This window comes from Jaculus jaculus, chromosome 8, assembly GCF_020740685.1.
Source record: "Jaculus jaculus isolate mJacJac1 chromosome 8, mJacJac1.mat.Y.cur, whole genome shotgun sequence".
Lineage (NCBI taxonomy): Eukaryota > Metazoa > Chordata > Mammalia > Rodentia > Dipodidae > Jaculus > Jaculus jaculus.
The window spans coordinates 42340977-42396814 of record NC_059109.1 but is presented as its reverse complement, the minus strand read 5'-3'; the positions used below and the strand labels follow the sequence as shown (position 1 = coordinate 42396814).

At 45.6% G+C, this 55838-nt stretch overlaps 2 pseudogenes; one reads left to right on the top strand and one right to left on the bottom strand.

Annotated features, from left to right (window-relative positions):
* Positions 1–3916: 3916 nt before the first annotated feature.
* LOC123462843 lies at positions 3917–6360 on the bottom strand (annotated as a pseudogene).
* A 15230-nt stretch (positions 6361–21590) lies between these two features.
* LOC123462842 lies at positions 21591–41331 on the top strand (annotated as a pseudogene).
* Positions 41332–55838: the final 14507 nt, after the last annotated feature.

Genomic DNA, 55838 nt, shown 5'->3' with positions numbered 1-55838 from the left:
ATATATGAAAGAGGGCTGGAAGGATGGCTTAGCAGTTAAGGCATTTGCCTGCAGAGCCAAAGGACCCAGGTTTAATTCCCCAGGACCCACGTTAGCCAGATGCACAAGGGGCACACACATCTGGAGTTCGTTTGCAGTGGCTGGAGGCCCTGGTGTGCCCATTCTCTCTCTCTCCCCCTCCCTCTTTCACTGTCAAATAAATAAATTAAAATAAAATACTTAAAAAATAAAAACAAAAAAGGTTAAAATATATGAAAGAAACAACTTAAAAGAGGAAAAGTGTTGCAGTCAGGTTCACCTTGCTTGCAGAAATCACCCAACCAAGAGCAGCTTGTGGGAAGAAAAGGTTTATTTTCGCTTACAGACTCAAGGGGGAAGCTCCAGGATGGCAGGAGGAAACGATGACATGAGCAGAGGGTGGGCATCACCCCCTGGCCAACATAAGATGGACAACATCCCTTGGCTCTGGCAGAAAACTGTTGGGAGAACGAATAAGGTTTTGTTCACAACTCATTTCACATGATTTTTTTCATTTCTAGAAACTTTTGTCAATCTTACTGTCAAAATTCTCCTCACATGGGTTCATGATTTGAAAACCAACTTCTCAGTTCAGTTAGATCTTGATGCCACTGTATTTGAACTTATTGAAGAGCACAAGGACTGGTACAGCCGGACCTCAGCTGTGAGAGAAGTAAGGGTATAAAAGGGTTATGGCTTGTGTTCACCTCATGGCAGACATCAGGGTAGGGGTTCTCTGAGGAAACAAGATATTCCAGAGTGGTGGAGTACAGTGGTACTCACCTGTAATTCTAGCAGTTGAGAAGCCGAGGCAGGAGGATCACAAGGTTTAAGACCAGCCTGAGCTACACAGAAACTAACAAAATTAAAATACCCCAAATTGATAGTTCCATTGTAGTTTGCTGTTGGCTACTGTTCCTTTGGACTTGCGGTTAAGGTATTTGGAAATATACCCCAAATATTTAGATAAGTTAAGAAAAACATTCCTTTTTCTTTTTGAGGCAGGATATCAGTCTGTTGCATAGGCTGGTCTCAAACTTATGAGTCTCTTCAGCCTCCCAAGTGCTTGAATTATAGGTGTGTCACACCACTTGTTGGCCCAAAACACAGTACAATTTCTGTGAAGTGCTCGTGAGCATTTGTATTTTCCTGTAATCAGTACAATGAATTAGAAATATTAGACCCATTTCTCTGTGCTCTCTATAAGTATGTATATAATAAAATCTTCTGATTGTGAAAAAAAAAATAAGATGGACAACAGGAATAGGAGAGTGTGCCAAACACTGGCAAGGGGACACTGGCTAAAATACTCATAAGCCCACCCCCAACAATACACTGCCTCTAGGAGGCATTAATTCCCGAATCTCCGTCAGCTGGGAATGTAGCATTCAGAACACCTAAGTTTATGGGGGACACCTGAATCAAACTACCACAAAAAGTTTATTATGGTGTCAGAGATATTAGCCCATCATGGCAAGGAGGGTACCCAGCTCATATCACAGCGGACAGCAAGCAGAGAGGGCAGCAACAGGTAGAGGCCAGAGTAAGGTACTTCCATCAAGGACACACCCCCAGTGACCTACTTTCTCCAACCAGGCCTCACCTCCAGAGGTCCACCATCTCCCAACTGTTTATTCAAATCTTTTATACAACAGTATGCCTTATCTCCTAAGTGTTTCTCAATCCATTAAAGCTGACAATCTAGATTAATCATCAAAACCTTGGAAGCCATGAAGCAGCTACAAGAAGGAATAGGTGAATCACTGCCTTGCTGAATGAGTGAGTGGAGTGAAGTTGCCTTCAAAAGTCAACCCACCTGTTTTGGATTTATTTCAGTAAGAAACTGATCTCTGCTGTTTTAAGCCACTGAGATAGTAAGGTGGTTTTGTGTAGCAGAATCCAGCCTATTGTAGGTGCCATTCCTTCTTGACATCTCTTATAATGATAGGAATCAGGTCACCAAAGTTGTACTTCTGACTGCTTGTCATTAAAACTAGGTCCTGATGGGACATGTTCATTTGTAATATTGGAATAAAATCTACCTTGTTATTCTCAGAGCTAAGATAATTTCAAATGAGACTGCATATGAAGATACTTTGTAAACTAGGAAGCTCTATACAGAGGAAGGAATTGTACACTTTGACTAGGAGAGTTACCTGAAACCCGCAAGCCCAGGTTTTCTAAGATGCAGCTTGGGAATACCTTGTTCAATTGCCCTCATCCATGAATTCCATATGTACAGAAATGTAGTCATGGACATAGTGCTGCACGTGCACCTAGGAGGAACCGGCATCAAAATTTTCCTGTTTCCAAGTATATGGAGAGGGCCTTATGTCACTTAACCTTTGAATTGTGAGAGCAATTACATATTGATCTATTTCATCATTGTTGCCTGCATTCTATGAAGCCAAAGGAGTACAGGAAGGGGCATTACGGGCTGGAGAGATGGCTTAGCAGTTAAGCGCTTGCCTGTGAAGCCTAAGGACCCCGGTTCGAGGCTCGGTTCCCCAGGTTCCATGTTAGCCAGATGCACAAGGGGGCGCACGCGTCTGGAGTTCGTTTGCAGAGACTGGAAGCCCTGGCGCGCCCATTCTCTCTCTCTTTCCCTCTATCTGTCTTTCTCTCTGTCTCTGTCGCTCTCAAATAAATTTTTAAAAAAATTAAAAAATTAGGAAGGGGCATTACTCAAAAGGGGTGGGGGAATTAACATCAGAATTCATTTCAACTATGGTAAACTGCAAGGCAGCCCACACCAGTCCTCCATCTCCTCCACGCCCTTCCCGCCTTCCACCAAAATGAAACTAAGTACCATGAGCAGAGAAGGCAGAAGGTGGTGAAAAGGGAATGGAGGGGGGGTGCAAGGAGGGAAGGCAAGAAGTTTGGGGTTTATACAGGAAGGCTGCTGGGACGGCTGACTACAGATAGTGCCTTTAGCTCAGGCCAGCTGTCCAGACTAAGGCAGACTCTGGTTCACTAGGAGACAGAAATTTATTTATTTATTTATTTTTGAGGTAGGGTCACACTCTAGCCCAGGCTGACCTGGTATTTACTATATAGTCTCAGGGTGGTCTCAAACACTCAGCAATCCTCCTATCTCTGCCTCCTGAGTGCTAGGATTAAAGGCGTGCACCACCATGCCCAGGTCAGAACTTTAGTTTGGGGATCACGTTATTGATTTTTTCATCACTGCAACAAAATACTTGAGGCTAGGTAACTAAAGAAAGAAATTGCTGTAGTGTACAGTATACAGGTCTATAGGTTCAAGGACTCACATCCAGTGATGGTGAATATTTTTGGCATGGTCCCAGTGCAGTACATGGTAGGTACCAGGTGTCTGTCTGGGCACTCTAGTTTATCCTGTTCTTATGGGGCTCCAGCCAAAGAAAGATTAGCTTATCTAATCTTTTTTTACATACAAAATATCTTTTATTAAGAATCATACAGAGAAAAAAAAAGAATCATATAGAATAAAAGCTCTAAATAAACAGTTTGTAAGATCCAAATTTCTATCTAATAGCTTCATGTTTAAATTTTGTCAGCATATCACTTATTTGTTGTTACTGCCAAGTTATAAGATCAAATAATTACAACCATGTAATATTTGACAAAATCATGGTATCTGTTAATACTTGGATATTCGAGAGGAGCCAATTAAAATATCAACATAACTTGAGTTTCCAAAACAAATTGGAGGTTTTGCATTACTGAAAAAAAGTTCAGATTAAAATATGGAAACAAATAGCTCCCACTTTCTGAGAGGTGAAGTTGAAGTTGGCTTACACATTAAATCAAACACTGTCTGGTCTGGTTTGGCATTCTCGCATGTGAGGCACTACCAGGTCTGGAACCTTCATGGGTGAAGTGTCTACTGGGCCTGGCACTCTTATATGTGAGGTGTCTACCAGGCCAGACCCTTCACTGTCTTTCCCTTGCTTTTCTCCCTTCCTTTTGCTTGCTTGGCCTTCAGCTTTTACCTCTGCCCCTGGTTCATCCACACTGGGTACTGTCCATTCTGGTCTACAAGAGTCTTTTGGTTTCTCTTAATCTCAGGGTCCATTTTCATGTCAACATTTTCCTCTTCCATCACACAGTGGCTTTTCTCCTGGCACTGTTTGGGAGCTACCACAGTAGCTATCTCTTGAACATCTTTCATGAAAGCATCACTGGCGACTTTAGAATATCTGTCAGTCTGTTGAGCTCCTTTGGAGCATTCTTTTTTCTCTTTTCCGCACTCATCTTCCTTTTCCATTTACTCCATAAGCTTTTAGCCACGCCTTACCTGAGAAGCAAACACAAGCCCACAGCATGCCAATGGGAAACTCACCCCCAAGCTTATCTAATCTTAATTATTAATCTAAAGACTCATCCTTTAAACATCATAGTTGGATTAAATTTCTACGCTCCTGGTACCTGACAATGATTATTAAAACCAGCCTAGGAGCTGGAAGGATGGCTTAGCAGTTAAGGCACTTGCCTGCAAAGCCAAAGAACCCAGTTTCAGTACCCTAGGGCCCACGCAAGCCAGATGCGCAAAGGTGGCATATGCGTCTGCAATTTGTTTGCAGTGGCTAAAGGCCCTGACATGCCCATTCATTACCCCCCCTCTCTCTCCCTCCCTCTGTGTCAAATAAATAATTTAAAAAAAAAAAAACAGCAGAATTTGGGTCTGGAGAGATGGCTTAGCGGTTAAGTGCTTGCCTGTGAAGCCTAAGAACCCCGGTTCGAGGCTCAGTTCCCCAGGTCCCACATTAGCCAGATACACAAGGGGGCGCACGCGTCTGGAGTTCGTTTGCAGAGGCTTGAAGCCCTGGTGCGCCCATTCTCTCTCTCTCCCTCTGTCTTTCTCTCTGTGTCTGTCGCTCTCAAATAAATTTAAAAAAAAAATTTAAAAAAAAAACAGCAGAATTTAAGGAAACAAAAGGTACAAAAACCATAGCATCTTGGGAATGTGAGAAGTTCCTCAGATTGTCTGAGGCAATGAGCTGTCCTCTGTAAACCTTTCTACCGGTGCTGCTTTAACTCTTCCTGAGGAGATGAGAACAAACATCTACTTACCCTAGACGGGACACCAGTGACAGACCAAGGTAACAGTCCCAACCAAAGCCCAGTTTGGAAAACCATTTAGTTTAATGAGCTTACTTAAGGAGCAGAGTCAGGGATTATTTAAAGAAGCACGGTGACCCAAACAACCATGTCATCACAAAGTCCCGGCCTAGAAGTTACCAGTGGAGTTCACCTTGTGATAGCCTTTGACTTCTATACTTTAGCACCTCCCAAGAACACTTGCGGCTGGGGTGGGAGATGGAAGGAAGTGATGATCAAAGTCTACAAGGGAGTGTCACTTACTCCAGCATCATGACCTAGCTATCACAGTATTGTTCTGTTTAACTAGTTGCTGTGGTTACCTGGCCAGGGTAGTTTCCACTCCAAAATGGCAATGGGATGGATGTTCATATGATACCTAAGGAAAAATGCCACACCACATCTATTAAGAAGAATTCACGTCCTTGGTGGTAGTTTGAATGTATAATGCTCCCCATAACCTCAAGTGTTTGTGATTCAGCTCCCTACTTAGTTTCCAGATAGTGAAGCCTTTAGAGGTGGAGCCTCATTGGGGGAGTTGGATCACTGCAGAGATAGCTTAGTGGTTAAGGCACTTGCCTGCAAAGCCTAAGGACCCAGGTTTGATTCCCCAGTACCCACATAAGCCAGCTGCACACAGTGGCACATGCATCTGGAGTTTGTTTGCAGTGGCCGGAGGCCCAGGCATGGCCATTAATCCTTTCTGTTTCTCTCTTTCTCATAAATGAATACAATTAAAATAAATAATTACTATCATTTCTTTGAAAAAAGTTGCATCCATCAAACATGTTAGACTATTACTTCTCATTTTTTTATTTACTTATTGGAGAGTGACAGACAGAAAGAGGCAGAGAGAGAGAGAGAGAGAGAGAATGGGTGCATCAGGGCCTCTAGCTTTCAGGCACAGACAGGGCCCTGGGTTAAAGCAGGCATAAACTATCAGGCTATAAAAAGTTTGCAGCAGCCTGAGCCCTGGAACCTTGGTCCCAAGACCAGCAGGAGTTAGGCTCCTCCCCCTTCACAGGGTTGCAGTGAGCCTGAAATCTCGCCCCCCCCCCCCACAAAGCTGGCTGGAGTAAGGCCTCTCCCTCCCCCTACATCTGACAAGACTTAAAACTTCACTAATAGCCCTGTGACCTTTGGCCAGTTGCCAAGGAAACTCCTTGTATGGTACCAGTCAGCAACCTTTGCACAGCCCATCCCCCTTGTGACCCATACACTATACCTTTTCCCTGTCATTGCTTACCTGCTGGAATGCATGTCCCCATATGCTGATGAGGCATCAGCAGGCAACCTTGTACATCCAATCCCCTTAAGACCCAGGGCTTTTCCTGCTCTCCCACAACTGCTTATAAATCCATTTCCCGGACAAATAAACAAGCTGTTCACTGAGACTGCCTCCTGAAAATGGTTCTTTCTTTGGACTCATGGCCACTCAAGACTCCCCGCTCTGTAAGTTGCCTGCAAGTCTCCAGAGAACTGCCGCCCAGGGACCCCAGGAACCATAGCTGGCACCCAACATAGGTGAGACCATGCAGAAGGTAAGTTAATGCTCCCCCAGAGGAACCATCAGCATCTGGGAGGACAGCGGCCCCCTGTGGCCTTGCCTCGACATTTTGGAGGGCTGGCAGATTTCTCTTTTTCTTCCTTCATGTTCAGTTTGTGCCATTGTGAGGGACTGGTCACAACAAACTGGCAACTGATGTCTCTTGGCCGAGGCCACTCTTTGGCATTGACTAAAGGCCAGCTGTCCTCTGCCTGGATCCCAACAGCCCATTGGGCACTAGCAAAGACCTTTTATCTATTTCTCTCCCACACAAAAATCCGGTAACGCATTGACCTCTTAAAAGCCTGTAGGGCAGGTCACCGGTCTCTTAAACTTGCAGACAGGCTTGTGTCTGGACCACTGGGGAATATCCCCTACTGTGCTACTCAGCCATCAAGAACATTGCCCTCTAGTCTTGGCATTTCTACTCTTTTCTTTCATGAGTAATATTGCCTCCCACCAAAAGGAATCGCAGATTTGTGGATTAAGGGCTCTTCTGAAAGTTAGGAGAATTAAGCTCTCCCAGAGAGAGAGAGAGACCATATCCTTCTGGGAAGAAGTCCTTCAGATTGCCCCCTGGATGATTTCTGGGGATCCTTATGACCCAGACACTGGACCTGCACAGCTTATTTAGCCAGGAGATGTGAGGTTCAGGAAGGAAACCACACCCCTCTGCTTTCTTCCAATCATAGCAGCTGTTAGGCAATGTATTAGCCCCCCTAAGGCCATCTCCACGCAAAAATTAGATAATGACTCCAATGAAGAGAGCCCCGAGGACCGGCCAGTGGCAGATCTCAGTTCCCTTGAGAAAGCAATAGAAGTTTGGACAAAAAATAACCCAAACTCCCCTACACCCACCCCACTTTATCTACCTTTTCCACCATACCCACCTCCCAACCCAGGATTCCCCCCTCAGGACTCATGCTACACTGGCCAAAAGAACCCCAACATGATAACCTCCCCTAGCCAGGAACCCCCTCCATAGGCTCCCCCACTTACAATCATGCAACAACTATGTGAGGCCCAAGATAAAAACACATTCCATCAGGAAGTAAGAGCCTTTCCTGTTAATGTTCATCCAACTCAGGCTCAGCCCCTAGATTGGTACCCCTATCAAGCCAGTGATCTTAGAGAGCTCAGAAAGGCCACTATGGAGGATGGGATCCATGCACCATGGACTAAGTCCCTCCTCCTGAGCCTTCAGGGTTCCATTAATAACCCCCAGGACTGGTGTGACATTTGCTGGTCCTCGCTGCCTAGTCCCATGTTCCTTCAATGGGAAACCCTCTATAGAGATGAAGGCCACCAACAAATAAGAAGAAACCAAGATCATCAAAATATTCCCTGGGGGTTTGATCGATTATTTGGACAGGGAAATTTCTCCACAGACCTTCAACAGACCCAACAGACCCCAGGATTCTATGACCAAGTTTGTCTCTGTGCCCTCCAGGCATGGGATGGAATAACCTCCTCCCTCTAGCACAGGATAGTACCTCTCCCTTACTGTCTCTTCGTCAGAAGCCAGAGGAGACCCTCTCTGATTTCATATGAAGGACAAAAACCAAGTTAGAGAGAAAAGTCCCCGACCCAACAGCCAGACACTTCCTTCTCAAAAGCATTATTTGGGAAGGTATGACTTCAGAACGTAGGCTAGCTTGCCAAGGCCTCAAGGATGAGCATTATGATAAATGGATAGTCGCCACTCAGGATATCGAGACTGCCTCATATAAGGCTGCCTCTCTAGCACAGGCCTTTGCAGTGGCATTAAAACCCACAGGCAAATGCTTCAATTGCAGAGAAGGACATTGGAGAGGGAAATGTCCCAACATCAGGCTGCTAAAGGCGACCCCCCCCCCCACCTTCCAAAAACAGTTTTGCCCTAGATGTTGCAAGAGGTATCATTGGAAAAAAAAATACTGCCATGCTACTTATGACAAAGATGGCAAGCCCCTAGAGCCTTTAAAAGGGGCAACCCTCAGCCCCACCACTAAGAGGGAAAACCCATAAAATATAATGGGTAACAAGCATCCTAGAGGGGGCCACCCAAAGCTGGCCTTAGAGGTTAGAGGAAAAATTTTCAAATGTCTGATTGATACTGGGACAGATAAGACAAACCTGAAGTGATCTGAAGCTCCCCAATACTGGGAACTAATCCCCGGGCCCCAATTAATGGCTGTAGGCAGTCCTTTGCAAGCATGTTGCCAAAGAAGCCTTTAAGTGGAGGGACCCAGATGGAATTACAGGCCTCATCTGACCCCTAGTGGCGAGTGTAACAACTAACCTGCTAGGGAGAAACATCCTTGAGGCCCTAGATGTAATTATTGCTAGTAATTTAGAGATAGAAGGCTATGTATGAGAGGTACCTTCACCAGTGTGACCCCCAATCCTAAAGGCCACTGTTAAGTATGAAACTCCCTGCCTAGAATGGCTCTCTGATGAGCCAACTTGGGTTGAACAGAGGCCTCTGCCAAGGGAGAAACTTGAAATCTTGAATCAGAACAATTCCAACTTAATCACACCCGCCCCTCGCGGAGCCCATGGAACACTCCTGTGTTTATAATTTAAAAGGGTTCAGGAGGGTGCAGGCTACTGCAAGATCTTAGGACCATCAATAAAGCCATGCTCATTTGGAGAGCACCTCAGAGGGGACTGCCCCTTGTGTTGACCATTGCAGGCAACACCCCTCTCCTTGCTATTGATATTAAGGATGGTTTCTTTTCTATACCCGTGCACCCCTGAGTTTGACAATACTTTGCGCTCTCGGTCCCCTCTATCAATAGTGCAGGACCTGCCAAACGCTTTGCGTGGATGGTTCTGCCCCAAGGCATAGCCATATACTCCTATCTATACCTACTATATGCCAAGAAGCAGTTGCTATGGCATTAAGGTCACATTCAGATCAAGGCCTTAATATCTGTCATTACATGGATGACATCCTAGTATGGAAAGACTCCTCCACCTCACCCGCCAAGCTAAGGGATCAATTAATACCTCCCCTCACTGAGGCAGGCTTCAAAATTGCCCCAAATAAAGTCCAACTTATCCCACCTATAACTTTCCTGGGGACAGAACTCTCCCTCACCGCTGCCAAGCCTCTTAAGCCCATACACTCCTTTCCCCAGAAGCTCACATTGACCTCACTTCAGAGCTTTCTGGGGAACCTCAATTGGCTGCAGCCATGGCTCCCTGTCCCCATTAGTGATTTACAACCCTTATTTGATGTATTGAAAGGTGACAAAGATCGATCCCCCCCTCCTACCTCCTAAGCCAAGAGGCAAAGCAGACATTAACCAAGATTAATAACATGTTTTCTGATATGGCAGTTGCCTGGTACTCGCCAGACAAGCCAATTCAGCTTATGATGTTTAACTCCTCCCCAACCATCATGGGAGCACTATACCAATCCCAAGGAGTCCTGGAGTGGCTCCACACTTCCATTGGCGGTGCCCTGCACATATTAACAGAGATTGATGCCCTTGCAGCCATGATCAAAACTGGGTGAGACTGGGCTTTCCAAACCTTGGGCAAAGAATCCGACACTATCATAACTCCCTTCTCCCTTGCCAATATACAATGGCTATTCAGGGACTACTCCTGATTTGCCATCAGCCTAATAGGCTTCCCCGGTCAAATTGACAATCACTACCCTAATGAAAATGGTTTCCTGCTATACCCCTTTTAAAATGGCTCCCACCCTGCCTCTTTAAAAAAAAAAAAAATAGAAAAAACAATTCCCCAGAGGCCTCCCCCCACCCATTTTTACAGATGGGGGGGAAAGGGGAGTAGCCATAGTTCTTTACAACTCAGGGAATCAACCTCCCATCATTATTTTTAAGGAACTTCCTGACAGATCTCCACAATATAAGGAACTATATGCCGTCTATCTGGCGCTCCTTGAGGAAGAAGACCCCTTTAGCCTCTTTTCATATAGCAACTATGATCTTAACTTACTCCCCTGGCTTGCTCCTTCACATGTCCATATCCGACTAGCTGAAAACCCTTTTTCACCACTATTGATAAAAGTCACCAACTTCATTTGCAAAATAAGGGCCCCCCTGTTTGTGCAACACATAAGGTCTCACAGCTCCTTACCTGGCCCCCTCACTGAGGGAAATGCATTAGCAGACCAGGCAGCCTCCTATTGAGACCCAACGGACATCTTCCTGGCCAGCTTTGAGGAAGCAAAAAAAAAAATTCATGCTAACACCCATGTAAACCTTAAGGGATTACAATCATGCTTCCCTCTGATTCCCAAAACTCAATTCCAATGTATATTAAAAACATGTTGGGGCTGGAGAGATGGCTTAGCGGTTAAGCGCTTGCCTGTGAAGCCTAAGGACCACAGTTCGAGGCTCGGTTCCCCAGGTCCCACGTTAGCCAGATGCACAAGGGGGCGCACGCGTCTGGAGTTCGTTTGCAGAGGCTGGAAGCCCTGGCGCGCCCATTCTCTCTCTCTTCCTCTATCTGTCTTTCTCTCTGTGTCTGTTGCTCTCAAATAAATTAAAAAAAAAATTAAAAAAAAATTAAATTAAATTAAATTTAAAAAAAAAAAAAACATGTTGGCCTGGTGTGGTGGCACACACCTTTAATCCCAGCACTCAGGTGGCAGAGATAGTAGGATTGCCATGAGTTTGAGGCCACCCTGAGACTACACAGTGAATTCTGGGTCAGCCTGAGCTAGAGTGAGACCCTACCTTGAAAAATTTTTTAAAAATTTTAAATGCCAGTCCTGTTCCTCACTAATAACACCTTCCCTTCAGATGATGGGCACTAACCCCCGAGGCCTCAAGGCCAATGCCCTTTGGCAGATTGACGTCACCTATAGTCCCCAATTCGGCCATCAGAAATGTGTCTTTGTGACAGTGGATACTTACTCCCATTATATATGGGCCATAGCACAAATAGGAGAAAGCTCAAAAACAAACTCATACATCATATGCTGTCTATCTTTGACATCACGGGTGTCCCCCATCGAATGAAAACTGATAATGGCCTGGCTTTTTTTTTTTTTTTTTTTTTTTTTTTTTTTGAGAGCAACAGACACAGAGAGAAAGACAGATAAAGGGAGAGAGAGAGAATGGGCACACCAGGGCTTCCAGCCTCTGCAAACGAACTCCAGACACGTGCGCCCCCTTGTGCATCTGGCTAACGTGGGACCTGGGGAACCGAGCCTCGAACCGGGGTCCTTAGGCTTCACAGGCAAGCACTTAACTGCTAAGCCATCTCTCCAGCCCATGGCCTGGCTTTTGTCAGTTCCTCATTCAAAGCCTTTTGCAGGCAATGGAAAATCACTCATCATACGGGAATGCCACACAATCCACAGGGCTAAGGTATAATAGAAAGGACACACCAAACCTTAAAAGCCCAACTTAAAAAACAACAGCCCAATACCTATCCACCCAACCTTCAGCTAGCCATGGCCCTGACTACTTTAAACATTTTCAATATATACAAAAACTCCCAATACCCCCCCCATCCCCCTCCACTGGCATACACTAGAGCCTGCCCCTCCCATTCTGGTGTGATGGCAAGATCCATTAGATGGAACACAGAAGGGACCAGATCCCCTCCTCACCACGGGAAGGGGATTTGCTTGTGTTGAAAGACCCCCAGAGGGAGACCTTCACTCAAGTCTCGAGAAAGCACGCACCCAAAGACACACGGGAGACCCAACTTGCTGCAAAAACATGAGGCTTTATTTGGGAAACCAGAGCTCTGGGGTCGACTCGTATCTCATGCAGGAGACAGAGGAGTCAACCCTGAGCCCTATTGGGTGTTTCTTTTTATAGGGTTTTTAGCAAGCAAGGGAAAGGGGAGGGGTTTCACAAGGGTATTTGCCAACCTTGTACAGTTATGTCTACATATCTTATTTGTGCATAACCAGAGTTTAAGTCCTTGGTCAGGCTGTCTTGGGAAACTATTTTATTATTTTGGTTTTTCTCAAAACTGTATTTTTGTTTATCTTCTTCCCAGGACATAAAGTTTAGGTTGACCCAACCAACCCATATCTTGTGCCATCCGCAGCCTGTCTTATAGCCTATTTTTGATTTACTCCTGAATATACAGTTCAGGCTGTCCCCTAGCTGTAGCAACCAGCTGTTTCTTCACTAAGTTTACTTGAAAATTCTCTATCCTGCCTTTCAGTGTCTTCCCACAGGACCAGCCCAGGCCCATCTGGGTCTCAAAATGTCTGATTCCACCCCACCCACAAAAGAGATGGCCCGCCTGATGTTGAAAGATTAGAGACAGAAGAAACCGAGGAAGCACAGACCCCGCCAGCACCACTTAAGTCAGAAAAGGGAGCCCCTTTGGGGGGAGTCCATGACTTCGTGGACATAGCCAAAGCCATATGCCCACCCCAGGCCTCCCTCTCCACCATTTTATTGGCAGCTTTAACAATCTTACATTCCAATGCAAAGGTCTCTCGATGCCTCTCTTGTTATGCAAACCCCCCCCCATGGAGGATGGCGCTTTGAGACCCATCAAGGTGAAGCATTAAGTTGTTTATTTGCAACCTTTCTAATATCTTTTTCCTCTTCCTTTTCTTTTTCTTTTTCTTATTCTCCCCCCACCCCAGGTAGGGGTCTCACTCTTGCTCGGCTGACCTGGAATTCACTATATAGTCTCAGGGTGGCCTTGAACTCACAGTGATCTTCCTACTTCTGCCTCCCGAGTGCTGGGATTAAAGGCGTGCGCCACCACGCCCAGCTCTATTTCTTAATATAGGCACTTAAAGCTATAAATTTCCCTCTTAGGCCTGCCTTCATTGTGTCCCAAAGGTTTTGGTATGTTGTGTTCTCATTATCATTTGATTCTATGAAATTTTTTATTTCCTTCTTGATTTCTTCATCATTTAGTAGTGTATTGTTTAGTTTCCATGATTTTGTGTATGCTCTATAGCTTTTCTTGCTATCGACTTGTAGTTGGATCCCATTGTGATCAGATAGCGTGCAAGGAATTATTTCAACTTTCCTGTATTTGTTAAGATTTGCTTTGTGTCCTAATATATGGTCTATTTTAGAGAATGTTCCATGTGCTGCTGAAAAGAATGTACATTTCTGCAGTATTTGGATGAAATGTCCTGTATATATCTGTTAGGTCCATTTGTTCTATAACCTCATTTAATCCAGATGCATCTCTGTTTATTTTTTGCTGGGATGACCTGTCAATTGATGAGAGTGGGATATTGAAGTCACCCACTACAACTGTGTTTGGTGTTATCTGTGACCTTATTTCTAATAGCATTTGTTTGATGAAGTTGGAAGCCCCCATGTTAGGTGCATGTATGTTTAGGATTGTAATGTCCTCCTGTTGGAGTGTGCCTTTCATCAATATATAGTGACCTTCCTTATCTTTCCTAACTAAGGTTGGACTGAAGTCTACCTTGTCAGATATTAGGATAGCAACCCCTGCTTATTTTCTAGGCCCATTTGCTTGCAACACCATTTTCCAACCTTTCACCCTAAGGTAGTGTCCATCCTTTGTAGAAAGGTGAGTTTCTTGGAGGCAACAAATTGAAGGATCCTGCTTTATAACCCAGTCTGCAAACCTATGTCTTTTGGTTGGAGCATTGAGGCCATTGAAATTAAGAGTTATTATTGAAAGGTATGTATTTATTTTTACCATTTCTCTTGTTTTGTAGCTCTTCTGGTTTTGCCTCTGCTTTCTTGTATTAAATAGTATTTGAGTATGTTTTGTTTTTTCCAGGTTCCTTATATGTGTGCTTTTCTTTCTCTTCAACATGGTTGATCCTGTCACATATTGTCTGTAGAGCTGGTTTTGTCTTTAAATACTCCTTTAGCCTGCTTTTGTTGTGGAATGTCCTTATTTCTCTGTCTATTTGAGTGGATAGCTTTGCAGGAGAAAGTGACCTTGGTTAACAGTTGTTATCATTCAAAACTTGGAATATATCATTCGAAGCCCTTCTGGCTTTTAAAGTTTGTGTTGAGTAATCTGCTGTGATCCTGATGGGCTTGCTTTTGTATGTAACTTGATTTTTCTAACTGCTTTCTTTTTTTGTTTGTTTGTTTATTTTTATTTATTTATTTGAGAGCAACAGAGAGAGAAAGAGGCAGAGAGAGAGAGAATGGGCGCGCCAGGGCTTCCAGCCACTGCAAATGAACTCCAGACACGTGCGCCCACTTGTGCATCTGGCTAATGTAGGTCCTGGGGAATCGAGCCTCGAACCAGCGTCCTTAGGCTTCACAGGCAAGCACTTAACTGCTAAGCCATCTCTCCAGCCCCCTCTAACTGCTTTCAATATACTTTCTTTGGTTTGTATGTTTGGTAGTTTAATTATAATGTGGCGAGGAGAAGTTCTTTCAGGGTTTGTCTGTTTGGTGTTCTAAAGACTTCCTGCATCTGCATTGGCATCTCTTTCCCAATTTTAGGGAAGTTTTCTTCTATGATTTTGTTGAAAATGCGTACTATACCTTTGGAGTGAAATTCTTCTTCTACTATACCCTGAATTCTTATTTTTGATATTTTCAGTGTCCTGAATATCTTGAAATTTCCATTCATGCTTTCCTATTAGTTTGTCTTTCTCTTTGTTGGACTATATTAGATCTGCCACCTGGTCTCCTAGTTTAGATATTCTGTCCTCTCTTTCATCCATTCCACTGGTGAGATTTTCTACAGAATTTTTTTTATTTCACTGACTGTGTTCTTGCTAGTACTTCTGACTGTGGTTTTTTTTTATTATTTCTATTCCCTTATTTATATCTTGGATAGACCTCATTATTTCATTAAATTGGTTTCCTGTGTCTTCTTTGATTCCTTTGATTTCCTCTTTGATTTCTTTGAACATATTTATAATCATTCTTTTGAAATCTTCCTCAGACATTTCCTCTAAATCAGTCTCACTGGAGGTCATTCCTGATGCATTCATACTTTTTGGTGGATTTACAGTGTCTTGATTTTTTTATGTTTCTTGTATTACAGTGTAGTGATTTTTGCATCTTGGATTAATTTAATGCTTGGATTTTCTAATTATCTGCACTATTATTAGATGTATCAATCAATCTGATGCTATGTATCTTCAGGGTAGGATCTTAAGGTCTAGGTATGGCTCTTAAGACTCTCAGAGTAACCACAAAAGTGACCCTAGGTGTTGGGTTTGAGAGTATTCAAGTAGGCTTGATGGAACAAAATACAGATTCTAAAATTTAACTAAACAATGTACACATTCAATGAAAAACAGCAGAGTATTTATGCAGGGGTGGGTATTATGACAACCAGATCCTCTAACTAGGTCACAATCCCTAAGTATGTGTGTTGCCCCACGCCCTTAATGCTGTCAACTAGGGGGCTAAGATTTCTGGTCTGCAGAGGGTTCCAAGTCAGCTTGTGACCAAGTGAGACCCTTCCTTAAGTAATGACAGAAGAGGAAACAAAGGCACTATAAATCAGGAAGCAACAAATGACAAGCCCAAAATATAGCTTATTTAAGACTGGCAAATCTATGCTGGGCATGGTGGCTCATGCCTTTAATACCAGCACTTGGGAGGAAGGAGTAGGAGGATTGCCATGAGTTCAAGGCCACCTTACTACATAGTTAATTTCAGGTCAGCCTGGGCCAGAATGAAACCCTACCTCGAAAAACAAAACAAACAACAACAACAACAAAAAAAAGAATGGCAAATCTGACCATCCATCAGATTTAACATATAATTTACCCTGACGTGGAAGGTGCAATTAGCACTTCCAATTCAAGCCTATACACCAGGCCTATTTGGTGGGTACTGACCTGGTGTGATCCCAGTTACCTCTTGGGATGATTTTGGTCTCAGTTATGCTGCACTCCTGCTTGGGTCCCTCTTTGCTGTGCTGTGGGCTCAGATAGGCAAGCTGGGCCACTGCTCTGATCACCTGTGCTGTGTTGGTGAGCTCCCTTCCCCAGGTCTCGGGTACTTGCTGTCGCTTGTGCTGGCAGTGGGGGTGGGGAGGCTTGTGGAGCCAGTTAGTTCCAGTCAGAATAGGTGCTTATAGCTGGGCGTGGTGGTGCACGCCTTTAATCCCAGCACTCGGGAGGCAGAGGTAGGAGGATCACCGAGAGTTCGAGGCCACCCTGAGACAACATAGTGAATTCCAGGTTAGCCTGAGCCAGAGTGAGACCCTACCTCGAAAAACAAAAAACAAAACAAAACAAAAAAAAAACAGAATAGGTGCTTATAAAAAGAGCAACATTGCTTATGGGCAAGCATCATCAGAAAATTGAAATGAATCTACGGTGATTCTGTGACTGACTGTAAGTGATTCTGACATAGCATTAATTTTTGAGGACATCTGGTTTAGATTCCCCGTGGGTGCTGGCTTCTGGCAGCTTTTACTCACTACTTCTACCCTTGTGCTGTAAATGGTGCTCGGTAGTGTGGAATCACTGGCTGCTGGGTGAATATTCATTGAAATAAATTCATGAAATAAAGAGAAGATAAGACAAATGACAGACAGACTGGGGGCCTTAGACTGAAACCTGAATAAAAGAAAAAGTCTGGGCTGGAGAGATGGCTTAGCGGTTAAGCGCTTGCCTGTGAAGCCTAAGGACCCCGGTTCGAGGCTCGGTTCCCCAGGTCCCACGTTAGCCAGATGCACAAGGGGCGCACGCGTCTGGAGCTCGTTTGCAGAGGCTGGAAGCCCTGGCACGCCCATTCTCTCTCTCCCCCTCTATCTGTCTTTCTCTCTGTGTCTGTCGCTCTCAAATAAATAAATAAATAAAAATTAAAAAAAAAAAAAAGAAAAAGTCTTCATGGGGGCTATGTCATGAGGCTCCAGGTAGGACTGGACCCATAATAGAGCTTTAAGCAGACAAATAAGCAAACAGAGAAAAGGCAGTAATAGAGTCAGGGAGAGCCTGGAGGCTAGGCAGAGTGCCCAGGTGGAGGGGTGCATCTGGGGAGTGGAGGAGGAAGCGGAGAGCCCAGGGACATTTGAGATGCTGCAAGTGAAGGAGGTTGACAGACAGCACTTAGTCACAGGGTCAGGGAGATGACAGAGTCAAGGATGAGTCATAGGCATTGTGCTGGGAAGGCTCTGCTAAGGTTCACCTAGGCCTCAAAGCCATGCAGTTCTCCTCAGAGGTGTTTTTTATTGCTTTTTCTTTACTGAGCATGTGTTCTGTCAGGAGCTTAGAAGCTTGGGTTGAAATTTGGTTTGCACTTCCAAACTGATAAGTTTACATTTCAGTTCAGCAAAAGGAGTATTACCACTCATCCCTGACAATTCCTAAAACATGTAATTAAAAAATGAAACTGGTAAAAAAAAAAAAAAAATGACATTGATGACAGCACATAAAACATCACCTTTTGAAAGTTGATATACTTTGGTCCCCAAATCTATTTTGAATCTGAACATTAGAAATGTATCTTTAGTGCTGGAGAGATGGCTTAGCGGTTAAGGTGCTTGCCTGCAAAGCCAAAGGACCCAGGTTCAGTTCCCCAGGACCCATGTAAGCCAGATGCACAAGATGGCACATGCATCTCAAGTTCATTTGCAATGGCTGGAGGCCCTGGCATGCTCATTCTCTCTTTCTCTCTCTACCTGCCTATTTCTCTCCCTCTCTCTCAAATAATTTTTTTTTAAAAGAAATGTATCTTTAAACTTTCACAGGGGTTCCGATTGAGGACTTGACCAGTCTGAAGGATCTGCAATAGAAATATTCAAAAATCTGTGTAGAAATATACCACAGAGGAAAGTAAAGAGAGCAGCTGGCCTTCTTATCTGTGCCAGGTCAGGAGAGAAATCTCTGTGTAGCACAGAAACAGCTTTCTCAAGAAAGAAAACACAAGCCTGGTGTGGCGACGCACGCCTTTAATCCCAGCACTAGGGAGGCAGAGGTAGGAGGATCACCATGAGTTCAAGGCCACCCTGAGACTACAGAGTTAATTCCAGGTCAGCCTGGACCAGAGTGAGACCCTACCTCGAAAAAACAAAAAAAAAAAAAAAAAAAAAAGAAAGAAAACACAAGAAAAATAGTCCTCACTATGTAGTAGCTTCCTGCAGTTATTTTCGGTTGAGTATCAGGTAGAGACCAGAGGGCTTCCCATTGTTTTGATAGCTTTGCAGCTGGCAAACTGCCTGCCAGAGGCAGCTAAAAATGGACTGGCCAGCTTTGTGCTTTCAGGTGGTTCTTGTACCAGCTTTCTGGGATGTTATTATCAGCCACTAATTCCCTACTGAATAGTGTGAAGGGGGGCTTCAGTTCACAGCCCATTTACAGTGCCTTTCTGTTTCCTTTTTTTTTTTTTTTTAATATTTTTTTTGTTCATTTTTTTATTTATTTATCTGAGAGTGACAGACACAGGGAGAAAGACAGATAGAGGGAGAGAGAGAGAATGGGCGCGCCAGGGCTTCCAGCCTCTGCAAACGAACTCCAGACGCGTGCGCCCCCCTGTGCATCTGGCTAACGTGGGACCTGGGGAACCAAGCCTCGAACCGGGGTCCTTAGGCTTCACAGGCAAGCGCTTAACCGCTAAGCCATCTCTCCAGCCCTCTGTTTCCTTTTATCATCATTTTTTGGTTAGCCACATTAAGAAACAAGAAGAGGATCAAGAAAGGCAGCCTGTACCTCTGCAGATGTGACTGACTTAATGTGACATAGATCATCAGCATAATGGAAATTTAGCAAGGTAGCATAGGAGGACTTTCTACTAAATTAATTGGACAATGAAAAGACTTAATGAATCTGGCATTCCAAGGGACAGAGTGAGTGAGAAAGATATGGTGGTTTTCTTTTGCATGTTTATGTGTGCTGGTGTGTGTGTATGCATATATATGGAGGTGTGAGGTTGATATGGGGTTTCTTTTCTCACTTTCCACTTACTCTTTGGGACCAAGTCTCTTTGCAGATCCTAGAGATCACTGACTCAGCGAGTCTAGCCAGTGAGCTCCTGGGCTCCTCCTCATCTGTTTTCCTGGCACTGAGATTACAGGTGCATGCTGCCACCCCAGGCATTTTATGTGGGTACTGGCATCTGAACTCAGGTCCTCATGCTTCCATGGCAAACACTTTACCCACTGAACCATCTCCATGAGCTGTGCCATTTTAATGCTTTTTTAAAATTAATATGCTTTTTGATATTTTTGAATAATAAGAGGCTAAGAAAAAAAAACCTATTAGGTTTATAGTAATCTCAGCTGAACGACCATCTGAATATGACCTCTTAATCATATCAGGTACCACATAGAACAGTGAAAGAGAATAGAAAGTAATGAGGAAAATGAACCCCTTGACAGCAAGTCCTGGGAAGAGGCTTCCAGCATTAGCAGCATGAACATGTTTTTCTTTTTGGGGGGAGGGAGCACCTGCAAATGGTAATTAAGTAGTTTTCTAGTGTGCTACAATGTAGATATAATTGGTGCAGAAAGAAAATATTTAAATATGTACAGCACTTTGAATTATAAGGATTCAATGTCTTTTTTGGCAGTGTTCTTTTTTATATTTTATTTTTATTCATTTGTTATTATTTGATAGAGAAAGAGAGAGAGAATGGGCGCGCCAGGGCCTCCAGCCACTGGAAAAGAACTCCAGATGTATGCAACTCTTGTGCATCTGGCTAACATGGGTCCTGGGGAATTGAACCAGGGATCCTTTGGCTTAGCAGGCAAATGCCTCAATCGCTAAGCCATGTCTCCAGCCCTTTGGCAGTGTTCTGAAGGCATACTTTTAAAAAATAATAAATATCTCTTCTGGTGCTATACTTGTCAGTAAAGTATTAGAATCTATTTAAACTTTGGTTTACTTACAACTAAAAGAATTATTTTCTTTGGTGCTGCATATTTTTAATTTATATATTATGTATGATATATTGTATGTGCACATATAAATTAGAAAGTTGAGCTTTCACAGATGAATGGCATTTTAAATATTTAAAAAAAAATACAGAGTACCGTATTGTTTTTTTGTTTTTTTTTTTTTTAGTACAAAACGTGTTTATTGACCGTTCCGTTGCCTACAAAACACTAACATGAGAATAACTGAACACAGCCCGGGGAAGAGGCTCGCGGACAGAGAGGCCGCGGGGGTTTCCTGCCACCTCATGCTGGAGCTTCCTCGTTCACTCTGTCAAGGGTAAGAAAACTGGCTAGAAGACCCAGGTACAAGAAGGTTCCAGGCGCATTCATTAAGGCTCTGATGCTAACTGCTTGTATATTGCAGACAGTGACTGGGCTACGATATCCACAGCGCGGTCAAACAGCCCCGGCCCACGGACCTTTGCAATCTTTCTTACAAGTTCCCTTAGGGTCGTGCGTCCTGAGAGTGCAGCTTTTGCCTATGGCAGAGCACCGATGTTTAACACCCACAGGCACGTCCCAGCTCCAGCAGAAAGGCTTGTTTCAGGTTGAGACCTCCGTGGTGTGTACTGGGAGACACACCCTCGGCCAGGCTGGGCAAATGAAGGAGCAGACACAGACACCTGTGCATGTCACACCTGCTCCCTGATTAACCTGGACACTGCCCCTGAGTCAAGGCCGAAATCTGGGCAGCAGCGACTCCTGGTCTACCAAAGTTGTGCTCGTTCGAAACGGGGAATCTACTTCTTTTAACGGAGATTTCCAAAGGTGTATTTTCCAAGGTATGCAAAGGTGCATGCTCTCGGGAGGCAGGCACCTCCTGGGATGGAGCGGAAGGGCCCCCGGGCTCCGCCGGGAAGCTCACGCCTCGCTCGCTGAGCCCGAGGCGGGGAAATGCGGCTCGGCCGGGGAAGCACGACCGGAGCGGTAGTCCTGCGCCCGGCCGACCGGAGCGCACTCTGGCCCTTGGTCCCCGCGGGACTCCCCGGTCGTGGGCGCGGAGGTGTCCACGCTGGCCGGCTGGGTGTCGGCGCAGTCCCGGTGGAGGCTTCCGAACAGGCCGCGGCTCTTGAGCTGCTCCAAGACGAGGAGGATGAGCCGCGGGTCGCCGGGCGGCAGCGAGGCGGGGTTGATGGGAGCCCCGCCGCCGTCCGCCATGCCTGCGCCCCGGGGCCCGCCGCGCACTGCCCGGGCTCGGGCGCTGCTGCTCCCCGGCCGAGACGAGGCGGGGGCGCCCGGCCCCACCGACACCGCGGCCCAGGCAGGGGGCGCGGGGCTACGGGCGGCCGGTAACGGTCACCGGACTGCGGGGCGCGCTCACGGGCAATTATTAAATAGTTAAGTAAAACCTGAAAGCGATACTATCAGCCTTTAGCCAATTTACAGAATATCAACAGGTGCACACTTATTTCGATATATAGTTCTCTTTAAAGGAAGCCATTATTTCTAGCTGCTGCTTCTTTTTTGTTGTTGTTGTTTTATGTGTTATTCCTTGGAGAAATGGTAAATCGCTCCACTTGAAACTGTGGTAGTCCTTTTCATTGAACTGAATGACCATGCATTCAAAGCAGAAGGGTTTTAGCAAAATGTTCTTTCAGCCATGGAACAATAATATTTTCTTTGAAATGGTCGCCCAGACCCAAACGGATACCAACAGGAAACTTTGTTTTAACCATACTCATATCTTCCTTATATGAAAAACAAGCCACAGTATGTGCACTCAGTGTGTAACTTTTCTGCCTTTCTTCCGCCCCCTCCCCGCTTGGATTTGTTCCAGGTGAGATGGATCGCAGTGATGGCAGCCCCCGTGTTCTTCCTGCAGCCCCCCGCCCCTCAGCCTGAGAAGTCAGCATGCCTTTGCACGTGTAGTCTACATCAGCTTGACTTTTGCATTGGGTTTTGCAGTGTCATACAAGCCACTGGTCAGAGAGTCATCTAATTCTATTTAGTGAGATTAGCCTCTAATTACGGTGCCAATCTTTTTTTTTTTTTTTTGCTAATATCGAGGTCTTTTGTGGATTATTCTGGTGGCTGTGTTGTGGGAATTGAGCAACACTCTGGCAATACAGAGATAAATGAAACATAGATTATGCTATAGAAAAAATTTATTGGCTGATAGGTGGTTACATATTGCTATAATCTTCTTATTAAAGGACAGTGAGATTCCCAAAAGCACTAGATATTTTAAGGCAGAATGGCAATTTACATGCTTGGGATTTATAGAATGTAGAGTTGATTAGTGTGGCCATATTAACTACTCTATGCACTGCTGATAAAATAACATTCAGAACATTGTCTTCAATTCTAGGATCTCACTTTTAGATTAAATAAAGACTTCATGGGTTAGGAAAAAGAGCAATAAGAAAGATTGGAATGGAATATTATTAGACTTCATGTATCTTTAGCTTTTTTTAAGAAAAAATGAGGGATTCTCTGGAATTTCCTATAAAAATGAGGGAATATGTAATATTTGCATAATTTAAAAGTCTGCTCTTTCTTTTTTTTTTTTTTAATTTTTATTAACATTTTCCATGATTATAAAATATATCCCATGGTAATTCCCTCCCTCCCCACCCCCACACTTTCCCGTTTGAAATTCCATTCTCAATCATATTACCTCCCCATTACAATCATTGTAATTACATATATACAATATCAACCTATTAAGTATCTTCCTCCCTTCCTTTCTCCACCCTTTATGTCTCCTTTTCAACTTACTGGCCTCTGCTACTAAGTATTTTCATTCTCACACAGAAGCCCAGTCATCTGTAGCTAGGATCCCCATATGAGGGAGAACATGTGGCGCTTGGCTTTCTGGGCCTGGGTTACCTGACTTAGTATAATACTTTCCAGGTCCATCCATTTTTCTGCAAATTTCATAACTTCATTTTTCTTTACCGCTGAGTAGAACTCCATTGTATAAATGTACCACATCTTCATTATCCACTCATCTGTTGAGGGACATCTAGGCTGGTTCCATTTCCCAGCTATTATAAATTGAGCAGCAATAAACATGGTTGAGCATGTACTTCTAAGGAAATGAGATGAGTCCTTTGGATATATGCCCAGGAGTGCTATAGCTGGGTCATATGGTAGATCAATCTCTAGCTGCTTTAGGAACCTCCACACTGTTTTCCACAATGGCTGGACCAGATTGCATTCCCACCAGCAGTGCAGAAGGGTTCCTTTTTTTCCACATCCCCGCCAACATTTATGATCATTTGTTTTCATGATGGTGGCCAATCTGACAGGAGTGAGATGGAATCTCAATGTAGTTTTAATCTGCATTTCCCTGATGACTAGTGACGTAGAACATTTTTTTAGGTGCTTATATGCCATTCGTATTTCTTCCTTTGAGAACTCTCTATTTAGCTCCTTAGCCCATTTTTTGATTGGCCTGTTTGATTCCTTATTAGTTAACTTTTTGAGTTCTTTGTATATCCTAGATATTAATCCTCTATCAGATATATAGCTGGCGAAGATTTTTTCCCATTCTGTAGGTTGCCTCTTTGCTTTTTTCACTGTGTCCTTTGCGGTGCAAAATCTTTGTAATTTCATTAGGTCCCAGTGGTTAATCTGTGGTTTTATTGCCTGAGCAATTGGTGTTGTATTCATAAAGTCTTTGCCAAGACCAATATGTTGAAGGGTTTCCCCTACTTTTTCCTCTAGCAGTTTCAAAGTTTCCGGTCTGATGTTAAGGTCTTTAATCCATTTGGACTTAATTCTTGTGCATGGCGAGAGAGAAGAATCTATTTTCATCCTTCTGCAGATATTTATCCAGTTTTCAAAACACCATTTGCTGAAGAGGCTGTCTCTTCTCCAATGAGTATTTTTGGCATTTTTATCGAATATCAGGTGGCTATAGCTACTTGGGCTTACATCTGGGTCCTCTATTCTGTTCCACTGATCTACATGTCTGTTTTTGTGCCAGTACCATGCTGTTTTTGTTACTATGGCTTTGTAGTATAGTTTAAAATCAGGTATGGTGATACCACCAGCCTCTTTTTTGTTGCTCAGTATTATTTTAGATATTCGAGGTTTTTTATGATTCCAAATGAATTTTTGGATTGTTTTTTCTATTTCCATGAAGAAAGCCTTTGGAATTTTGATAGGGATTGCATTAAATGTGTAGATTGCTTTAGGTAAGATTGCCATTTTCACGATATTGATTCTTCCAAGCCAGGAACAAGGGATGTTTCTCCACTTTCTAGTGTCTTCTGCAATTTCTCGCTTGAGTGTCTTAAAGTTCTCATTGTATAGATTCTTTACTTCCTTAGTTAGGTTTATTCCAAGGTATTTTATTTTTTTTGATGCAATTGTGAATGGGAGTGATTCTCTGATTTCATCCTCTGTGTGTTTGTTGTTAGCATATACGAAGGCTACTGATTTCTGTGTATTTATTTTGTATCCTGCTACATTGCTGTAGGTTTTGATCAGCTCTAACAGCTTGCTAGTAGAGTCTTTAGGGTCCTTTATGTATAGAATCATGTCATCTGCAAATAATGATAACTTGATTTCTTCCTTTCCAATTTGTATCCCTTTTATGTGTGTCTCTTGCCTTATTGCTATGGCTAAGACTTCCAAAACTATATTAAATAGAAGTGGAGACAGTGGACACCCTTGTCTTGTTCCTGATTTTAGTGGAAAAGCTTCCAGTTTTTCCCCATTTAGTAATATGTTGGCTGTAGGCTTGTCATAAATAGCCTTTATTATATTGAGATATGTTCCTTCTATTCCCAGTCTCTGTAGGACTTTTATCATGAAGGGATGTTGGATTTTGTCAAATGCTTTCTCTGCATCTAATGAGATGATCATGTGATTTTTGTCCTTCAACCCATTTATGTAATGTATTACATTTATAGATTTGCGTATGTTGAACCCTCCCTGCATCTCTGGGATAAAGCCTACTTGGTCAGGGTGAATGATCTTTTTGATATACTCTTGTATTCTGTTTGCCAATATTTTGTTGAGAATTTTTGCATCTATGTTCATGAGGGAGATTGGTCTGTAATTTTCTTGTTTTGTTCTATCTTTGCCTGGTTTTGGTATCAGGGTGATGCTGGCCTCATAGAAGGAGTTTGGTAGGATTCCTTCTTTTTCTATTTCCTGGAAAAGCTTAAGAAGCAATGGTGTTAGCTCTTCCTTAAAAGTCTGGTAAAATTCAGCAGTGAATCCATCCGGGCCTGGGCTTTTTTCAGTTGGGAGATTATTGATAACTGCTCGGATCTCCATGTTTGTTATAGGTCTATTTAAGTGATTAATCTCATTTTGATTTAATTTAGGTAGGTCATATAGATCAAGGAAATCATCCATTTCTTTCAGATTTTCATACTTTGTGGAGTATATGCTTTTATAGTATGTCCCTATAATTTTTTGAATTTCTCTGGAATCTGTTGTGATGTTACCTTGTTCATCTCTGATTTTATTAATTTGTGTCTCTTCTCTCTTTCTTTTGGTCAGATTTGCTAAGGGTTTATCAATCTTGTTTATCCTTTCAAAGAACCAACTCTTTGTTTCATTAATTCTTTGGATTGTTCTTTTTGTTTCTATTTCATTAATTTCTGCCCTAATCTTTATTATTTCTTCCCGTCTACTACTTTTTGGTTTGCCTTGTTCTTCTTTTTCCAAGGCTTTAAGGCGAAGCATTAGGTCATTTACTTGCGACCTTTCTAATTTCTTAATATAGGCACTTAAGGCTATAAATTTACCTCTTAGAACTGCCTTCATTGTGTCCCAGAGATTTTGGTATGTTGTGTTCTCATTATCATTTGACTCTATAAATTTTTTGATTTCCTTTTTGATTTCTTCATTGACCCACTCATCATTTAGTAGTGTATTGTTTATTTTCCATGATTTTGTGTATGCTCTATAGCCTTTCTTGCTACTGATTTGTAGTTTAATTCCATTGTGGTCAGATAGAATGCAAGGAATTATTTCAATTTTCCTGAATTTGTTAAGATTTGCTTTGTGTCCTAATATATGGTCTATTTTAGAGAATGTTCCATGTGCTGCTGAAAAGAATGTATATTCTGCAGCCTTTGGATGAAATGTCCTGTATATATCTGTTAGGTCCATTCCTTCTATGACCTCATTTAGTCCAGATGCCTCTCTGTTTATTCTTTCCCTGGATGACCTGTCAATTGATGAGAGTGGGGTGTTAAAGTCACCCACCACCACCGTGTTTGGTGTTATCTGTGACCTTAGTTCTAATAGTGTTTGTTTGACAAATTTGGGAGCCCCCATATTAGGTGCATATATGTTTAGGATTGTAATGTCCTCCTGTTGTAGTGTGCCCTTAATCAATATAAAGTGACCTTCCTTATCTTTTTTGACTAACTTCGGACTAAAGTCCACCCTGTCTGATATTAGGATAGCAACCCCTGCTTGTTTTCTAGGCCCATTTGCTTGAAACACCGTCTTCCAACCTTTCACCCTAAGATAATGTCTATCCTTTGTAGAAAGGTGAGTTTCTTGAAGACAACAAATTGTAGGATCCTGCTTTTTAACCCAGTCTGCAAATCTATGTCTTTTCGTTGGGGCATTGAGACCGTTGATATTAAGAGATATTATTGAAAGGTGTGTATTTATGTTTGCCATTTGTGTGTGTGTGTGTGTGTGTTACTTGTTCTACCTGTGCTCTCTTCTGTTAACTGGTATTTGAGTATGGCTGGTTTTTTCTAGGTTCCTTATATGTGTGCTTTTCCTTTTGTTCAGCATGGAGGATTCTATCAAGTATTTTCTGTAGAGCTGGTTTTGTCTTCAGATATTCCTTTAACCTGCTTTTGTCATGGAATGTCTTTATTTCTCCATCTATTTGGATGGATAACTTTGCAGGATAAAGTAACCTTGGTTGACAGTTGTTATCTTTCAGAACTTGGAATATATCACTCCAGGCCCTTCTGGCTTTAAAAGTTTGTGTTGAATAATCTGCTGTAATCCTGATGGGCTTGCTTTTGTAGGTAACTTGATTTTTCTCTCTAACTGCTTTCAATATTTTTTCTTTGGTTTGTGTGTTTGGAAGTTTGAGTATAATGTGGCGAGGAGAGTTTCTTTCTGGGTTTTGTCTGGCTGGGGTTCTAAAGGCTTCCTGTATCTGTATTGGCACCTCTTTCCCAATTTGGGGAAAATTTTCCTCTATGATTTTGTTGAAGATGCCTACTATGCCTCTGGAGTGGAATTCTTCTCCTTCTACTATGCCCTGAATTCTTATATTGGATCTTTTCATAGTGTCCCGAATATCCTGAAATTCCCACTCATACTTTTCTATAAGTTTGTCTTTCTCTTTGTTGGACTGCATTAGGTCTGCCACCTGATCTTCTAGCTTAGATATTCTGTCCTCTCCCTCATCCATCCTACTGGTGAGATTTTCTACAGAGTTTTTTATTTCATTAACTGTGTTCTTCATTGCTAGTAATTCTGACTGGTTTTTCTTTATTATTTCTATTTCTCTATTTATGTCTTGTATTGCCTTCTTTATTTCATTAAATTGGTGTCCTGCCTCTTCTTTGATTCCTTTGATTTCCTCTTTGATTTCCTCTTTGATTTCTTCTTTGATTGTTTTCATGTGTTCTTTGGCCTCTTTGAACATATTTATAATTATTCTTTTGAACTCTTTCTCAGGCATTTCCTCTAACTCTTTCTCACTGGAGGACATTTCTGATGCATTAATACTTTTAGGTGGATTTATATCGTCTTGCTTTTTAGTGTTTCTTGTGTTATAATGTATATATTTTTGCATCTTGGATTAAGTTAATGCTTGGATTTTCTAGCTAGCTGTGTATTCTTAGCTGTATCAATTGATTTGATGTAATATATTTTCAGGGTAGGACCTTAAGGTATTAGGTGTGGCTCTTAAGACTCTCAGAGTATCTACAAAGATGTTCTTAGGGGTTGAGTTTCCCTGCTATAGGAGTATTCAAGCAGGCTGAGTGGAATAATATACTGGTAGCTTCTAAAATTTAACTAAACACTGTACCCATTCCATCAAAAACAGCCCCGAGTATGTATGCAAGAGTAGTTATTATAATGACCAGATCCTCTATCAACAAAGAGGTTTAGATTTCTGGTCTGTTGAGGTATCCAAGTCAGCTTGTGACCAAGTGAGACCCTTCCCTGGTGCAATCCCAGTTACCTTGGGTGATTGTGGTCTCAGTCAAGTTGCTGCCTGGGTCGTCGGGCTGCTGTTCTGATTTCTGGAGCTGGGCACTTGCTTTTCCTACGGGGCAAACTGAGTCGCTGCTGCCGCCTCTGCAGCTGTTGTAGCTGCCACCCCCGGAGCCCCCACTGCTGCTGAAGCTGCCGTTGCCATGTCCACCGCTGCTGCTCACCCCGAAGCCGCTCCTGGGTCCGCTGCTGCTGGGGCCGCTGGTACCGGTGCTGGAGCCGCTGAAGTTGCTGCCGAATTCTGCTCCTGCTTGGGTCCCGCCGTCAGCCCAAGTTGGCGTGGCCGGGTCCCGGGCCGCTGCTGTGTTCGCTGGAGCTGGGTTCAGGCGGCGGGGGAGGGGAGGGAGCCGCGCTGTTCTGGTTGTATCGTTTCTCCACGTGTGCTTTTACCTCGCGGTCTGCTCCTCCCTCCGTTGCTCGCTGCCGCTCTCCCCTCACGTTTCCCGAGTTGCGGAGAGCGCGGTGTGAGGGGAAAATCCCGCACCTGGCTTGTCCTGCGGCTCGAGCCGAGAGTCCGGCGGTTTTCTGCCGCTCCGCGGTTGCGGCGGGTAGCCGAGCCGCCCCGGAGCCGCTGTTAGTCTGCTCTTTCTTAATGCCACATTCCAGTGTTTGAACCTGATATTATTAAAAGTTTATGTGAATTTAAAAAAAAGTTTATGTGGATATTCCTTTGCCACTAAAAGGCTGGTAGCATCTCAGAATGACTTACTTTAAAGAAAAGGAGAAAATTAATCCCTGTAACTTTCTCTAACCTGGAGAAGTAAACGCATCTTTATGTAGGGAGGCAGAAGGTCATGGTCTCAGGTGAAAGAGGTTGTTTTAGGCTGAAAACATTTAATTTTGTGAAAAGTATATGGAACTGCCCGTATGGTTCTTACTTTATTGTAGGCAGGGCCCGTGTAATGGAAAGGGTCCTGCCACTGTTCCCATCAGAAGACTTGGGAACTAGTCCAGGGATTTAATTCCTTGAGACTACTGTTGTAGCACTTACTGTCTGAACCCACAAACCTGTTTAGTATATCTCATCGCTATGATGGGGATCAGAAGAAATGAACGGGAAGGTAAGTTGTTTTTTTTTAAATATTTTTTGTTCATTTTTTATTTATTTATTTGAGAGCGACAGACATAGAGAGAAAGACAGATAGAGGGAGAGAGAGAGAGAATGGGCGCGCCAGGGCTTCCAGCCTCAAGCCTCTGCAAACGAACTCCAGATGCGTGCGCCCCCTTGTGCATCTGGCTGACCTGGGACCTGGGGAAGCGAGCCTCGAACCGGGATCCTTAGGCTTCACAGGCAAGCACTTAACCGCTAAGCCATCTCTCCAGCCCGGGGAAGGTAAGTTTTAAAGGCTTGCTCAAGTGTGAAGCTTTATGTTTGGGGAACTATTTATGGTATAAAAGAGAAACATCCATGTTCAATGTTAAGGAAATCTTGAACATGCACTATAAAAATGTACATTATTGGCCAGAGTTTGTTGTTTATACCATATTTCTTGAAGTAGTTACAACCAACAATGTATGGTACATACTGATGTTGTATATGTAAATAGTACTTGGTATAGTGTGCCACTGTACAAGTCAGGGAACAGGCCTGTGCTGGCTCCTGGTGGATGGACTAGATAAGATGTCTAGGCCTAACTATCAAGCAAAGCCAGGCAGGCAAAGATGGACAGCATCAGATCCCTCCTTTAGTGCACAATTTTTAGATTCTACTTGATGAAATCTTTACTTGGGAATCTCATCTTATGTTTACATGATAGTCATATGGGAAGGATTTATTATAATGTATTCCAGACTGGAGAAATGGTTTAGTGGTTAAGGCACTTGCCTGCAAAGCCAAAGGACGTAGGTTCAATCCCCCAGGACCCACGTCAGCCAGGTGCACAAGGAGGCACATGCATCTGGAGATTGTTTGCAGTGGCTGAAGGCCCTGGCGCGCCCATTCTCCCTCCCCACCCCACCCCCTTCCTCTCTCTCTCTCAAATAAATAAAAAAAAAATTTAATGTATTCCTAGGAATCTATTCCCACATTCCAGTTGACTAACTTGTTGTTGCTTATGGCAAATTTCCTCTGCAAGGAAAAGTGTAAACAACTATTGCCAGCTTTATCAAAAGCAGCTAGGTCAACTCACCAGAAAGGTGTGGGGAAACATTACAGGCCATTGCTGAGACCCTTTGTTTCCCACCAGGAATAGATGGCAAGACCCTATTGGTGAAGACTCCACATACCTGGGCTACAAGGCCACTGAGAAATCCTGCTGGAGCTGAGCTGAAAACTTCCTCCATGTAGACCAGCTGACAGAAAGCTGGAAAAAAGCCACACTGCATGCAGTTCAATGGGAGAGAGAAAAATCACCAGTGAAGATACCCAACAGTGGACACTTAAATTTGGCCAGCAAGGCCAAATGAGCCAACTGGTGCTATAGTGGCACGTCTGTATGGGGAAAAACAACTGCCCTCTATTTGACTGGTGGCTCGCTGCATGGGAGGGAAATACATCCCTAATACTGAAAACCTACAACACGGGTAGTCATGAACCCTAGGGGTGTAATGTCTGCTGCTGTCTGTCTAAATGCATATACTATGCTCACCAAACTGCCCAGTAAGCACTTCTCTTAATGTTCATACCCATATATTAATGCTACTCTCACTTTTGGTTAGAGAACCTTCTCTTTTCAGATGGCAGTGACCTTGAGATGACTCAGAAGGCACCTTGGTGCTGAAAAGAAGTGACAGAGGAGTGCTCAGCACTGAAATGTCTCTATCATGCCTTCCAAGGCTCAGGGTCCATTATGGAAGAGGTAGCAGAAAGAATCTAAGAGCCAAACGAAAGGTCTCCTCACAACGTGCTCCTTCAGACATAAAATGGTCTGGATATCCATGATCTTATATTGCCTGACACTAACTACACAAGACCATCATAATAGGAGGAAAAGATCATGATATCAAAATAAAAGAGATACTGATTGAGAGGGGGAGGGGATATGATGGAGAGTGGAGTTTCAAAGGGGAAAATGGAGGGAGGGAGGGAATTACCATGGGATATTGTTAACAATCATGGAAGTCGTCAATAAAAATAATTTTAAAAAACAATGTGGTGCATGCATCTGGAGTTTGTTTGACTGGCATGCCTATCCATCCTCCCCCTCAAATAAATAAACAAAACATATTATTTTAAAAAGTTAATCCAAAACTTGGCATGGTGGTGCATACCTTTATTCCCAGCACTTGGGAGGCAGAGGTAGGAGGATTGCAGTGAGTTCAAGGCCACCCTGAGACTATATAGTGAATTCCAGGTCAGCCTGGGCAACAGTAAGACTTTACCTCAAAACAAAACAAACAAAAAAGAAGCCAATTCAAATCCAAACAACTGATTGAGAGGGGGAGGGGATATGATGGAGAGTGAAGTTTCAGTGAGGAAAATGGAGGGTGGGAGGGAATTACCATGGGATATTATTTGCAATTATGGAAGTTGTCAATTAAAAAAAAATTTTAAGGGCTGGAGAGATGGCTTAGCCTGTGAAGCCTAAGAACCCCAGTCCGAGGCTCGATTCCCCAGGACCCACGTTAGCCAGATGCACAAGGAGGCACACGCATCTGGAGTTCGTTTGCAGTGGTTGGAGGCCCTGGCGCACCCATTCTCTCTCTCTCTCTCTCTCCCTCTGTCGGCCTCATTCTCTCTCTGTCTGTCCCTCTCAAATAAATAAAACAGAAAAAAAATTAATCTTTTTTAAAAATATATATATTTTTTGTTTTGTTTTGTTTTGGTTTTTCAAGGTAGGATCTCACTCTAGCTCAGACTGACCTGGAATTCACTATGTATTCTCAGGGTGGCGATCCTCCTACCTCTGCCTCCCGAGTGCTGGGATTAAAGGCGTGAGCCACCACGCCCGGCCTAAATATATATTTTTAAAAGAGAGAAAAGAAAAGATGTGGAGAGGGTATCAGGTCCCCTACCTAAGATTTAGGTGACACCCTCCCGCCCACCATGCTAGCTGTATACAGTAACATACAATTTCTCATGATCTCAGGGAAGATAGGGTATATAGAAAGTAAAAGATCAAGGAACAGTGAGCTCTATACGGCGGTTTCTTTGGAGTCTCTATGTTCTGCTAAGGAACCCTGCACCCTGGGACTGAGGGAGGAGCATCTGCGGGGGTCATCCTGGCATAGTGAGCCCCACTGAAGTGCTGCTCTGTGGTCTGTCACTCCTGCACAGGGACAAGAAGCTTCTAGAAGTGGCCACAGGGAAATTGTCATTCAGGGTGGAATGGGACTTGTCCTAGTCCAGGCTGCTCTGAGCCCCCGATGCTCTGTAAGCCCTCATCCTGAGGCTGAGGGAGGAGCATCCAAGGAGTAATCTTGACACAGGAAGGCCCACCAAAGTGACTGCTTTGAGGGAACCATGTTCCTATAAGAAACTCCTCATTATGCTCTGTAAGTGACACCCACCTCCCAATAAACTCATTGGTTCACCAAACTGGTATTGGTGTAATCATATATGGTCTGCCATCTGAGCCCTGTTTGGAGTGAAGATTTGTGTCTACATATCCTCAGGGGGAAAAAGCTTCCTGTGACAATTGTATAGCCTAAGAATCTTAAATTTCAGATCTGCTTTGAAAAAAAAAAAGTGCTGTAAATGAAATGAAAGAAGGGTAAAGGGAGACACAAGAATTCTTAACAATTTTATACTCAGAGCTGGTGTGGCATTTGTTTGCAAAACCAAAGGACCTGTGCTTGATTCCCACATAAAGCCACATAAAGTACCCACATAAAGCCAGATGCACAAGGTGGTGCATGCATCTGGAGTTTCTTTGCAGTGGCTAGAGGCCCTGGCATGCCCATTCCTCCCCCACTCTCAAATAAATAAATTAATTAAATATTTTTTAAAATTTATACTCATTTTGGTATAAGGTGATTTCTTTAAGAGTGAATTGTATAGCATTTGTGTACTTTTGGCATACCATACAAAGGATAAAAAATATTTTACTTTAAATATTGTTTTTAATTTTATATAACTTTAAAGACTTTTGGACAAAGAAAGTGAGGTAAGCTATAGGAATACTTCTCTTTTAGGGCTTTAAAATTTTTTTTTCAAGGTATTCTTGATGATCTCTGATATAGATTCCAGGATATAATGGGTTATAGAACTGTAGAGCAGCCAGGCGTGGCAGTGCATGCCTTTAATCCCAGCACTCAGGAGGTGGAGGTAGGAGAATTGCCATGAATTCAAGGCTACCCTGAGATTATATAAGACTATATAATGAATTCCATGTCAGCCTGGACTAGGGTGAGACCCTACCTCAAAAAACAAAACAACAACAACAAAAAGAACTTAGTGTAGTCTTTGGGTAAGCATAAATTCTGCCTCTGTCTATGGGCCAAAGCCAGTCGAAATGCCTTTGTCATTTATATTTGATAGTTCCAGGAAAACTGGGTCCTTGGTGAGCAAGTGCCCAGGCAAAAGACTGAGGATACTCCAGCTGTGGAGACATCATTTTTGCCTGTACTTCCAAAAAAATGACCCCTAATAATTCTGCTGCTTCTTGTAGATTTTCTGCTATTTATGTATTTTCTTTCTTAATAGTTTATTTACTTATTTATTTTGGAGAAAGAGACAGGGAGAGAGAGAAAGAGAATGGGTGCACCAGGGCTTCTATGAACTCCAGATGCATGCACCACCTTGTGCATCTGGCTTATGTGGGTCCTGGGAAATCTAATCTGGGTCCTTAGACTTCACAGACAAATGCCCTAACTTGCGGTGAGAAGTGAGAACTGGGGTTTCATCTTCCCCTTTATCTTGTCCTTCCCTTTATCTCAAGGATATGGTGGCGTGCCATCCTGGACCACAGGGAGAAAGATGATGCTCTAGGGATAGCTGGGTAAAGGAGCCTAGGTGCTAGGATGCTTTGTGGAACAGAACAATCACACTAGGGAGGAGAAGTAAACTTCCCTCTTATCTAAGATGTTGCTACTTTGGATGTCTCTTTCATGTATGCAGACTTATATCCAACAGGTTAATGAAAAGTACTGTGTCTTAGACAGAAGCCAAGAGTGGATGTATCTATTCTAAACTTTTCTATGTTCACTATTATGTATATATGTGTACAGTTATTTAAGACCATGGAAGTTGAAGATAACCAAGGTTTTGAATCCTAGGTTGGTTTCTGTCTGAGTAGACACTGCAATGTTGCTCAATATTTCTGAGCTTTATTTTACCATCATTAAATTGGGTACAATAATTTTCATCTCATAGTCTTACATATACACAACACACATACCTGTATATCTGTGTGTGTGTGTGTGTGTGTTGCCTAAATTATGATTAAGAATTGAATCTAGGGGCCAGGCATGGTGGCGCACACCTTTAATCCTGGCACTCAGGAGGCAGAGGTAGGAGGATCACCTTGAGTTCGAGGCCACCCTGAGTCTACATAGTGAATTCCAGGTCAGCCTGGACTAGAGTAAAACCCTACCTCAAAAAAAAAAAAAAAAGATTTGAACCTTGGGCTGAGGGAATGGCTTAGCAGTTAAGGCATTTGCCTGCAAAGCCTAAGGACCCCAGTTCAATTCCCCAGGACCCATGTAAGCAAGATGCACAAGGGGGCACAGGTGTGTGGAGTTTGTTTGCAGGGGCTAGAGACCTTGGTGTGCCCATTCTCTCTTTCTCTCTCAAATAAATAAACAAAATATTTTTAAAGAAATTGAACCTAATATTTTCCTTCATTTATATATTCATCAAGTTTTATAGCTGTTTTATAAAAATGTATTCATATTATATTGTGTTTGAAACTGGCTTTTTAATGACATTATGTTATTACTATCTTTCCATGGTAGTACTATTTGAAAGTGTTTTTGATGGCTTAATAGTATTATTGGATAAAAGGACCATAATTTGTTTAACCTTCCTTGTTTTAAAATATTTATTTATTTGAGAGAGAGAGAGAATAGATGCACCAGGGCCTCCAGCCACTGCAAACGAACTCCAGATGCATGTGCCCCTTGTGCATCTGGCTTACATGGGTCCTGGAAAGTCAAACCAGGATCCTTTGGCTTTGCAGGCAAACACCTTAACCACTAAGCTATCTCTCTAGCCCCTAACCTTCCTCTTTTTTAAGTGCTACTCATTAAGTGAACAAAAAGTTTTAAACATTATTGCTTTCTAACAATTTGCATTCTAGAAAAGGAAAAGAGACAACAGTAAATATAAGATATATTATATATAATACATATTCTTCTATTTAATAAAGATTTAATGTTTTTATGTCATATTTCTTCTGATTTTATAAAGCAGAGCAGGGTATGATAGATCATGAGTGTTGGTAGGAGGTGTGCAGGAAGGAAGGTGCAGGTAGGAAGTTCACAACAGGGTGATAAGATTTGCTCTGCAGGCTAGTCAGACACAAACCAGAGAGTCCCATTGTACTTGCACCAGACTGTGCTCATCAGATAGCAGCCACTGGTTTTGATGTCATGCAACCAACAGCTCAAGAAAAACAAATGTGGAGGGGGGAGGGCTGTGCTGGGACAGGCTGTCTAGAGAGACCTGCGTAAGAGGTCACAGGTGAAGCAATCCCCGCGTCTCTGGAATATTTTCATGGTAGAGTCCAGTAAGGCACCAGAACAGGATTCTCAGGTGACTATGCCTTGATTGACATCTACTGCTTGACTGCTTTGGCATCGCCTTTCTTGTGACCACAGACACAGAGGCCCGGATTTGCTGTAGGCAAGTGAGCAAGTTCTAGGGTTTGAATGTACTCTGTAGCCCTGGGTCTTCTTTGACGGCTGCAAGCTTCTCTTTTTCTTTGCTCTTTTCTACAGGTTTTCTTTCCCTCCTGCTTCCTTTCTACCATGTGCCCCTTCACTCACTGTTGGATTCTAGGTAGCAAAGCAGTGATTAGAGTAGGTTTTAAGAGTCATAAGGGACCCTCCAGCCTTCTGTCCAGTGAGGAAGACTCAGGTTTCCAGGCCTCTCTTGGAAGCATAAAGAGATGATTCACACAACCTGTAAGCCTGCCAATGTCAGGACGTTGGATTTCAGCCATCCAGAATTATGAGAAATCTTTGTTTCTTTTTTTTTAAAAATTTTTAATTTATTTATTTGAGAGCGACAGACACAGAGAGAAAGACAGATACAGGGAGAGAGAAGGATGGGCGTGCCAGGGCTTCCAGCCACTGCAAACGAACTCCAGACACGTGCGCCCCCTTGTGCATCTGGCTAACGTGGGACCTGGGGAACCGAGCCTCGAACCAGGGTCCTTAGGCTTCACAGGCAAGCGCTTAACCGCTAAGCCATCTCTCCAGCCCCCTGTTTCTTATCAATAAATTACTTTCTTTAGTCTCAGCTCCCTGGTCCCCTGCATTGGAGGGTGTGCATGAAGTGAGTAGGCCAGAGCTCCAGGTTCGATCCCCACTTCCCAGTTCCCCTGTACCCCTGCTGCTGGTGTAGGGTGGCCTGGGCCCTATGTGCTTGCTGCTAAAGCAGGCCTTTGCTCCCAGATCCCTGACTTCTCACCTCCTGGCTCCCCAACTGTCTGTTCTGCTGTGCCAGAAAGTGCGCCAGCCACTGTGGAAGCAGGTCTTTAGCTCCTGGATCCCCAGCTTCCTGGCTCCTGATTGCCCAGCCTCTGGCTCCTCTGTGCTGAAGTGTGCACAAGTGGAGTGAGCAGGCCTGAGCTCACTGCTCCCTGCCTCCAAGTTCCATGAGTACCCCTGTTGCACTTCCAACCTGCACATCTTTGGTTAGAACCCCTTCCTACTCCAATTGGGGCCAAACCTAAAACAGAACACTCACTGAAGACCATGTAAGGACAAATACTTGCTTCCTCCTTAATAACATAAGACTTTTACCCTGAGATGGGTAGGCCATAATGCAAAATAAATATATAAAAGAACACTGAGAGATCTCTACCAAGTATACCTAGTCCCACAAGGGAAGCCTCCAAGGAAAACACAGAGAAAACAACAGAAATTGAATCCCCAAATGAAAACACAGTAAGCTATGTGACCCTGACCAAGCTAATTGCTGACCTGGAAGCAAATAATAAAAAATAAAATCAACAACTACATAAATGAAATTGAGCAGAATTGTCTTCTAGAGTGGACAGCTTTTGTCATTAGGCTTAACTTATTTATTCTTAATTTAAGAAAACCAGAGAGACCTGGAAAGAGAGATAAATTGAAGGTGAGGCAACAAATAGAGGATCTCAATAGCCAGCTGATTAAGCTTAATGAAGACATGATCAAATACAACAATGAATTCCAGGAAACATCAAGAAAATCAGACCTTGACCTGAAATGGGACCTCAAAAAAAGAGATGGACATCACACACACACACACACACACACACACACACACACACACACACACAAAACCAGAAGAGCTGGAGAGATGGTTTAACACTTAAGGCACATGCCTGCAAAGCCAAAGGACCCAGGTTCAATTCCCCAGGACCTACATAAGCCAGATGTACCAGGGTGCATGCATCTGGAGTTTGTTTGTAGTGGCTGGAGTTCCTGGCATGCCTGTTCTCTCTCTCTCAAATAAATAAAAATAAAACATTAAAAATTAAAAAGGCCAGGCGCAGTAGCGCACTCCTTTAATCCCAGCACACGGGAGGCAGAGGTAGGAGGATAATGGTGAGTTCAAGGCCACCCTGAGACTACATGGTGAATTCCAGGTCAGCCTGGGATAGAATGAAACCCTACCTTGAAAAACATAATAATAATAATAATAATAATAATAATAATAATGGATCACTTTTTAATAAACAACAGAAAATGAAAATCAAATAGAGCATTTAAAAACCTCTCTGGCCGGGCGTGGTGGCGCACGGCTTTAATCCCAGCACTCGGGAGGCAGAGGTAGGAGGATCGCCCTGAGTTCAAGGCCACCCTGAGACTACATAGTGAATTCCAGGTCAGCCTGGGCTAGAGTGAAACCTTACCTTGAAAAACCAAAAAATAAAAAATAAACCTCTCTGGAAGCCCTGACTAACATCATATGGATGACAGAACCTCTGAGATGGAAAACAAAAGAGAAGAAATTGATTGGTTGTCTGAAAAATGTACTAAGTTCAAAAATCATGTGAATAGGAGGGAACTGTGGGACACCATAAAATAAGCAAATATCCAGATCATGGGTATACCAGAAGGAGAGGAAATCCAGGCCAGCAGTATAGAGAACATATTCAACAAAATAGCACTAAATGCACTCATAACAAAGACAAAGCGATTTCAAGTTAATAACCATCCACCTAAATTTTTTAAAAACTAATTTATTTTTGTTTATTTGTTAGAGAGAGAGAGAGAGAGAGAGAGAGGGAGAGAGAGAGAGATGCAGAAATAGGCAGGTGGAGAAAGGGAGAGAATGGGTGCCCCAGGGCCTCCAATCCCTGCAAACAAACTCCAGACACGTGCACCTTCTTGTGTATCTGGCTTACATGGGTCCTGGGGAGTCGAACCTGGGTTCTTTGGCTTCACAGGCAAGCACCTTAACCGCTAAGCCATCTCTCCAGCCCCCACCTAAATTTTTGAGATCTCAGCTATGTGAGGTGAGAATGCAGGGGAGACATGGGTAGCACAACAGGTAGAACCCTAAGCCTTCTGTGTCTCATGGGATGAAGCCCTCTGGCTAGAGGTTGGGCCCTAGCCCACTCACACCCATGCCCATGCACACAGCCATGAGGACGGGCATCCCAAGCGCTCATGTTCTCACTGACACTGCCAGGGGCACACACACATAGGAGCCCACAGCACCTACGCGGACTCTTGTTCATGTTCACCTTAAGGCTCCAGAACAGGGGCCCTGGAGATGAGGAGTGGGGAGAACTCACCCCAATGCATGCCAGGGACCCCCATCACACATCAGACCCCACTGGGTCTACAGGGCCCAATACTATCTGTGTGGGATGTGAAAAGAGCAACATTTCCTCATCTTCCTTAGGGGCCAACGGGAGTGAGGCAGGCTGGAAGAAAGTCCAGTAAGGCATGGAGTTGGGGGCTGTAGGGCTGCTCTTAAATATGCCTCCTGGCTCCCCTGTGAGGCTGCAGACCCTGAGCGGCGGCCGCAGGTCCAGGCGCCGTGGCTGCAGAGCGGACCGGCGGCTGCGAGGCTCCTAGTCCGTGTGAGCCGGGCGCGAGGTCCCGGGCCCCAGGGCGCTCGCTCAGGTAAATATTTCCATAACCTTAGGGAGAGAAAGGACTTTGAGACATGGCTTGATAACATTTCTGTTACATTTCTTTCTCTGACGGACTTGCAGAAAAATGAAACTGTGGATCACCTGATTAGTCTGAGTGGGGCAGTCCAGCTCAGACCTCTCTCCAATAACCTGGAGACTCTCGTCAAGCGGGGCTTCCTCAGGCTCCTTCCCTCGGAGCTCAGTTTTTATTTGTTAAAGTGGCTCGATCCTCAGACTTTACTCACGTGCTGCCTCGTCTCTAAGCAGTGGAATAAGGTGATAAGTGCCTGTACAGAGGTGTGGCAGACTGCGTGTAGAAATTTGGGCTGGCAGATAGATGATTCTGTTCAGGATGCTTTGCACTGGAAGGAGGTTTATTTGAAGGCTATTTTGAGAATGAAGCAACTGGAGGACCATGAAGCCTTTGAGACCTCATCATTAATTGGACATAGTGCCAGAGTGTATGCACTTTACTGCAAAGATGGACTTCTCTGTACAGGGTCAGATGACTTGTCTGCAAAACTATGGGATGTAAGCGCAGGGCAGTGCATTTATGGTATCCAGACCCACACTTGTGCAGCGGTGAAGTTAGATGAACAGAAGCTTGTGACAGGCTCCTTTGACAACACTGTGGCCTGCTGGGAATGGAGTACCAGAGCCAGGACCCAGCACTCCCAGGGGGCACACTGGGGCGGTGTTCAGTGTGGACTACAATGATGAACTGGATATCTTGGTGAGTGGCTCTGCAGACTTCACTGTGAAAGTATGGGCTTTATCTGCTGGGACATGCCTGAACACACTCACTGGGCATACAGAGTGGGTCACCAAGGTGGTTTTGCAGAGGTGTAAAGTCAAATCTCTCCTGCATAGTCCTGGGGATTATATTCTCTTAAGTGCAGACAAATATGAAATCAAGATTTGGCCAATTGGGAGAGAAATCAATTGCGAGTGCTTGAAGACGTTGTCTGTCTCTGAAGATATAAGTATCTGCTTGCAGCCAAGACTTCATTTTGACGGCAAATACGTTGTCTGCAGTTCGGCCCTTGGTCTCTACCAGTGGGACTTTGCCAGTTATGATATTCTCAGGGTCATCAAGACACCTGAGGTAGCAAACTTGGCCTTGCTTGGATTTGGAGATGTCTTTGCCTTGCTGTTTGACAACTGCTACCTGTACATCATGGACTTGAGGACAGAGAGCTTGATTAGCCGCTGGCCTCTGCCGGAGTACAGGAAATCAAAGAGAGGCTCCAGCTTCCTGGCAGGCGAAGCGTCCTGGCTGAATGGACTGGACGGGCACAATGACACGGGCTTGGTTTTTGCCACCAGCATGCCTGACCACAGTATTCACCTGGTGTTGTGGAAGGAGCACGGCTGACACCATGAGCCATTACCACTGACTGACTTTGGATGCCAGGGCTGTGGGTTTTGGGTGCAACCTCTGTGGCAGCCAACTGCATGAACCAAAGTTCTCACCTAATGGTATCATCACGCAGTGCACAATCATTTATCGATGTTATCCAGGGGCCAGGGCTTGGGCGGGGAGGGCTTGTTTTATTGACATACACCACAGCATGCTAATGGGGCACACCGTTGACTTCATTTGTACTTAGTTATGTTGGTCAGTATAAGAGGATACATTTTAGGGTTTGTCATTCTTGAGTGGAATACTGGTTTTAAGTAAAGAAAGTTAAATGATTCATTAATCTGCTAATATATATATGCCTCCTGCCTTGCCCACAGTCAGGGAAGCAGATTAGATTGGTGGGCAGAGGAAGGAAGGGCCCAGGGCAGCTGCTGGTCCTGGCTCCATGCAGCTTCAAGGACCTGGCTCCATTTGTGAGGGAGCCAAACCCAGAACTCACAGCTTCCAAAAAGGTCCCTGCCTGTCCTTGGACATTATTGTTTTTCTGCCCCCAATGTGGTGGCGGCAGACGCACTGCCTTCTGACAGGCTTGTGGAGCTCAGGTAACTAGACACTGAAGGCAGTTGAACCGCTGTCCTCCAGGGATTCCATAGAGACTCAGGCTCTGTTTGGAAGCAGCACGTCAGGAGCTGCCTACACCCTGCCAGGAATCCAGGAGGCCCTGTGCCTCCACTCTCCACTTTTGAGGTGGGAGTGAAGAGCTGGTGGTAATTAAAATCCTGAATCTCGGGCTGGAGAGATGGCTTAGCGGTTAAGCGCTTGCCTGTGAAGCCTAAGGACCCCGGTTCGAGGCTCGGTTCCCCAGGTCCCACGTTAGCCAGATGCACAAGGGGGCGCACGCGTCTGGAGTTCGTTTGCAGAGGCTGGAAGCCCTGGCGCGCCCATTCTCTCTCTCTCCCTCTATCTGTCTTTCTCTCTGTGTCTGTTGCTCTCAAATAAATAAATAAATAAATAAATAAATAAATAAATAAATAAATAAATAAATAAATCCTGAATCTCTATGGGATGGAGGAATGGCTTAGCGGTTAAGGCATTTGCCTGCAAAGCCAAAAGACCTAGATTCGATTCCCCAGGACCCACGTTAGCCAGATGCACAAGGGGGTACACATATCTGGAGTTCATTTGCAGAGGCTGTGGAGGCCCTGGCACACCCATTCATTCTCTCTCTCTCCCTTTTTCTCTGTCAAATAAATAAATAAAAATAGAAATATAGGTTTTTTTAAAAATCCCTAATCTTAGTTCCCCAAGAGCTTGCCCGTGGGTAGAAGGTGGACAGGCCCTAAGGACAAGTCGGGACAGAGAGCTCACAGGCTTGAGGCAGGCTGCTAAGACCACTGAGTGTGTCCTTGCAAGGACTGAAGGAGAAACGGAAAACGGATGAGGAGGAAAGGGAGGGGAACACAAGGCAAAAAGTTAGTTATTTTCTAAAAGCCATTCAGGGGGTGGATGGCGGCCATGGACATATCCTGTGGCAGCAGAGGGCTGCTCACTGGAGGATGCCCACTGAGTAGAACAGGGGAAAGTGTGTCCTTGGGACCAGCCCAAACAAACCCTGGAGATCACAGCAGTCCGGGTGTCTTCGTGATGGACTCTGGGGCGAACTCATCAGCGTACCCGTGTCCACCTCGGAAGTTGCTGGAGGTTTGAAGGAGTAAGAGCTGTTTCTGTAGGTACCAAGTCCGGCCGGTTGAAGCTGGGAAACGACCCGTGTGTGCTTGCTCCAGGACCATCTTTGCATCGGGGTCCTTCCTCAGCAGCCCAGCCAGCAATTGACACGGGGGAACAACGCGTGCATTAGGACCCCCTTCTCGTCCTTCTCCATTGGAGCAGCTGCTTGGAGTCCTTCCGCAGCCCATCCCTGGTGCCCAGCACCTGCTTGGCATCGCTCATCCCCCACGGCGAGCCTCTCTGGTCCGGGACCTTCCGCAGCGGGTGCAGAGGCAAGCTCAGCCAGCAGCTGATTGATGCTGGGGAACCTGTGTTCCAGGGGCTCCATTTGCAGCGCTGCACCCCCGCCGCCTCTCTGCTTGGGGTCTGTTTTCTGCAGCTCGGTCAGCAGGAACGTGGCCCTGGCTCCAGGGTGAGTTGTTTGGAAGCGGATCTCCATGAGGATGACCTAAACGAGCGAGCTGCTCAGGGCCAGGCGGCTGCACATCTTCCTGTACGCGACCACGTCGGGCCCCCAGCGGTCCACAGCTCGGGGGTACCATTGACAAGTACCGTGGACGGGCCGCAGCTTCCAGCTCGCCTCCCGGGGTCCCTGCCTGTAGGCTTCCAGTGCTGCGCAGGCGCACGCCAGAGCGGGAGGCGGACTACAATGAATGGGGTTACCGCGGTAAAGGCAGCAAAGAGCCTGGTGGTGGTCCACGTGCAGTCCCGCGTTGCCCGAGGTCTCCTCTAAACAGGAAGAAGATGAGCCAGAGAGACTGCTCAGCGGCTAAGGCGCTTGCCTGCAAAGCCTAACGACCAGGGTTTGATTCCCCAGTCCTCATGAAAAGCCAGATGCACAAAGTGGTGCATGCGTCTGAAGTTTGTTTACAGCGCGCCCATGCTCTCTCGATCGCTCCTTATAAATAATTATATGTATATATATTTGATATGTTTAATTGAGTTAATTATATACATTGAGGGAGGTTATATTATAAAATAGGTAAATAAATAAATTTACCTAAAATAGGTAAATAAATAAGTAGGAAGACTTCAGAAGAGATGTTTCAGGAACCACAGAATACAGTAACTTTGGCAAAAAAAAAAAAATTGACAGGAAAGAGTCTTGGTGGGGGAGAATTTCTCTGGGGAATTTTATCTGCTGCGTTTAAGAATTTATAAAACAGCTGTGTTTAAGATAAGACCAGCCTCCTTGGGACAGGGACTGGACACTCAGTGGTCACACTGCGGGCCTTCCCAGCTTAACCAGACTTCAGACCTACCACCTTGCAAGAGGACAGATTTGACTCTATTCCCAGAAATCCACTTCCCTTCTGACATTTGACAGGTACCCTTGTACATGCGCAGTGAGCGCCTTAACTGCAGGGCTTCTGGAATCTGACGCCCTGGAATCCCAAGGAGGCGCTCCATTGTTTGACAGCATTCCTTGGCAACCTGGGCTTCTCCCCGCTGCTCTGGCCTTGGCCAGAAGAGGTTCATTCAGTCAGCTCCGCTTCGGAGAAGCTATGGATGGCAACTGGATCTGATGGAAGCTATTAGCGTCGATTTATTTGAATTTAGATGAAGAGAACGGGCCTGCCAGGCCAATAGACTTCAGTATCTTAATTACTTACCCATGAAAGAACACCAAAAGGTTTCTTGAAGAGAACCGATTTCAAAGACATCCATACACAGCAAATGGAAAACGACATCAAGCAGCTAAGGTGGCAAGTATGAAAAACCATTGAAGAGGGACACAGTGGGAATGAGCTTGACTGGGCCCAAAGGTAAATAGGGCCTCAGCGCTGAGACTGAGGGTGAAAGGCCCCGAGGGAGGTGGCCATTGTGGGAGAAGTGCTACCTTCAGGGCAGACCTGAGGAGGAGAGGAGCAGGAGTAGAGAGCAGGGCAGGGGCTGACTTCTTTGCACTGGCCAGATCCTCAGGACTGGAGACCAGCAAGTCCAGGCCTTGTTTTTCAGAAGCAAAGGAGTCCAATTTTTTTTAAGTTAGCCCAGGCTGACCTGGAATTTACTATGTAGTCTCAGGGTGGTCACAGTGATCCACCTACCTCTACCTACAGAGTGCTGGGATTAAAGGCATGTGCTACCCAAGGTGTGTGTGTGTGTGTGTGTGTGTGTGTATATATATATATATGTATGTATATGTATTCACTGAATGTATGTGTATATATACTCAGTGAATACAGTCAAGTTGGTACCATTGTTAGCCTCCTCTCTGTCCTTCTCCCTCCGCAGGGACCCTCCTCGTTGGGGTATATGGGTCGTGCATTGTGGGGTTAGCCATCAGTTATGGATAGGAGGAAATGTCTGTCTCTGCATATCATGACCCAACATGTGGCTCTGACATTCTTTCCGCCCCCTCTTGCGCAAATTTCCGTGATTTCCATATTGGGTTCATATTAGGTCTGCTTCAGTGTTGAGATCTTAGGAACCTCTTTGTCTCTGGATATCTGGTTTGGTAGGGGTTGATTGTTCTCTGTGTCTGTCTCCTTCACTGTTGTGCTGGTTCACAGTTCACCAAGAAAGCAGCACTCTTGCTTGTTTCCCCACTTATTCTTAGCTTCAGCTGGGGCCCTTTTGAAGTGTGATGGGGTGGTTCTCTCCTTAGGATCTGTGTCTATCTGAAAAAGAAACACAGATTCTCCAACAGAGAGTAAAGTTAGCACCAAGTAAATGTGACAACCATTTTATTGTTGTTGTTTCGAGGTAGGGTCTCACTCTAGCTCAGGCTGACCTGGAATTCCCTCTGTAGTCTTAGGGTGGCCTTGAACTCACAGTGATCCTCCTACCTCTGCCTCCCGAGTGCTGGAATTAAAGGCATGTGCCACCATGCCCGGCTGATAACCATTATTTTTTAGAGAGAGTTTAATGGAGAGTGGGCTCATTTTTGGATATGGTTCTGACTTGTTTCCCAGCTCCAGCTATGGGTTCCGTTCCACTGAGCAGATCAGTTAGCCAAATTGAGAACAGTTGGTTCCCCAAAATGGCTATGCGCCACTATTGCACTTGTATGAGCATCACGTCAGATTGTTGCTGCTAAGTAGGTTAGACCATGCATTGCTTGGACAGATATTGGTCATTTTCCCCCAGTCGCTCACGTAGCACATTCCGGCACTAGATGCGCTATCTGGGGACTGATTCTCTTCCAGTTCCCAGCTATGTTGCTCCATGATACGTGCCAACAGTGTATGGTGTCTTCAGCAGTAGGGTCTTACCACTAAGCTATGGTGGGTCATCAAGTGCTCTGACATAAATCTGTCTTCTTTTGGGAGACCTTATATGTCTCTCTGATCAAAAGCTCATTGTGAATGATATCCACCTGCTGGTACCAGTAGTTACAGGTCAGCGTCCAAGAAGAGAAGGCAGAAAAGGATAAGTGACATAAAGAGATAGAGAGATGAGAGAGAGAGAGAAAAAAAAAAAACAAACAGAAACAAGAGGAGATGATGGTCAGTTTCCATCATACCCTCTTGAGGGCCTTGTGAATCAGTGCTCCCTCTAAGGGCCTGGTGAAGGTTCAACTATTTGGTATATCTTTTAGGATGTAGGATTTTATGGTACCATTGCCATTTGGATCCAGTTTTGTGCCCCCCCACCCCCTCCCTTGCCCTCCCTGCCCTCACCACCCTCCCTATTGCCCGGTCCTCAAGATGCTTGCTAGGTATGCCGGTAACTTGGGTAGATTCAGGTGAGGAGCTGCAGATGACTGAGACTATGCAGCGATTATCTTTCTGTGATTGGGGCACCACCCAACTTTAAACAGTGCTTCTCCTGCTTTCCAATGGGACCATTATGTACACACAACATCTTATGTTTAGTGCACACATAAAGTCATGATATATACACAGTAGAGGACTGCAGATGCATTTGAGAAATTCTTTAGTGAAGCAACTTCATGCCTAAACAATTTTCAAATAAAATGGAACAGGTTCAGAGCAGTGCACACCCACATATATGTGTCTTGTGCTGGGGCATCTTATAAGGAAACTTGGAACTGTGAAGATGGTTCTGTCACCAATGCAGCTGCTGCTGCCTCCCCTCCTGGGGTGTCTGAATCCTCCTCGCTCTCGTGCTTCTCTACTCCCCATGCCTGTTCTCCCCTTCACCTTTCTCTACTCCCCATGCCTGTTCTCCCCCGTCACCCTTTCTACTCCCCATGCCCCCTTCACCGCCTCAAATTTCTCCACTCCTCATGCTTCCTTCTCCCCTTCTCCCTTCTCTACTCCCCAAGCCTACTTAACCCACTAGGCATTCTCTACTCCCATGCCTCCTCCTACCCCTTGCCCTTTTCTACTCCCCATGCCTCTTCTCACCCTCTCTCTTCTATACCCCTCATGCCTCCTTCCCCCTCCCTGCTCTACTCCCCATGCCTCCTTCTCACCTTCTCCTGTCGCTACTGCTCATGCCTCCTTCTCACCCTCACCCCTCTCTGCACCCCATGCTTCCTACTCCCCTTCAACCATTCTACTCCCCATGCCTCCTTCTCCCCCTTGCCCTTCTCTACACCCCATGCCTCCTTCACCCACTCACCCTTCTCTACTCCCCATGCTTCCTCCTGCCCCTCAAACTTCTCAACTTCCTATGCCACCTTCTCACCCTCTCTCTTCTCTACTCCCCATACCTCTTTCCTCCTCAAGTTTTGAAACTCCTCATTCCTACTTCTGCCCCTTGCCATTTTCTACTCCCCATGACTCCTCCTCCCCCTTGCCCTTCTCTACTGCCCATGCCTCCTTCCCCATCTCTCCCTACTCTACACCCCAAGATGCCATCTCTCCCACTCCCTTCTTTACGCCACATGGCTCTTTCTCCCACTCACCCTTCTCAACTCCCCATGCCGCCTTCTTCCCCTCGCCTCTACTCACCATGCATCATTCTTGCCCTTCACTACCCGCCAGGCTTCCTTCATCCCCTCTCCCTACTCTACTCACCATGCCTCCTTCTCCCCCTCACCCTTCTCTAGGCCCCATGCCTCCTTCTCCCCCTCACCCTTCTCTAGGCCCCATGCCTCCTTCTCACCCTTGTACTTCTCTAATCTCCATGCTTCTTTCTCCCCCACACCCTTCTCAACTCCCCAGGCCTCCTCCTCCCCCTCACCCTTCTCTACTCCCCATGCCTGCTTCTCCCCCTTGCCCTTTACTACTGCCCGTGCTTCCCCCTTCCCTCGCCCTTCTAACTCCCCAGGCCTCCTATTCCCTGTGATGTTCCCTACTCCCCGTGTGTCCTTCTCGCCCAGCTCTATTATTTATGCCAGCTTCCCTCCCTACTCCCCAGGCCTCCATCTCCCCCTCTCCCTTCTCTGCTCCCAATGCCTCCTTCTCCCCTGCCCTTCTCTACTCCGCATGATTCCTTCTCCCCCTTGCCCATCTCTATTCTGCCTCCTTCTCATCCTTTCACTCTATTCCGCAAACCTCCTGCTCCCCCTCCCCCTTCTCTACTCTCCATGCCTCCTTCTCCCCCTCCCCCTTCTCTACTCCCCAGGCCTCCTTCTCCTCCTTGCCCTTCTTTACCCCCCATGCCCCTATCTCTTCGTCACTCTACTGTACCCCCATGCCTGCTCTTCCGCTCACCCTTGTCTACTCCCAATGACTCTTATCCCCTGCTCCCATTTGGCCTTGTCTACTCCCCATGACTGTTCCCCCCTTACCCTTGTCTAATCCCCATGACTCTGTATCCCCCCTCCCTTCTCAACTCCCCATTCCCCCTTGCCATTCTTTACTCCTCATGCATCCTTTCCCCACTTCTCCTTCTCTACTTCCAATTCCTGTTCTACCCCTCACACATCTCTACTCCCCATGCCTCCTTCTCCCCATTGCCCTTCTCTACTCCCCATGACTCCTTCTCCCCATTGTCCTTCTCTACTCCCCATGACTCCTTCTCCCCATTGTCCTTCTCTACTCCCCATGACTCCTTCTCCCCATTGCCCTTCTCTACTCCCCATGCCTCCTTCTCCCCATTGCCCTTCTCTACTCCCCATGACTCCTTCTCCTTATTGCCCTTCTCTACTCCCCATGCATCCTCCCCCTCTCCCAAATCCAATACCTGTGATTCCATCACTTCCTCTCCCTTCTCTACTCCCCATGCCTCTTTTCTACTCACCCTTCTCAACTCCCCATACATCCTCTGACTCTCACACTTCTCTACTCCCCATGCCTCCTTTTCCCCCTCACCTTCTCTACTCACTATGCATCCTTCTCCCCTTGCCCTTCCCACCAGGCTTACTTCTCCTGCTCTCCCTTCTCTATGCCCCATGACTCCTTCTCCCACTCACCCTCCTCTATTCCCCATGCCTTCGCCCCCTCATGATACTCTGCTCCCCATGTCTCCTCCCCCTTGCTCTACTCTTCTTCCCATGCCTCCTCCTCCCCCTCGTCCTTCTCTACTTCCTACGCCTCTTTCTGCCCTGCTCCCTACTCTACTCCCCATGATTCCTTCCCCTCTCCCTTCTCTGCTCCCCATGCCCCCTTCTCCCCCTCACCCTGCCAAACCCCTCATTCCACCTTCTGCCCCTCGCCATTCTCTCCTCTCATTACACCTTCTCCCCATCACCCCTCTCTAATCCCCATTCCCAGTTCTCCCTTTCGCCATTCTCTACTCACCACTGCTCCTTCTCCCCCTTGCGCTCCTCTGCTCCCCACGCCTGCTATTCCCCCTCGACCTTCTCTAGTCCCAGTGTCTCCTTCTCCCCCTCGCCCTTCTCTCCTTCCCACGCCTCCTTCTCGCCCTTCCCATTCTCTACTCCCCATGATTCCTTCTCCCCCTCTCCCTTCTCTACTCCACATGCTTCTTTTATTTATTTATTTATTTATTTATTTATTTATTTATTTATTTATTTATTTAAGAGGGACAGACAGAGAGAGAGAATAGGCATGCCAGGGCCTCCAGCCACTGCAAATGAACTCCAGACACATGCGCCCCCTTGTGCATCTGGCTAATGTGGGTTCTGGGGAACCGAACCTCGTACCAGAGTCCTTATGCTTCACATGCAAACACTTAACCACTAAGCCATCTCTCCAGCCACCACCCCCCACATGCTTCTTTTTCCACTCACTCTTCTCTACTCCCCATACCACCTTCTCCCTCTCACCCTTCTCTATCCCCATGCTTCCTTCTCACCCTCACCCTTCTCTCCTCCCCATGCCTCCCCCTTGCCCTTCTCTATCCCCATGGCTGCTTCTCCCCCCACCCTTCTCAAATCACCGTGATGCCATATCCCCCCTGCCTTCCCTACTCCCCATGCCTCCTTCTCCCTCTCTGCCTTCTCTATTCCACATGCCTCCTTCTTCCCTCCCTTCTCTACTCCCATGCCTCCTCCTTCCCATCGCCCTTCTCTACTCCACATAACTCCTCCCACACTCGCCTTTCTCTACTCCCCCATTCCTCCTCCCCCTAACCCTTTCCCCCTCCTCATGACTCTATCTCTCCCTCATACTTCTCTATTCCCGATGTCTTCTTCTCCCCTCACACTTCTCTTCTCCCCATGCTTCCTTCTCCCCCTCTCCCTTCTGTACTCCCCACACTTCATTTTCCTCTCACTCTTCTCTACTCCCCATGCTTCCTTTTCCTCCTCGCCCTTCTCTACTCTCCACGCCACCTTCTCCCTCTTACCCTTTTCTACTCCACATGCTTCCTTTCTCCACTCCCCCTTCTCTACTACCCAAGCCTCTTCTCCCCCTCACCCTTTTCTGCTCCCCATGCCTCATTCTCCCCGTTGGCCTTCTTTACTTCCCATGCCTGTTCTCCCTCTTAACATTGTCAACTGCCCGTGATTCCTCATCCCCCACTCTCTTCTCTACTCACCATGCATACTTTTCCTTCTTGCCATGAACTACTCCCATGCCTCCTCTCCCTTGCCCTTCTCTACTCCCCATGCCTGGTTGCCCCCGACCTGCGGGGCCAATGTTATGCGGGGTGGTCAAGGAGGGCTGCAACCTGAAAGAACGGGCGGGAAAGAAGAAGGAGACCAAGCGGAGGTTTTGTCAAGGTCTCGTTTAATGTTGGATTTTTTAGCTCTTTTATAATCAACCAGCAGGTAGGGCAATAAGGAGGGGAAAAAGGGGGAGGGGGTACAAGGAGGTAGGGCCACCTGGCCATAATCTTTCTGGAACATCTTGGAATGGAATGTCTTGTGACATTTTTCTGGAGCTGTTGTTTACCCCTGGGGAGGGGCCATATGAGGGCTGTTAGTTCTTCTTTTGTCCTAGGGCGGTCAGGTCATGGTCTCTGACATTTCCTCCCTCTTTATATAATTGAAATGGGCGAGGTACCCTGTCTTAGGCTATATGGTATGCTTCCAGTCCCAGCACCAGTTACTGAAGATGGCCCGCCTGTCTTAAGCTATGAGGGCTGCCTCCACCCCTGGATCCACAATAATCCCATCATTGGCCGCGATCACAGCTCATGGAAGGTGATCTGCCTGTCTTAGGCTATGTGGATGGCCTCCAGGGAATGGGCCCTACAATATTCTCATCTCCGGCTACGGCCATAGCTTAGCGGTGTGCCCCTGGGCTTGGTACCATAATAATCCCGTCATTGGGAGCCTTGCAGCCATTTAGGGAATTGGAACCATGACCTATTGTTAACCAAGGGAGAAAAATCAAGTCGGGCCAAAGGAGAGCCAAGGGGTGCCTCATGTGTTTGGCCCTCTTCTTCTTGTAGCTGCAATCTATGGTAATGGACAGACACCGAATTTCTGGTGGCAGAATCAACCTGTTCTTTGACAAAAGAAGTTAGTCGTTTAAATGCCCAAGGTCCAAAAGAAAGAAGAAGGAGGAGTCCTACGAAGGGACCAAGAATAGAGGGGAGTAATGTGGAAAACAGAGGAGAAGAGGAGAACCAGTTTTGGTACTATGATTCCTGCTTTTCCTGGTTACGCTTTCGTTCCTCCAAACTGGAATGGACCTTGTCAATATTATTTTGAACTAGGCCAGTTTTGTCCGTATAAAAACAACATTCTTCCTTAAGTGCAGCAGCATGAAGTTGGGAGGCATCAGGTCCTGCTAGTAAAATATCATCCATATAATGAATAATATAGAGAGAAGGCCAACGGAGGCGAAATGGATCAATGGTTTGGGCAACATATTTATGACAGAGCGTAGGGCTATTAGCCATACCTTGAGGTAGGACCCTCCATTGAAATCTAGGCATAGGTCCAACAAAGTTAGTAACAGGAAGGCTGAAGGCAAAGCATTTACAGTCTTCTGGGTGTAGGGGAATGGAGAAAAAGCAATCCTTGAGATCAATGACTATTTTTTGGTGCCCTTTAGGAATAGCCACAGGGGAGGGCAAGCCTGGCTGTAAAGCCCCCATGGGGACCATAGTTTTATTAATTTCCCTGAGATCTTGGGGTAGTCTCCATTTTCCTGTCTTTTTTGGTATAACAAAAATGGGAGTATTCCATGGGGAAGTAGATGGCTCGATATGACCAGCGGCTAACTGTTCCTGCACTAACTGTGTAGCCACAGCCAACTTGACTGAGGAGAGGGGCCATTGATCTACCCAAACAGGAGAGTCATTCTTCCAAGTGATTTTATCTGCCTGCTGTGCAGGAGGTGCAATGGCCCTTAGGAAAAATGGTGATACCCCCAAGCCTGAGCGAGTAGATCTTTGTTGCTGAATAATAGGCTGCGTAATGCCTTGATTATTTTTTCCTAGTCCTGTCCCTGGTATAAAGTCCTGAGATAGCATTTGATTGGTGATTGTCTTATTTGGGCTGTAAATAATGACCTTCATTTGGTCTAGTATATCACGCCCCCACAAATTTATAGGCAAGCCATCAACCACAAATGGTTTGACTGTCCCTGAGTTTCCTTCTTGATCCTCCCATGTTAGAAATTTAGAGCTCTGTAAAGTGTTCTGAGATTGACCAATTCCTTTTAAGTGGGTAACAGAGGACTGAAGAGGCCAAGCCGAGGGCCAATGATCTTTTGAAATTACATTGGCATCAGCTCCTGTATCAATGATGTCTAGAAATCATTTTTTATCTAGTTGGAGGCGAAGGGTGGGCCAGTCGCGGGTGATAGCCTGGACCCAGTAGATATCAGAGGAGCCCGGGTTGGTGTTTCAGGAGGAGAAGAAAGCGAAACTAAAGAAACACTGTGCGAGAGAGGGCGGAGGCAGTATTCAGTGACAGAAAGGAGTTGTTGTTTATCTGGATCTGAATGCGCTTCCTCTACTATGTCTCTTATGAGTCCCCAGTAGGAAAAAATCGTGGAAGGAATGGAATCAGGTCCCTCCTCTAGAATATGACGATTTAGGTCTTTACTGACCTTTTTCCATTTTTCAGGGTGAATATCAGAACCAGAAATAATGAACCAGGGACACACTTTGACAATGAAAACAAAAAATATTAACGAGGTCCTTTCTCTTAACTCTAGTACCTCTTTCCCTGAGTGAACTCTTTAAATCCTTAAGAAAAACAGCCTCTTTACTAAGCTTTTGGCCCATTCTGAAAATCGTACGAGAATGAAAAATAAGGGCCCTGACTTACCGTGTCCTGTAGCCGAAATCGCGAGCAACGAAATGGCGGGGCACTTTTCAAAATGTCTCTCGACGTCCCGAGGAGATCTCCAGCGTGGTTAGTCATCCGGTTGAGACCCGTGCCTCGAGCCCCATGTTGGGCGCCACTTGCCCCGGACCTGTGGGGCCAATGTTACACGGGGTGGTCGAGGAGGGCTGCAACCTGAAAGAACGGGCAGGAAAGAAGAAGGAGACCAAGCAGAGGTTTTGTCAAGGTCTCGTTTAATGTTGGATTTTTTAGCTCTTTTATAATCAACCAGCAGGTAGGGCAATAAGGAGGGGAAAAAGGGGGAGGGGGTACAAGGAGGTAGGGCCACCTGGCCGTAATCTTTCTGGAACATCTTGGAATGGAACGTCTTGTGACATTTTTCCGGAGCTGTTGTTTGCCCCCGGGGAGGGGCCATATGAAGGCTGTTAGTTCTTCTTTTGTCCTAGGGCGGTCAGGTCATGGTCTCTGACACCTGGTCTCCCCTTCTCCCTTCTCTACTCCTCAAGCCTCCTTCTCCCCCTTGGCCTTGTCTACTCCCCATGTTTGTTCTACTCCTCATCCTCAAAATCCCCCTGCCTCTTCTCCCCTTCCCCACAATTCTCTTCTCCCCATGTCTGCTTCTCCCAATCACCCTTCTCTACTCCCTATGCCTCCATCTCCTCCTCGCTCTACTCTACTCCCCCTGGTTGGTTGCTCTTCCCATCACCATTCTCTGCTCTCCATTCTTCTTCTCCCCCTTGGCCTTCTCTACTCCCCATGACTTTTCTCCCCCTTACTCTAGTCTACTCCCAACGACTCTTTATCCCCCGCTCCCCCCATGCGTCCTTGTTCCCCTCAACATTCTCTACTCCCCATGCCTCCTTCCCCTTCACAAATATCATCTCCCCAAGCCTCCTTCTCAACCTTGGACTTCTCCCCATGCCTGTTCTTGCCCTCACCCTACTCTGCTCCCCATGCCTCCTTGTCCCCCTCACCCTTTTCTGTTACCCATGCCTCCTTCTCCCCATCACCCTTCTCTACTCCCAGTGCCTGGACTCACCTCTCCCTTCTCTACTCCCCATGACTTTGTCTCCCCCTGGGCTTTCTCTACTCCCCATGCCTCCTCCCCCATCACATTCTCAACTCTCCATGTCTGTTCTACCCCTCATCCTTCTCTAATCCCCATGAATCCTCCCCCACCATTCTCTACTCCCCGCGCCTGTTTCTCCCCACTTGCCCTTCTCTATTCCACATACCAACTTCACCCCTTTTCCATTCTGTACTCCCCATTCCTCCTTTTCCCCCTCACCCTTCTCAAGTCCCATTCATTGTTCTCCCCTTGCCCTTCTGTACTCCCCATGTCTCCTTCTCTACTCCACAAGCCTCCTCTTTCCCCTCTCCCTACTCTACTCACAACGATTCCATCTCCCCCTTTCCCTCATCAAGTAGCCATGCCTCCTTCACCCCCTCACCCTTCTCAACTCCCCATTCCTCATTCTCCTCATCACCCTACTCTACTCCCCATGCCTCCTCTGATTCGCCATTCTCTACACCCTTGCCTCCTTCTCACACTTGCCCTTCTCTACTCCATTTGTTCTTTTGCCCCTTGCCCTTCTCTACTCCCCATGCTTCTGTCTCCATCCTGCCCTTCTCTACTCACCAGACCTGGTCTCCCCATCACTGTTCTTTGCTCCCATGCATCCTTCTCCGTCTCACCTTCTCTGCTTACCACTCCTCTTCTCCCCCATTTCCTTCCATACTCCCCATGCCTCCTTACCTTCACCTTTCTCTACTCCCTAGACCTCCTTCTCCCCCTGGCCCTTCTCTACTGCTCATTCCAACTTCTCTCCCTTGCCCTTCTCTACACCCCATGCCTGTTAGTCCCTTACTCTGCTCCCCATGCCTCCTTGTCCCCCTCAGCTTTCTCTAATCCCTGTGCTTCTGCTCCCCCTTACCCTTCTCGACTCCCCATGCCTCTTTCTCCCATTCGCCATTCTCTACTCGCCTTGCCTCCTTCTCACACTCGCCCTTCTCTACTCCCCATGCCTCCTTCTCCTCCTTGCCCTTCACTATTCCCCATGCTTCCTCCTCTCCTTTGCCCTTCTTTACTCCCCTTGCCTACAACTCCCCCTTCCCTTCTCTACTCCCCATAAGTCCTTGTCCCCCTAACCCTTCTCAACTCCCCATGCCTCTTTCTCCCTCTCACCCTTCTCTACTACCCATGCCTCCTTCTCCCCACATTCTTCTCTACTCCCCATTCCTCCTTCTCGCCCTCCCATTCTCTACTCCCCATGGATCCATCTCCCACTCGCCCTTTACAACTTCCCATGCCTCCTTCTCCCACTCACCCCTTGCTACTTCCTATGCCTCCTCCTTTGACTTGCCCGTCTCTATTCCCCATTTGTTCTTTTGCCCCTCGCACTTCTCTACTCCCCATGCCTCCTTCTCCCCTTCTCCCATCTCTACTCCTCATGCCGCCTTCTCCCCCTC